This window comes from Aplidium turbinatum, chromosome 6, assembly GCF_918807975.1.
Source record: "Aplidium turbinatum chromosome 6, kaAplTurb1.1, whole genome shotgun sequence".
Lineage (NCBI taxonomy): Eukaryota > Metazoa > Chordata > Ascidiacea > Aplousobranchia > Polyclinidae > Aplidium > Aplidium turbinatum.
In genome coordinates, this window is record NC_137477.1 from 15,213,431 (window position 1) to 15,285,519 (window position 72,089).

The 72,089-nt window shown below is 39.3% G+C and overlaps 2 protein-coding genes across 3 annotated transcripts; both read right to left on the reverse strand.

The window, feature by feature from the left end:
- Positions 1–4,053: 4,053 nt before the first annotated feature.
- On the reverse strand, positions 4,054–5,389 carry LOC145772440 (protein CFDP2-like). Its single transcript, XM_082584319.1, has 2 exons — positions 5,276–5,389; positions 4,054–4,731 (listed from the first exon to the last, which is right to left on the reverse strand). Exons 1-2 carry the CDS (start codon positions 5,387–5,389, stop codon positions 4,054–4,056), a joined length of 792 nt encoding a protein of 263 aa, XP_082440445.1.
- Positions 5,390–10,645: 5,256 nt separating this feature from the next.
- Positions 10,646–47,480, reverse strand: LOC145771904 (serine/threonine-protein kinase H1-like). 2 transcript variants are annotated; one of them, XM_082583662.1, is made up of 9 exons: positions 47,352–47,480; positions 46,903–47,029; positions 36,694–36,841; positions 31,846–31,944; positions 27,508–27,819; positions 25,779–25,934; positions 15,539–15,684; positions 13,588–13,699; positions 10,646–12,042 (listed from the first exon to the last, which is right to left on the reverse strand). In XM_082583662.1, exons 1-9 carry the CDS (start codon positions 47,395–47,397, stop codon positions 11,989–11,991), a joined length of 1,200 nt encoding a protein of 399 aa, XP_082439788.1. In that variant the 5' UTR covers positions 47,398–47,480; the 3' UTR covers positions 10,646–11,988. The 2 variants fall into 2 exon arrangements, with proteins under 2 accessions (XP_082439788.1, XP_082439789.1); XM_082583663.1 differs by lacking the exon at positions 47,352–47,480 and having other exon boundaries at positions 36,694–36,836; positions 46,903–46,984.
- Positions 47,481–72,089: the final 24,609 nt, after the last annotated feature.

The following is a 72,089-nucleotide window of genomic DNA, read 5'->3' on the forward strand; positions in this document are numbered from 1 at the left end:
GTAGCTCTAAGAAGGGATCTTCTAGGCATTCCAGAAGTGAACATCAATCACAGTTTAATTTACATAACCTTTTCCAGACGCCTGTTCAATCTGTAAGTGGACCAGTGCAATCCACACGTTTTCCAGCTGTTTCAGGAGGTCTCGGGGCCGCGGCTAAGGATCTTCGGAAGGCTGTTGAGCCAAGGCCTGCGAATTATAGCCGAACTCCTCCCCCAGAGCGTGCAGGTCACGGGGCCGCCATTAGCAGTAATGCTTTGCCCCCTTCACAGTTTTCTGCGCCGCTAGTTTTGGATCGCCCAGCTACACGTAATTTAGGTGGCTGTGAGAGGCATGTCGCGTCTAATGATTTTAACGTGTGTGAGGATCGTGATCAGGCTGTGCATGTGACTGAACCCCCTCAGCCCCTTAAGGGATATAGCTTGTCTTCTCCCGCTAAATCGAGTTCCCAACAGCAGGATTGATTTTTTGAATACCAAAATAGTAGGACGTTTTTCGATAAGGCGGCCTTGATTGGTTACGATGGTAATAATATGCCATTTATCTTCTTTAAAAATCATGTTACAGCCTTAATGGCAGCTTCGCCCTTTAAAGGAACTCGTTTGACTTTGTTACAAGCAGCTTGTGTTAGAACAGCTGCGCAAACGATTGCTAATTTGGTTTCCGACACTCCTGGCTTGTCAGAGGAAGACAGGATAGAAATGTCGTTAGCTCGCTTGTCCCAGCGTTTTGGAGTTCGTGGAGGTCTTTTCGCCGAACCGGAAATTAGAAAGTATCGCTATGGTAGCAAATTGACTTCGATCTTTTCCAGTGATTTGAAAGAGTTTAAAGATGAATTGTCGCAGTGTCTGCTTTACGCGCAAGCTTATGGTCAGCGTGACAAATTGGAAGGACGTTTTGTTTTGGATTTGGCTAAGCGACTCCCGTTTGATGCTAAGCAGCGTTATCTTGACTTTTTAGGTGATCAGTATGGTGGTACTGATAAGCCTACTTTTCAGAGTTTGTTTGAATTTGTAGTACGGAAGGAAACGCGCAAGTCGATTGATTTTAGCATTATGCTAATGGGCGATTCTGGTGAGTCGCAGCATTTTAAAAAGTTTGGCGAAGGAAAATTGCCTTCATGTCCGGTTCGGCAGACGTCGGTGAAACCCCATGATAATGTGATTTCAGGGAGTCCGCAGTACTCGACTGCTGTTGGCGCACCGCGCGGTGGTGTGGCCAGTCGTAGTGACATACCGGCATGTTTTTATTGTTCGTCACGTGGTCAAGTTGAATATCATTTTTTGTTTAATTGTAAAGAATTTATGCCCTTGACACCTAAAGATCGGAGAGCTGTCATTGTGAAAGCTGGCAAATGCTTGAATTGTTTGCGCCAGCATATGGTTAAGGATTGCGTTCATGCAAACAACTGTCGTAAGTGTGGCCCTAACAACGATAGGAAACACTATTTTCTTCTGCATGATTTTTATGTGACGTCTTGTGATTCTCTGGATTCGATTGGCAAAGATGATGCTGGTGCCAGAGTTCCAGTGCGTAATGTTAAGATTGGAGATGTTAAAGCAGCCTTTAACCGCATTACTGCTGCTCGTGTTTTGAATCCAATGACTGGCAAATCGAAGTTGGTGTATTGTCAGCATGATCCTGGTTCGCAGTTGACGTTTGTTTCGAGTGATTTGGTGTGCGAACTTGGCGTTAAACCGTATGATAAAACGTCGTTTAAAATGGATACTCTGGCTGGTCAGAAACCTACTTGTGCTGACCTTGTTGAACTCAACATTCAGTCGTTAGAGACAGATGAACTGTTTTGTGATATAACTTCGGTGGTTAACCCAGCTTGGGCTGACGATGTTAAAACTTTACCGCATAAGCAGGATTTAAAAGGTTTCCGTCATTTTCATGACGTGAATATGTTTCATTTGAATGATTGTAGTACTGTAGATGTACTGATTGGCAACGACAACGCTTATTTGATGTGGGCTAAAGAAGAGCGTGTTGGTGAAAATCGAAGTGAACCACATGCTTTGCTCACTCCTCTCGGTTGGTTGGCTTGTGGTGGTAAGTCACCCTTAGATGAAAGCGTTGCTAACGTGTGCAGAGTACAGACGTCTTTAGAGTCGGATGTCATCTCTGGCTTTCAGCGTAAAATTGAGTCTCGTGATATGGAAATAGCAGACTTGAATAAAGTCATTCAGGATTTGACCTTGCAAAATGAAACCTGTGAATTGTCTCGCAATGACATTTTGGCTAGAGAACTTGTTGAACCGAATATTGAGTTGAAAGATAGTCGATTTGAGATACCTGTACCGTTGAAGGGATATTGATTTACCTAACAATTTTGTGTTGGCGTCAGATAGAGCTGCTGCTTGATGGAAGAAGGCTTTAAAACAATCTGAACTTCGTGATTTTCTTACTGACACCATGAAGGATCTTAAATCTAATGGCTATATTGAGCGTGCTGGTGAAGCAGAAAATGTAAAGAGATTTGAGTGGTATCTACCATACTTTGTGACGTCACAATTAAAAAAGCGTATTGTTTACGATGGCAAGTCTGAATTTCGAGGAACTTGTGTTAATGATGTAATGTTTTCGGGTCCTGATTTGTTAAACCCTCTGGCAGATCTCTTGGCCAGATTTCGGCTTAGTGGATTTGATTTCGTGGCCGATATGACTAAGTACTTTTTTCACATTTTGGACTCTTCAATTCGTAAGCCCAATTTCATTGAACTGCTTACGTACACAGGCAGTGCCGTTCGGATCGTGAACGAACGCCCTTTGGTATCTTTGAGTGACGACCCTAGGGATTTTACTGTCATCACCCCTGCCTCACTTTTGACCCCATACTTAGACCCATACTGTGCTGTTGGGCAACCACATGATCGTGACCAACTAAGAAGGGATTATCGGTTCAATTTGTCACTTTCTCAGCAGTTTTGGAGTAAATGGATCGATTTTTACTTGCCAGGGCTTCAGGGCCGGAAAAAATGGCCGACAATTTGGAGCCTGGTCAACTTGTAGTGGTGGATTCTCTCCAAGACATTAGTAAACGTGGGAAGTATCAACTTGGGAGGGTGCATGAGGTAGTCCCACAAATTAGGAAAGGGAAGCCTGTGGTTCGTAGAGCTAAAGTTGCCGTCTGCAACTGTGATGAGAGTACGGGGAAAGTGAAAGTAGACTACGTGTTGAGGGATATTTCGTGCCTCGCCCCCGTAAAGAACACCTAAGTGTTGGGGTTTGAGCCTGGTTTTGTCTGCGGATAGCGTCATTTTAGCGTGTACCTATGGTACCAATTTCATGTATCGTCGTGTATTATTCTTATTGTTGTTCATTCTTTGCATGCCCTTTATATTTGCGTATTAACTTAAACGTGAGTGATTCAAACAATTTGTGTATAGATCGTGTGTTTTTATTCATTGGCTCAAAATTTTCCTTAAATTCTTTTTTAGTTATGTCATGTTAGACTGTCATAACTAGGGGCCGCTATGTTACAGACAATTTTCACCAAATCAAACGTCATATAAAAACCGTTATGGTCTACTTAACCTAGCTGGCATCTTACGTCATGGAAATTGCTAGAAAATGTCCAAATATTGCACCATCGTTCGTAAGACCTGATGAAACATTGCATCACCACCTTTGAACACCTGTTTGAATTGCGTGACAATGTCTTTCATTATTGCGTCACAGTTACTGTTTACGTGAGTTTGAGATATCGCAAATTATTCTAGTCATTCGTAAAATGGTTGCTTGAAAGTTGGAGGCATATTTATCTGTTTGCTTAGTGCTTGCCAGCTGGATAAAATTTCCGTCTTTTTCAAAAGAGTGTTTCTTCGGTCATTACATACAGACGAACGGATTCGGGAATCTTATGTTACAATTTTCCCACGAAGAGATTATGGTTTACCGCTGTGACCACAGACTGAATACGTTCTGACAGCAGATTCCAGTGGTTGTTTGCACAGCGGCGTGAGGTTTGCTGAGCTTTGTGTCGGGCGGCTTTTAGGGCTTGTAGGTTCTGACTGCTCGGGTTTTGTTTGTAGCTGAGCAGTGCTTTACGTTTCAGGTCGATAATAGGTTCCAACATAGAGATGTGTGCTTCAAATCAGTCTGTGTTCTTCCGCACCTTCTCTCTCCATAGGTCTGGACGGCTGCACGGTGGCTTGTCTTACTCAGTGACTCCCACATGTGTTCTGCGTCCTGAGTCTGGACAATGTTCAGGCTTTTTTCAAGACGTTCAAAGAACTTCTGGTTTTTGTTTGGAAGAAAGGTTTTGCTGACATCAATTTTTGGCTGGCCTTTCTTCTTGATGTGATGCAGCCTCTTGGGCCTTATTGATATCCATGAGGCAACAAGAGAGTGGTCAGTGTCGCAGTCTGCACTGTGGTATGATCTTGTGTTACAGACACTGTTTAAAGAGGTACGTCGTGTGATGACTAGATCCAACTGGTGCCATCGTTGCGATCTGGGGTGTCGCCAGGCTGCTTTATGGATAGCTTTGTTTTGGAAGAAAGTGTTTGTTACACAAAGGTTGTGGTAGCAGCAAAGCTTGAGGAGCCTTTGCCCGTTGTCGTTCATTTTGCCAATCCCATGGTGACCCAGCACAGTCTGCCAAGACTCATTGTCTGCGCCCACCCTGGCGTTGAAGTCCCCCAAGACGAAGATGTGCTCTGATGCTGGGATTTCCTGAACAGCTTTGTCTAATTGCTCATAGAACTGATCCTTGGCTTCAGGTGTGGCCTGCAGTGTTGGCAAATACACACACGAGGTTTGCAGGACCTTTATGCGTGGAAAGGCGCAGTGTAAGGATTCTTTCTGATCCTCCCGTAGGGGGTTCTATCATGTGCACTGTGCAGCATGGTATTTCTAATGGCAAACCCAACCCCATGTTCTCTGGTTTCATTCCTTGCTTTCCCTTTCTAGAAGAGGGTATAGGAGTCCTCCTTTAGGGACCCATTGTCAGGAAGTCTTGTTTCTTGCAAAGCAGCTATTTTTGTTTGTTTTGTTTTATTATCTTTATCCTGCATTGAGGGAAAGCGGACTTGAGCGCCATGCATCGGTGTACACCTTCCGACGTACACCTGACCCACGCTGCAGCCGACGGCAATGTCTGTTTCCGGTTGTCTACTCTACTTATGACTTAAATTTGGTACTACCCATTACTCGAAATCGATCACTGGGTAGAGACAATTATCGTAAAGTTTCTTGTCCAGAGAAACAACAGCAAGTGCGGGTGGGTGGAGTCGAACATGCAGGCTCTCGACTGCGAGCCCAACGCGCTAACCACTCGGCCATTGCTGCCGATATCAATGTTCAATCTGCAGAGTTCGCGATCGATCACTGCAGTCTTACGAAAGTCCTGTATATCTCTTAAGTCGTCGGATAGACCAGTACACATAGTTCGTACATTCCAGCTTGCAATACGAATGGCTGGAGGGTTCTGTTTAGTTCTGTCATTTCTTACTTTGTTGTCTGGTGTATGGCATACAACCCACCTATCGTGTAAGACTCTAAGCTCCACACACCCAATGAAGCAGGTAAGTCGTGACGGGTCAGCACCAAACTGGCCGGGGGCTGCCCGGCTTAAAGCGGGCGGTAGCTGAACCAGTAGAATTTCGAGGATCTTTGCCACTGTCGAAGACAACCCGTGGCGTCTTGCTTTTACGTCAAATTAGCAAAGACTTATAACCCGTAGACTGCTGTTCTCCGGTTTGTTTTTCGCACCCAGGGATGGGGGCGACTGGAGTGGCCTCTCCAGAGTGCTGGCCTGGGCGTCTGTATGAAGGTCTTGCGCTGCCCAAAAACACAGGACCCCTTCTCTGCCTCTCTGGCATGGTCCGAGGGAACGCAAAGCGTGACGCTCGGCGACGGTTTGGCTGCAGGAGTTGCCGGAAGGATGTCAGAGCTTGACAGTCGACCGCCTCACGTACTCCACTCTGGATTTTCTGTCTGGGTTGACTCCCGTAGCCTTTTCCAGGACTAGATGTAGCCGCAAGACAGCGGAGGTTTTTGAATCAGGGTTTGCTTTCCCCTAGACGAACTGCCGTCCAAGGCTGACAGGCTCTGTCTGCCCGCTGTTGTACTGTCTTTTGTCTGACCTCTCACCTGTAACCTGCCTGACATGGTTAGACCTGCCAGGGGCTACGAGCACCCGTCGGTATAGCCCACAGGATCCTTGAGGTACTCAAGCCTCCCCACCACGGCAAGGTAACAAATACGGGAGAGGTACAGCAGTGAATAAGAACAACGAAACGTGAACTGCGAATTACTATTGGCAAAATCGAAACGTGAATTACTATTGGCAAAATCACATGTCACCGCCACGCGCGCACTCCGCGACATGATGATAGCACTACTGTTGTTACGATCCTAAGCGGATAATCCGTTAGTTTCGCATCCCGGTTTGTTTAGGGATCCCTGGCATTGTGTTGTAATCAGTGCTGTATTCGAGGGTATACGGCGGTATACGCATTACGCAGTATACTCTCTGCTTTTTCGAGAAAATATAGTATACCCTCTGGTTTTCCAGAGAGGGTGCTTATGCTATCCTTACTGATTCTGCTATCTTTACTAATAAACAATTTTGTACCTTTCGTCCAATTTTGATGTTGATGATTCATGTTATGGTAGAATAAAGATTAGTATTTGGCAAGTTGTGTAGGCTATTATTTATCATTTTGACACATCTGACAGTATACCGGTACCCTGCGTTTTTTTTACGAATAGGCTGCAGCACTGATTGTAGCCTAATATATACAGTGTTGGGCGCGGTAACTCATTTTTCAGTTAAGCGATAACGATAATAATCGATAAACGAAAGATGCCTAAAGCGATAACGATAAACGATAAAATTATCGCCGATAATGTCCGATAACGATAATTTTTTTTTCTTGATTTAGCGCTGCCCCATCCCACGCAGCACGAACAGTTTTCATAAACATGACGAATAATCGAACATACTATAGGCTACTGTAAAGGGACAAAACTTTTTGTAAGTTATGCATGAATAGAATCGCAACAGCGGCAGTGGGTATCGAATCTTCAACCTCTTGATCCAGAATCAAACCACTGAGGTAACCGCCGTGCTTATACCTTCAGACGCCAGTTGGATGCTTTTATCAATTGAGTTACACTGCCGCTTACGTGCAGTAGGCAAAATAATTAAATCAAATGAAAATACCATAAAAAATTCCAAATTTTGTATTTTGCTTTCTGCTTCAAGGACTGTTTACAGCAAAGTCAGCAATAATTGGAAAAATTCCAAAAAACGCAAAATCAAACGAAATTTATATCGGAACAACAATATCGGATTTTTCAATGTTAAAATTAGCCATTTAATGCCAAAAACTCTCTGATAAACTCCCTGAGCTTCCGATCCTCGGATTCCACTGAGTGAGTTTGCAGCGCTTCCCCAGTTCTCTGGCTGAATTTTAAATGATTTTTCATTTAAATTCACTAGGCTATTATTTGTTACATTTTTTGTCTCTGTGGCCTCTCCTTATAAACCGATTTCTTATTAGGCTATGTTGATTAGTTATTTGTTAACTTTGATTTGCAAAATTACCATTCCGCATTCATAATATTGTTGCCCCACGAAAACTTATGGCGATTATTATGTGATCGGCTTTTTTATGGCTTGTTCATTAGGTTAACATTTTGGTGCTCTCTCACTTTGGGCAGGTGCCCCCTCCCTACTTTTTTCGCTCTGGCGAGAGCACTGCACTATAGGCCTACTGTATTGTTCTTGCATCTATTCTCGATGGTCATACATAGCCTATCTACTTCATGCTTACTGCATGGCTAATTTTCTTTAACTTTAAACAGGAACAACTTTTAACTTGCTACGCCCCTATCTAAGCCTATGCAATAAAATCCCACTCTCCAGAGTCTTGATCTTGAAAAGTGCGGTAAAATGCACGATGCTGCAATCAGAGTTGCGCTTACATTTTAATTGTAAAATTCACTCACGATTGCCGATTGCAGCAAAACAACAAGAGAATTGTTGCATGAATTTCATTGCATTGCAATTTGCAACTCTAAAAATTATTGTGTTGTCAAGGCCGTCGCTGCAGGGGGGCGTGCCCCCTCCCTGACAACGACCTGTGCACACACACTTCAGGCACTGAAGAAGAACTGATTTCAATTTTAGTTTCATTAACTCGGTGGCTAGTAAAAATATTACTTTTCATGGTTTTTCCACTTGTGTGTTGATCCGAAATAAAATTTATCGGCGATAATCAAATATTGCCTTTGGCGATAACGATAAACGATAACTGAAAAAATAATTGAGCGATAACGATAAGCGATAAAAATTTATCGCCGATAATAATATCGCTGGTAAATTATCGCCGATAATGCCCATCACTGAATATATATTTGCGTTCAACTCTGACGCTGTTCTATGTCAAATGGTAGGCACTTAAACATTACCCACTGGTCGAAGAGGTACGCAATCATGCGTGACATGTTCATTCGCGATTCAGCTGATTTCAGTCATGTGACTCGTGACGTGATATTCTGATCAAAAATTTTGATATAAAGAAATTTAACTGAATGCTTCACCACAACCACCGTTGCCTAATGGTTAGGGCAGAGGAGTATAGTAATTTCGATTTCGTGGGTTCGATTCCCACCCTCTGCTAATACTATTTTTTCTTCTGCAACTGAACTGAGTGCAAGAAGGATCTTAATGGTAGCCACTTCAACAAGTCGAAATTGTGACTAAAACACAAATATTGATTGAACATGTCACGCATGATTGCGTACCTCTTCGACCAGTGGGTAATGTTAAAGTGCCTACCATGTCAAATAGGCTATGACACCACACGGGTGTGGGCTGGCAGACTTGAAGACTAGTTCGGTCCTTCTGCCACTCCCATCATCATCAGCAAACAACTTAGTTCACATTGTACTTTTGTATTGTTTTTATCACATGTGCTGATGATGGCGTATGAGCGATCTTTCCAGGCTCGATTGGAGGGCAGGAAATCTTCAGCCACTCAGCAGTCTCGTCGTCCAGGACCCTCAGACCATGCGCACCGTGTGGAGGCCGGTGGGTTAGGCAGTGGTGGATGACATGGTCTGCGGTCTGTTCCGTGGCACCACACTTGCGTTCTGATGAAGGAGCCAGACCCCACTTGTGCATGTCTGAACGAAAGCGGCCGACGCCAGTTCGCAGGCGGTTAAACCTGACTCACGCAAGCCTTGCGAGGGACATCCCTGGTGGACGGGGATCGGCGTCGGGTATGAAGTCACGGAGCGTGGAGGTGTGATTTTGCCACTCCGTGTTCCACATGTGGTTCGTCCAGTGTGTCGCACTTAAACCAAGTTCTTCTGCGTTCGGAGTTGTTGTGCGACAGGCACAAAGGGGCGTCTTGATTTCAGCCGCTGCTTTATAGGTGGTGGTCGCTTGAATGTTGCATGGAGGAGGTGGTCGGGGTCCAGAACGCGGCGAGCGAGAGAAATCGTGGCTCCTTTACGGCGTGGCTCAGCGGGTTGGACTGATAGCCTGATACGTCTATGCATAGCCACTCTACCTCCGATTGGGCACTGGACTGGTCTATTGGCGTCCAGCTCAGTTGCTTATGGACAAACGTGGCGAGGCCGTGTTTCCTGCTGATGGTCGCGCCTGCGAGTGTGAAGTTGGGTAATACCAACTTATCCACAGATGTGCAGTGGGTCTCCTGGAGGACAATAACGAGGGCCTGATGTTTTGTGGCCAGATACTCGATGATGCTGAGCTTGCTGGCCGTAATGCCCTCGGTGTTCAGCTGCAGTACGGTGGGTCGTCGGTACTTTTCGGCAGAGGAGCTGCCGCGCCCTGATAAGGGCGTTTCCCTATCCACCCTGCGCTGAACCTGGGCCTGGTTTGCTCAAGTGTGACAAGCTTCGCATATCTTTTTTTTTGAAGATATGGTACTGACCACGAGAAGGTGCTTGTTCCTCCCCCCACCATAATTCATGTGCTGATGATGCGAAATAAAAGAACTTGAACTCTTATGGTGGCTCTGCCAATATATTTAAGCCATTATAACTTCTGGGACGAAGAAGCTTCAAGATCAAGCAGCGCTGGTTCGACTCTCGGGGTGTGCGCTTGAGCAACGCACGTTAAGGACTGCTCTCCATTCAGCGGCATCTATTGGATGGAATAGTTCCCTGGCAACAAGACTTCAACAACCGAAAACTTCACTCCGCCAATCTTCGTAACCGGCCCTGCGTCAGTGATTCAAAGCCTCAACAAGTATGCGAAACTGCCAGTCTAAACACACTGCTATTCAGATTTTATAAAAGGTATTGCTCAAAATACCCAACATTCAAGCAGGGCTATGGAGTCGGGCGAAAAATATACAACTTCGCGATTTATACCTGCCCGAATAGCAGTTTAATGTTGTAACTTTTGTCTTTTTTAAATTTAATTTAACCAAAGTTTACTGAAACGGCGACTTTCACACAAACTTATATTTTTTATGGTCAAGTTTTACAGCAAAACTGACGGATGGTACCGTACCTCTACTTGGCTTCTTTAATTGACGTCCAATTTCATCAAATGGTTAACAGTCAACAAGAATCTGAGTGTGTAAGGGTAGTCGGACAGTTTAGGCCTTCATGACGTCGTCGACACCAGACTAACCAAACAAGTGGTTGAAATGGGTCGCAATTTCATTTCACGGTGAAATTGGATAGTAAGTTGCAAAAGTCTAAATGAGGTTGGGGCTACGACATATGTCTAGATGGTTGAGAGCCGTACCAAACGGGCACCTAAGATTGTCAGCAAGCTTATCTTGTTACAGGTATAAATCTTCAGCCAATAGGACGAAGGTAACACGATCTAATAGTATATTTCATAGAAAATAAATACTGTACCAGCTTCATAATGAGTATTAAACAGGTAAATTATGTACGAGCTAGCTGAAAATGATGAAAGTACGTCTATTAAAGATGTTGAGCTGTAGAAAGACTCGACGTCTTTCAGAAAAAAAATGCACAAAAAGCACCTCCATGCAATATTGGCGAAATCTGTAAAACTCTGTTGCATCAAATCAAACAACTTTTTATGCCTGAGGTCATTTACAAGTTTAACTAGGCATGGAATTACAACCATGTTGGGGGAATCTCTTGGTTGAGTTGCGTTATGCACTGGCGTGAAAACTTTTTGCTTTTACGATTACCGTATATTATTGGGAATGGAACTCATGACTGATTTTCCAACAATTTTTAAATCACCAGAAAAAAAACATAAACTAGCAGTGACATTAGTCCGAACGAACCCGAAATTACCCACCGAGTTTGAATGGTTGCGCCACTTTTAGAGGTTTGTTACAAAGCGCACACAATAAACTAAATGACAGAAGTCATAGCTAATAAGATTTAACCTGATACGTTAAACAAAAGTGGGTCAGTGCCAAGCTCGGCCATCGCCTGGCAAAAATCGAGTTTGCAAACCAGTCAAGTAAATCAATGGGACTTTAAAGGAAGTGTTTTTGTAGCTTCATAACGAAAACTAAGCAAAGTTATAGTAATTAACAACTCACAAGTTGGTGATATCACTATTCGGCATTGTGTTTACCTGTTTATCTATTAGGTTTTGTTGCAGCATTGCAACCCACAATGGATAAACATAAAAATAGAATATGTAAAATACTTGACATATAAGAGCAATGAACTTATCAAGACACGTGTCTAGCGGAAGAACGGTCGGCACAAGAAAAATGTCTGCACGGGCGGCCATGTGTTTTCATACGACGTCACCCGTCAGTATAAATACAGCAAATAAAAGCAGGTAAAACAACAACAAAGTGTAGATAGTCTTGAACAAAAAATAAAGCACAGACATAAGAGCGGTGAGATGTTTTGGTTAGAAAGCAATACAAAAGTTTTCCGACGTTATAAGACAAAAACAGCGCAAGTCCAAAAAAGTGGTCGTTTCCACAAACCCACCGATCTTTCATTTACTTGGAAGAAGCAGATTGGGCATAAAACATAACGGTGGATAAATCATCACTGACTGTAGTTGTACTTCTTCAAGAGATCATCAAGTTCTTTAGCCTTCACCTAAATAAACATTGTGTGTGAGACTCTGTACATAGCACATGGCTAACAGCTGATGAAAAGAGCAAGTTCAAGTTAACCACAGTTTTGAGCATAAAAATGACGAGTCACGCCACAAAGACAGATCTCTCACTTCGCGCGATTGAGCAAGATGTTTCAACCTTGGTTTTCCTTTAAAAAACATGAGATAGTTTGTTTTTGGTTCTAACGGAGCACGACTTGTACGTGTAGGCCGGCAACAACATAGGCTACTAGGTGGGCGACTAGGCGTAGCGCTGGGCGATTTAGGTGCTGCCTCACTGTGAATGTGATGCCGGGTGATTTGGACACAATCTTGAGTAAAGTGTACTTTATTGGGTATTAGGTGGTTTGTTTATACAGTTTAGGCTGAACAACAACGCATATGCCCAAATGCATTGTAATAAATTTTCAGTTTTTCAGCTGGGTAGGTCAATGCTTTCCAAAAAGTTGTAATGTGCAAAATATAGGCTACTTGTAGCGCTAGAGAGCTCTGTCGTCTCTGACGTCACACGTATACGTCACTAGATTTGTCCAGAAGGTTCCAGAAGAAAATTTGTCCACTTGTCTTGAGCGCATACTTGCACGTCTCGGGAATTCAATTTCAGTAATCAACCGTTTGTAAGGCGCTATGCCGAATTGCTACCTTGATTCATCGTTAATATGTAGATTTGCAGTCGTGTTGCGTTGTGTGATCGTATGTAAAACTCGCCATTCCACACTAGAACCTTCTTAAAGAAGTTTAAATCATGATTCTTTTTTCAATATAGAAATCAGTCTTGGTAATTCTAAATCAATATATCAGTTTCGTTGTTGCTACTGCTTCTATTTTTTGCCGCTGCCAGTATGACGTTTGAATCAGTTTAGTGTTATGTTTAGAGTCTGTATATTATGATTTCTGGTGCAGCAGCTATAACTTCTGAATCAAGACTGTTAATAATGTCGAAGCGACAACATTTTGTATCCAGTTTTTGGTGATGGAGCTTTAAACATTCCGGTGTTTTTCTTTACTTTTTTGTGTTGCTGGATCGAAGATTAAAAATTATAAACGATTACATTGTGAGCAAGCATTGACCGTCCGAGTTTGAGTTAGCAAACAATACAGCAGCGTAGTCGACCTCGTGTCCTATTATTCCTTGCCGACTTCGCCCAGGAATGTTGCCATCCCACTGATGGCTGTGTATGGGTGGATATGCTGAAAAGCAGCGTCCGCTACACTACTCATGAAGTTGCAATTGAAGAAAACTAAGAAAGTGCACTTCAACTGCCAGGTGAGGGAACCTTCTTAGCATGCACCTACGTGTCCGTGTCTACAAGTCGTAGACCCGTTCTAGCAGGAGCTTTAACGTTTTTATAACTCAGTTCAAAGGGTGTTAACATTATCATAGAGGGTATTTGCGCTAGTACAGTCATAAAGGGCATTTCATTAAAACCAGTGTTTTCTTACAGAAAAATGTTTCCGGCGCACAAACACAAAATACAAGGTCTCAAAAACATTTTCAACGCTCCTAACCCGTTACAACATGTTACCTTTCTATGTTGAGAACGAAGAGAACGATTCGACTTGGTAGACCATCCGGATTGGGCCGACTTGTTGCTGTTGCGGGAAGAGGCTCTTTTTAAAAGGTTTTGGGAGATCGATCTAAAGTTCACAAAACTTTCAGCAATGTACAAATTGAATCGTTAAATATTAGTGATAAATTTAACTAATACAGCAATTGTTTATATATCATACTAGTTCCCGCTTGTTAAGCCCACCTCGGGATCGGATAGTTTTGGGCTCATTAAGCCGGAGCGAATTTCAGCCATGCCTACATGCATAATTGACTATGACCGACTGCACTATGGCTAAAAGTTGCTAATCTGTTAAGTGTTAACAACTGTACATAGCGATTGATTCTTTTCAAAAATTTCGTTTTTGGCAAGTTGTGTCAGCAACGAGCCGTGTTTTGCAGGTAACCCAATGAAAAGAGAATAAGAGATCCAGGTTAAACGGTTTGTAACGAAACAACTGAATCGAGTACTGAGTTAGAAGAGTAATGACGCGTGAATTTGTCCAAAGCAAGACGAAAAACATTAAATTGTGACGCCTTTTTACACAAACTCAAGCAAATGTAATCGACAATTGGGCTTATTAAGCGAGGTTTTGGGCTTATAAAGCGTTTTTTTTTTTATATTACTGGAATAAATGGGAGTAATTCCGGACAGGACTTAATTGGGCTTAATAAGCTGGTGGGCCAATTAATCGAGGGCTGAATCATTGTCATTGTCAGCCATTGTTGTTCCACTGCAGGATGAAGGCCTTCCTCATATCTTTATAATTTTGTCTGTCTTTGCACGTTGGTGTCCAGTGTTTGCCGAATCGGTAGAGTTCGTCTCGCCATCTTGTTTTCTGTTTCCCTCTTTTGCGTTTATTGTGAAGCGGTATCCAGTCAGTAGTTCTTCTTGTCCATCTGTTGTCAGTTTTTCGCATGATATGTCCTGCCCAATTCCACTTTAAACTTTTTATTGTTTGAATGAAGGCTGAATAAGCGGGAATTATTGTACGATCAACTTCTTTTCACGACTGTAGTCTCTACAGCAGTGGTTCCCAACCGGGGTGCCATTTACAATACTCTGGAGTGCCGCAAACTATTCCTCATATTCATTTTTTATCTGTCTTCAAATGGTAACTACAATATAGGATAATTGTTGATTATAAAACGTTTCATGAACGATTGTTTTTGTTATATCATTAACATTAATAACAATTTTTGTTGTCATGCCGTATGCAATGCATATATGATGTTTCGCGGTCACAAATTCTAAACGTGGCACCGTTATATGGTTGTGGCTTTATGATGTCGATGTCTGTGCAAGTTGTGTTGATTGTCGATTGTAGTTCAGTCGGTGAATGCTGTACATGGAAACGTCTTTACCCATTTGGTCTGCTAAGGGAAGAGCAGTATATTAAGTTTCACACTGACTTCGAAAAAAGAAAACTTTTGGCTAGGCTACTTCTTTTTTTTTATCAAAATGCCGTTTCGAAGTGGCGTTAAATTTTCAAGTAAAATTGAAGTGTTGCTATTATTTTGATTACTGAAGATGCTATTGTTAACTGCTTTTCTCAAGGGCACGCACAACAAACATACTGGCCTACTTTTCTCCACAGTGCACCATAGCTGAAAATCAAGCAGATCCAGAAGCTATGAATACGCTACCATTTTTTAACGTTTTGGGTATGAAACGGTTTAGTTTGTCTCAATAACCTGCTGCTTTCGAGGTGAAAGATCATTGGTCAGCCACAAAACGTTTTCTCGTCTGAACGGTGCCGTAAGCCTAAAAAGGTTGGGAACCACTGCTCTACAGTCATAGAAACTCTCAAGCAATGTTAACCTACGCTTGACCATTCATGTTTATTGGCAGTTTTTCTCATACAAAAATGGCATAAAGGTCTGAAACCGAAAGACACGATTAATGAACGCTGCTGCAGAGCACTGACCTGTGTAGGTTCTTGTTCGACTGAATGGAATGATTGACAACCCATGAATGCTTGAGAGCGTTGTCCGTTCGCATCCGCTCGTTGGGGTTGATCGTAAGCAGTCCAAGCACAAATTCCTTCGCGGCCTGCGACACTTGCGGCCATGGCTACAATACAGGGAACTTAATTGATTCAATTCAATTTTTAAATTTACAAGTCACCGAAGTCATCCTCTGCTGCTACTTTTGTTATTGATGAACTTAATTTACACTAATCAGGTCACTTGAAGTTTGCTTAGAAGTTTTCAACCTTGTTAATCCTACCTAACTAACAAAAGGCTCAACAGGAGCAGATTTTGAAAATGCGACTATTTACGTACAGACAAACTTTCAAAACAAAATTTGACTAATCACCTTTTGAATTTCGAAATATTTTACAAACCTTCTAACTTCGTTAATGATACGTTGATAAACGCATTGGCTACAGCAAAAGTGAAATTCATCAGTTTCACCAACATTGAAACACCAGCAACGACTGCATGAAATTACAGTAAAATGGAACAAAAATCAAGGGGGGAGTTTGGTAAAAAAAAGCAACTCTTCTACGGCCCAATTTGTTGCATTTAAAATAATATTTTTCTGTCAAATTCAATACATTCATGTGAGAAGTCTTTCCAATAGGTCGGTTTTACAACAAGAGTCTAAATATACGACGTTAAATTTTATATTAATATTTCATCATGTAGAACTTATGAGATCACCAGCCCTATTGAATCGTGTCATTGTTAGTACACTAAAATAAACACTGCTGAAGATTGGGGTTCAAAAATTAGTCACCATCAACACAGGATTCGACCTAAAACATATTTCTGTATTTGTAACCGTTGTTCTTACGTGTGCACCTTTAAAGTTTATTTTGCGGTTTTAAAGTGGATTTTCTTTTTTAATTTCCTCTGTTTTATAATATGTTGGCTTACAGCTTTAAAGATTGACAAATTATCAATCAAGATTTAGTGGAAGTTTGCCTGTTGGGGATTTACTCACAGTACAGCGGGTAAGACGCTCGCTTTCCAATCACACAATCCTGGTTCGACTCCCGGCTTATGCTGGTTGTTGACAAACACCGCTCACTTCTACCCAGGGTGTAATAAATTGTGGGTGTAGTTGCTGAAGAAAAGGCGGCCGAGAGAAAGGAACTGGCCACCCTACTCTCGTTAGTGCCGATGGCTTGGTATAATGAAAACCATATCTTCTCATCCCCAGATGCTTGGATTCAAGTATGGGACTCACTTTTACTTTACTACTAATTTATATTTTGGCTTTTGGACATATAATATCTTTTTTGACTGCTTTTTTAATTATTTGATCATCAGATAGACAGTCTTGTGTTCAACCACTGCGCTGATGGAAGCAGTTCACCATTTAGATCAGTGATTCTCAAATTGTGTGCCACGGCAAACCGGTGTGTCGTGACAGATATTCAGGTGTGCCGTTGTACTTTTTTAGATTGTGGAAAATTATCTATTTGTATTACAAATCGCCATACAGGCAAGTACGCGAGACAAGTGCGTATTATCCATTAGATGATTGATATTACTATATTGTATTTACATTGCTATGTTGTAAAGGTGATTGTCAGGTTACACTGCGTCCAAGGGTCATCAGAAAACATAGTCATAATCACAGCATCATCTAAGCTACGACCAATAAACGAAAACTTGGACGTTGCGGAAACTAAAGTCTCAAAGGAAATCTTTTCTCGCTCTTTCCCAAAATAGGTTGGACAAGATTTGGATATCCAATTACAACTAGACAACTAGTGATGGAACGACATCCGGTTCCGGGCTGTGTGTGTGCAACGCTGTGTGTGTGTCTTTGATCAAGTCCATGACCTTGTATAAATCTACACATGTTGCGTGTAACATTGATCAACCAGTAGTGCCAAATAAAAAAATCAGTGAATTTTTTTCAAAAAAATTGTACCTAGTGTCCTAGTCTAACCAACACAATACAAAATATTTACCCGTGCAACGTTGAGCATTTTCTTCACAAATATTCCTTTTACTCTAATAAAGTCATGTACTTTCCGAAAATCTTTGTTGCACATATGCAACAGAGAGCGCTACAGGAAATGTAAGATTGAAAATGGGATCAAGAAAGTCAATCAAAATCTTCAATCCTGTCTCTTAAAAACTATTCTACACCGGGTGGATAGAAAACATTGCCAAATTTGAAATCTACCCAAAAGTTTAGCATATACCTGAATGGATCCTTTTAAAGGACTCTAAACATTGCCATGAGGCACCTTTTAGAGCGCTTGGTGACTCGGTGAGAGTGGTACACAACCGCTCTTTTGAAACATTGATTAGGCCTCTATAAAGTAGATATTACCAAAGGCCGGAGGTTCAGGCCTCCGGCCGGAGTTGTAATTCTCTCCGGAATATCATGCCTCTGGCAAAAATGCTGCTTCCGGTGCATCACTACTTACAGCTCCTATTCATGATCTATGCAAAAGCCATCATAATAAATTTACCATTTGCATCTTCAAGGCTTTGAATACAGATTTTCTTTTTGACATAAATTAAAAGCAAATACACGGGAGAGACTTCTTGAAATTGACGACAAAATGCGAATGGGCTTGGCAACGACAGAACTTTAATCGTATTTATTCCTAGAACAGCCAGCCACACTATCATAATAAAATTTGCAGAATACAACTTTATCAAGAATCTTTGTTGCTATGGTGTCTTAGTGCGTCGCTAGCCGAAAAACCTTGAGAAACATTGATTTGGATAAGTTTTATTGTCATAATTTGAAAACGGAATATTTAAAATTGTTTTTTAAATATTTTCCAAACTAAAATTTTTGTATGTAAAACAACAAATTTTGCATTCGAAGAGTAAGGTAGATGAAGATTGAAGAAGTATGCTGGAATTGGTGCAGTAAGGAAGATGAAGACATTGCTTTGTTGACACTTTCACTTATTATATCATTGGGGATCAACATTAGGGTGATGCGTTTTTCAAAAAATTTTTGAATCACTTTTTGGAAGTATGATTTTCTGACCGGAAATGGCGTGCAACAACACCAGAAGAAAAAATTTTATGTTTTAGGTGTCCCACGCTCACCCCGAACATTTTGCGTTTTGCCGCAAATAAACATATTTTCAAACGCAAGCAATTTCTACATTTTACATCATAACGACACCATGTTGGGTATCATTTTGATCAGAATTTTATGGAGAACATCACTAAACTATCAAAAGTTAATTTTCTGCAAGAATGTAAAAATTGAAAATTCGGCCTGGCGTAATATTTTGACAAAAATCCATTCGAAAAAGGTGGAAAAATTGGAAAATTAGACACAAAATGTTTTGAAACATACGGTATACACAATAGGGCAGGTCGATTTTAAAATTTGATGTAGAATAAAGTACCGGTAGCTGCCAATAAGTGAAAAACGTCTTTCGCAAGTAAAAAAAATAAGCAAAGTGCAACGATCGCTTGCGGAAATACGATTAAATTCTTAAAAGTTGCTCCCCGCGTTTTGTTTGAAAAGAGCGAATATGTAGCGCCGTTAGCGGAAGTCGTCATAACAGCCGCAAACGCGCGATGACTTTCTCCATACTTTTTAGGTGATGTAGGCCTACCTAATCACAGTAAGTTAGCGGAATTTTATAATAATAGGAGACCTGAACAGTGAAAAAGTTGTTGTTTAGCTCGAATTGAAATTAAGCACTTAATTCAGTGATAGACTGTAGGCCTAGTGCTTGTTATAAGCCTGACGCGTCTCTATATAGGCCTACTTAGGCTATCCATTAGATTGAGTAATCAGCTTATCATTACAGCATTGGAAATGTGCTTCTTATGAATATAATAAATCGTTTTGAGCAATGATTTGACAAGTCAGTGAATCAGTTGATTTAAATAAAGCTTTTTTAAATCTTATTTAATTTCAGCTAGTATGTAATAAACTTTCTTGTTTACAAACTCTTATTTAAACATGCCAAAAAAAAATCCGCGTTTAACACGACAAAGTGAACAGCATCATGGAGGAGGTCCTTGCAAGCTTGCTAAAACAGAACCCAGCACTTATAAACAACTAATTCAATATTCGATAAGTTTCTGGGCAGCCGATTGTAGCATCGAATAGACAGCGATAGACACGTGTTTCGCCCATGAGGCTGGGCTCATCAGTATCGCACCGTATTCTTGCCACTTGGGTAATCGACCGCCGCTTTACCAGTCAGTTTAACTCTTATCCTTGTGGAAAGAAAAGAGCCAACAAAACCAGCAGGTGCCAGGGGTAGGACATGTGAAGAAGGGATGTTCTTCCCGGCCATCAGCACAAGGCTGATCACTCGCTAGCACAGCAAGCAGCAGTAACGCTTCGCTAACCAGAACGGTGTAGCTTCCACGCTAGCCATAAAGACCTCCAATAAACGATAAGTTTCTGGGCAGCCGATTGTAGCATCGAATAGACAGCGATAGACACGTGTTTCGCCCATGAGGCTGGGCTCATCAGTATCGCACCGTATTCTTGCCACTTGGGTAATCGACCGCCGCTTTAGTGGCAAGAATACGGTGCGATACTGATGAGCCCAGCCTCATGGGCGAAACACGTGTCTATCGCTGTCTATTCGATGCTACAATCGGCTGCCCAGAAACTTATCGTTTATTGGAGGTCTTTATGGCTAGCGTGGAAGCTACACCGTTCTGGTTAGCGAAGCGTTACTGCTGCTCGCTGTGCTAGCGAGTGATCAGCCTTGTGCTGATGGCCGGGAAGAACACCCCTTCTTCACATAATTCAATATTATTACCATCTTAACAATGCTAAAATTAAAAGAATTATTTAAGGTACCGTATTGTTTTGCGCATCAGCGAGGATTTAATTAGTATCTGGCAGGCAGTAAGCTAAATCCTCGCCTACGTTTGATTTCTGACAAAGCCATCAACAGAAAAATTAAAGATTTATTGAAATTGGTTAAGGATATAAACTGCATACACGCAAAAGGCCGAGCAAAAGCTAATCTGGGCATAGATTTGTTCGCTGGAAGTTGTGGCATGCAGGGATACTCGAGTCAACTGCAAGCTCTTGGATTGCAAGAAAGAGCACATTCTCTGTGTATTCTCAGCAAATGCCAAAATTCCATTGGAAGAAAGAGCTTATCTGATGGATCAAAGGCTAAAAATTGGTCCTAAAGGTATCTTTCAAATGTTATTGGTTGATCAATCAGCAGTTTCAAAAGCACAAAATAATGAAAAACGGCTACAAAAACTTCCCCATGACTTCCACGAGGAGGAAGGCGACATATCTGGACCATCAGGATTACACGAATGGATAAGTAGCTCAAGCACGTCAAGTTCGGCGTCAGACAAGGTAAGCACGATTTATTTAGTCGATTGAAAGTGATACATATGAATTGGTACCACAATGAAAAAATCAACACGTGCATCATATTGATGTTATTTAATAATAAGCGCAGTGCACAAAGAGTATAATTAACCTAAAAATTTATATACCGAAACTATTTTACCCTGTTTGCCATAAATCCCTGATGTTTGAATGTTTACAATTTAGGTCAGTAACATTTGATTTGTGTAACAGATTTATTATTACCATAAATTACTTTTTTTTAATGTCATCATGTTTTATTTTAGGACAAGCAAGATTGCCGGCCTGCGAATACAGCACCGTAAAATTTCCTTTTTTCCGTTTAAAGCTTGTGAGGAGTGACTGTATCATCGCTTGGCAATGCATTATTACATGACATAAAACATCTTTTGAGACCGGAAATTGATATCGGTCACATTATTATGAATAAGTCCAAACTGGATCGAGCCAAAGCAAAAATCAAAGTTATCGGCGAAAAATTACAGACAGCAGCAAAATCTGAACTGTTTTTTTTTCTTGGCGTCGATAGTAAAAATGTTAGCAGTCGCTAACTTATTTTTGTATTTTTCTAGAGAGCACAGGGCAGCAAAAAAGATTCCATTAGTCAACTGGAATGCAAACGAGTGGCAAAAGTTAATGAATATCAGCAATCTTGAAAGCCCAAACCCACCACTGACACAGGAAGTTTCAAACGAGGACCTTCAATCATTCATTGACAACGATCGGAAACTGAACATTTCTGATGTACCATCACATTCGCTAACTGAGTAGAGATACGTAAAACTGGTTTCGGAAGCTTTGCAAGTTTCCAACGGTTTCAAAAATCGTCACAAAACAATTGTTGCCAAAGCTCTCAGTAGAAATATGCGCCGGTCTTTTCCGTCTTAAGGTCATTATCGTTACTCTTACGACGAATTGCAGTCCGAGCTGTAGCTCAGCTAACCAATTTTCACTTACTGTAGTTTGCGTATACTGAATATTTGTTTCATTTTTATTAATTTTTTACTTCGAAGAGGGCGCCTGAACATAAAGGTTTTCATTTTGAGTTCCCGAAGGATTGAGTCAAAGCAGTTTAAACGAAAAATAAGCAGCCATTTTCGAAGTTTGGTTTTGCGCCATCTAGCGGTAATGCAATTTTCTTTAAAAAATCGAAAAAAATTCAAATGAATTTCCGCAAGCCGTTTTTCATCCGGTATGGCTGATATTTCACAGAAGTGAGTTTTTCAGCTAAATCTAACTACCGGTACATTATTCACTTTAATATTCCAAAAAAAGTATAAAATCGACCTGCCCTAATACACAATACTACAATAGTCTTATCAGTTAAATGCCAAACAGTGTCAATCAGTATCCAACTCTTGTATCATGGGCTAATCTAATTGATATTTGCTGGTACACCTTCTCTTTTTCTTTGAAGTGTCAAAACTGTGTGATATCCGAACACATTGATGTGACATAAGCTCGAATTTTGTCATCAGTTTCTTTCATTTTGTCGTCTGACATTGCATCGTCACTGTCTTTAACCTTTCGGTTATTCAAACATTTGGTGATGTTGCAGGGATCCCAGGCCAGCTTTTCTAATGTCAGATCTCAGCAGTTGTAATAAGTTGGTATGGTGACGTCCGGTTCGGCACTTCGGCCTTGGTACTTTTTGCTGCCAATTATCGCAAATTCAAGGGCTTTCTGGGGAGGTGAGTCCTGGTGAAGTCTCAGAATGTGTCCAAACATGTTCCATCTCATGGTGGGAGATTTTGCAAGATAATGGTTCACTGCTGCATATTTTATAGAGGTTTTTCTTCGAGATAAGACTGTTTGGCCAAGTATGACTAGTTATGACACGTAAATGTCTTCGATGGCAGGCATCCAATCTTTCAAGACTTGCTTTGGAAACAGACCAGCTATTGCAGTTGTAGATCATAATTGGGATGCAGTACGCATTGTACAATCTTAGTCGCAGATTAAATCGCGATTTAGTACAACCAAAGCAGGTCCTTCCACTGCACTTGGTCTGGCATCAATCGAAAAGAACATTGGGACATACACATCAAGTACAAACTGACAAATACATTCAAGTGCTCTTTTCTGATGATTTGTTGATTTAAAAAAGCTAAAATTTATGATCCTTAAATAACCAGTTTAACCACTAGCTTTCGTTAGGCATCTGGCATGGTGAAGCTTTTCTTGCTTACGAAACAGATACTTTTTCAGTAGCTCAGGAATATCCATAAAAGTGAAGCAGGCAAGTGCCAAAAGGCAAGCCTGGTCGTCTCTCATGGACTTGCTGCTGCTGCCAGAAAGATTCTGAATTAAAGGCTCCAAGCATTCCCTCATCACTTTTTGTGACAAAGCACTTGGCTTGATGCTTGGTGGATGGAAATTAGATTCAGTTAAATCTTCTTTCTTGATCTCTGGTACAAGATTAAACACTGAATCTTTGACAAGTTTGTCAGGGGCTTTGGTGTCTCCATCTCCATCAAACTCACTCATTTGCTCTCCTTGTTTGTCACTAGGCCAGCCTAATGATTGGGTGTCCTTCAAAAACAACCAGATGGCGAATGAGAGGCTGATTGGCAACATCACCAGATGTTTGAATAACCGAAAGGTTGAAGACAGTAACGATGCAATGTCAGACGACAAAATAAAAGAAACTGATGACAAAATACGAGCTTATGTCACATCAATGTGTTCGGATATCACACAGTTTTGACACTTCAAAGAAAAAGAGAAGGTGTACCAGCAAATATCAATTACATTGGCCCATGATACAAGAGTTGGATGGCTTCAAAGTTTTGGATGAGATGGTGATTTTCAAGGATGATTGACAAGCCCAATGAGCTTTGACACTGTTTGGCATTTAACTGATAAGACTATCGTAGTAGTAGTAGTAGTAGTATTGTGTATACCGTATGTTTCAAAACATTTTGTGTCTAATTTTCCAATTTTTCTACCTTTTTCAATTGGATTTTTGTCAAAATATTACGCCAGGCCGAATTTTCAATTTTTACATTCTTGCAGAAAATTAACTTTTGATAGTTTAGTGATGTTCTCCATAAAATTCTGATCAAAATGATACCCAACAGCCAAGATGGTGTGGTTATGATGTGAAATTGCATGCGTTTGAAAATATGTTTATTTGCGTCAAAACGCAAAATGTTCGGGGTGAGCGTGGGACACCTAAACCTTAAAATTTTTCGAAATTTTTTTTTTTGCTGTTGTTTCATGCCATTTCCGGTCAGAAAATCATATTTTCAACATGGGTTGTAAAATTTGCAACACCCTAATCAACATAGGCCACATTGAAAATTGCAAATGTAGATAATTCCATATTTAAAGGCAAGAATACAGTGGAGAAACTGTTTGCATTCCTCTTGTAGTTGGTCTATCATCTTTAATGTTGTAATTTACTTTCTGTCATGTGATTCCTATTCTCATTGCTGTTTAAATTACAATAAAGTGTGGGCAGGCCTTGAAATTCGTTTTTGTTGACGGTGGACAAACGTGTCCGGTCTGAGCAGCTACTTCGGCGGAAAAATTAAGTCGTCGTCGTGTGAGCGTCTGGAGCCGAGGGTCTATCCTTTTACCACCCCAGATTCACGATGTTCCCGGACTACACTGGAAGGCTACTAGAGAGCAGCCAGTCTTAGGTTTCATCATCCATGACACGCAGACCTTCCACTCCGTTAGGTGGCTTGAAGATGGAGCAGTCATTGATGATGTGGTCTGCGGTCTGTTCCTCGGCACCACATTCACAGGAGGAGGAAGCTCTAGGCCATTCCCCATTGGTGCATGGTTGAACGGAAAAGTACGGAGACGGTTGAGGCGCACCCATGCCTATCTTGGTAGTGTTAGACCGATGGGGCGTGTGTCGGCGTCGGGGATGAACGAATAGAGTCTGGTGGCGGTTGACTTCCATTCAGAACTCCATTAAGTCTCATGGCGGACACACCAGTTTTAGTGTCGATCGTCATGCTTAATCACTTTATCTGGATAATTTTTCGCCATTTGAGAACTATAGCTACGGTTTAGAAGGCTTTTTTAAATTTCAGCGAAGTCACTCTGAAAGGCTTTCACCATACCAACGACGTGCGCTTGAAGAGTCAAAGCGCCGCATATCTGATTAACTTTCACCGAACGAGGTCGTGTGGTTTCTTGCGTCACAATGCTCTGGGCACGAGTCGGAAAACTTCTACACTAACGTTACTATTTTCTACTGTGCAAAGTTTCACTAGGCTTTTTTCTTTAGGTGCATTTTTGGGTTTCATGTTAACGAGCGAAAGTGAATTTTTCCTGGGCCGTTTCTTTCTTACTGTAATACCAAAACTTAACAAATGTTGCTGCATCTTGCTGCAATAGCCTACTCGTATAATCTAATTTGGCAAACAACCTTTTCTTATCATTATTACTTGGAGATCAAAGCCAGACATTGTGACGTAAGATTTGAACTAAGTTACGCGTGATTAGTGTAGAAGTACCGGTACTCCCATCGATTCTTAGCGAATATTCACCTTTGTTACGCTGATTCAATATCACCAATCGTTGAAGCAACGTCAAAATCAAAAGTTTTTCTGCTTCTATGGAAGCTAAGAGATACCGTACAGTATTCACAGTTTCTAGATGCACGGGAAATTATATTCTCGCAACAATTGTTCGACCTTCCGGTCTCCTCAGTGCAGTAGGTACACTGAATGGCCAAGGAGATATATTATTATATACCTCCATGAGTCCATGTGACATTTTCCCATTTGTGGTATCAAAACAGTAAACACCAAAAATGGTACTACTGTATGTGTTTCTATCAGTAACAACAGCTGGAAAGTAAGAAGCTTAGACCAATTAGCAATATACCGTTGCTTTTTACGGTTACTCACGTCGCCACTGAAGCTGTACTCCCCATTCATGATTGTCCTGTACAACCTGCTCTTATTCTCATCATCAAAAGGCATCATCCCACTGAGCAATATATAAGTTATGACACCGATGGCCCAGTCATCCACTGCACTGGTGTAGGGCTTCCTCATCAAAACCTAAGCATAATTTAAATGAAAAAATAAAACTACACCACTTGAACAACATCACAAATCATGACAGGACATTAATTTTTTACATTTTACATTAAGTTTTTACATTAATAAAATACATCAGTTTAAGCCATGGTCCGAATGACGCAAACACGAATGACGCCATCCCTAGGCCGCAAGGCACGCATGCCGCAAGTTCGAATGACGCGAGATATGATTATTTCATGCTAAAATTAATTGAATTCGGTAGTAATTTCATTTTTTATACAAACAAAGATATACTGTAAAAATCGTTTTTTGCACGTAACAAAATAAAGATGAGACTTGGTTATTTCTCACTAAGACTTTTTTTTTATAAATTATTCTTTCTTAGAAAAAATTGTGATACAATTTTCAAAATGAAATTAATTAGTTTTAGTAATGATAAGAAACACTTAATACATGCAAAAATGTGAACCGTTGTATACACACTAATTAGTAGGGATTAAAGTCATATTTTTTTCTATGCATCAGTAAGTCGTGAAATCAATTTTAACGCAAAAACCGCATCCCTATGAGGTATATTAAGAAAGTTATGAAGTCATATAAAGTCATATATCAGCTTTTTAAGTTATATAGTCATATTTTTGAGTTATAAAGTCATACCGTTGTATACGGTACTTTAAATAAAAAATACCAATTTAAGCGGTGAAGCAATTAAGCACTAAGAAAGTAAGGCAATTTCTGATTGAACGAAGGCAAACTGTAGGATTTGCCTACATAACACTTACAGTCACAGACCTATATTTTATGAGGTCACACATTGAGGTCAACTTAATACTCAAAATGGAAAGTTGTACGTACACCATCAAAGAGGCCCATGCTGATCTAAATGCCTTTGATTTCGGAAAAGATCCGCTTGAGCTCAAAAATTACATTAAGAAGCGATTGGACAAAAACGATGTGAAACAAATTATGGAGCTACAAATACAAGACATTTCACCAGCGCTTTATGTAAAACTGCAGAAGTGTCAACCCACATCAGCGTCTGTGGAGCGCTCATTTTTCTTACTAAAGTCATTTTTACGTCCAAATCGTAACTTCAAAGACTCTAACATTCCAGACTACATGAAACTGTACTACAACAGTGGTTTAAAATAAAAATGGATGTGTATTGCTGTTATGTTGCGTATGTTTTACTTTTTAGTTCCGTGAGTGACGTTGTTCGTATGTAAAAATAAACGATTTTCACATAAAGTCATATTTTCCAAAAATAAAGTCATATTATTGATTTTTTAAGGTCATATAAAAATGGCCCTACTAATTAGCGTGGGATAAATTTTGTGCGGTTATTGCAGATAAAACTATGCCTCATGTTTCCTTCATTGCAAAGCCATTTATCACTACAGATAATTAACCAAAAATAAACGGTTTTGAGAAGTTTTGAAAACTCCAATCTAAATCTTTTACACGATTAAAACAACATGGTGAAATGCAATATTATTTTTATAACAATACAAAAGTATTCAAATATAATGTGCGTAGCGTAGGCTGCTACTTTTGATGTAATCACAGAATCGTTATATCTTGACGAACTCACCTCTGGTGCAATGTACTCTGGTGTACCACAAGTTGTTGTCATAGTTACGTCATCTCCGGATCGCCGTGTAGATGCAAGACCGAAGTCAGTGATGAGCAGTTTTGAATCGTTACCTGGGTGGTAGTAAAGCAAGTTTTCAGGCTTCAGGTCACGATGGGTGATACCAAGAAGATGAAGATACTGCACAGCCTGGAGAACCATCTGAAGAACTTTAACTGCATCTCGTTCCGAAAAACTTCCTCGAGCTATGATCCGATCAAACAATTCTCCTCCAGTAGCAAGTTCCATGACCATGTAATATTTATCAGGAGCCTGAAAGTGGAAGGATGAAACATTATCATATCCAGAACAACGGTTGCTGGTTGTAGAAACAGCAGACGTGTTTCCATTGATACAACACCAGGTGTTCTTATGCTTCTGCACTGCAACACTTGAGCAATCACTTTGTTGTCAGACCATTTTGTCACAGAAGTTTGCATAAAATAAAAAGTTTCAAGGTAGATTCTATTTATTGAAAGATAAAGATCACACAAAACAAGAATACAAGTATATTTAACGATAACGTAACAACATAAAACACTCAGTAAAAAAGCCTTAGTGTGTCAACTGTGATATAAATTGGCAAAAAAATTTATTTGAATAGGCTATTGGAAATAAACGCACATAACATACTAAAAGGTACTCTGGTTATTTAGCGTTAGCTAATGTAAGCCATAAAATCAATAAGAATTTTATTTAATTAAACATTTTATTAGCCTACAAATTTTGTTTGTGAATTATTGAAACCGTTTTTTCCCAAAAGGACATGATTGCATCAATAACTGGCCAATCAAATACTGAAAGGAACTCAGCATATGCAGTATGTGTACAAGCACACATCAATTTAAACACATTGGTAGTGTTGTTATTATTATGTGTAAGACTACTTGGAATCTTCATATATGCGTGATTCATAACTGTCAATAAATATTGAATAATATGGGGAATTATTTTGCAAGTTTTTTAAATCCAACTTTAACTCTGCATTTAGGCTACCGTATAACAGTATTATATATTCCAAGACCTCTGGAAAAAAGCTTAAAATTCCCATCCAAAACGCTTCCCTTCTACATGAAAATTATTTAGAAGTACCGTAGGCAAGGAAAGGTAATTTGGTGCGTTTTTCATATTCACATAAGCAGGGCTGCGATTTTTGCCTTGTTTGGTGACGAGGTCACTCCACACGCACCATCCTTACGAAAAAAAAAAACGAAAAAAATAAAAAGGAAAAAAAAACTGAGAGAAGACTAAACGTCGTCAGGTCGAGGAACAATCGGGGGGGGGGAGCATCACGTGATGCAATCATAAGAGTGCTGACTTATGTAAACTTTCTTGCGCCAGGTACTTCAAAGCAAGGTCTAAAAGTGACGCTTCACACGAGAAACTCCCAAGGCGTCAACGCCGCCATTTTGAACACTGCGGGAGAATGCTTTGATCGAAGTTCCAACGCCTGGCATCAAACATTTCACCACACACGTTTTGCGCTATTCGACACAACGGGTTTCTTTTATAGATAAAATAACCGAAGTAGGCTACTTTAATTGTCAACGTGTTTGTAAGTTTGGATTTATGTCTGACTTATGCACTTGTTGTTCCAAGATTGCAGAAATGTTTTGCAATGTGAATAAAGAATAGTAGACAGATAAACACGGTTGCAACTTGACTTCCATCCACTAAAAGGGTTTCTGTGATTACGTAATGGGCGATTTTGCATTTGCATTCACAAAAGCACACAACCCAGCTGGCAAAACCCGTCGTTTTTACATTGATTCAACGTCTGCAGATGTTGAATCGAAAAAACGAGAAGCGAAAAATATACTAGAGTAGTCTATCATGAGTCACGACCGCACTGTTTGATTTGTAGTTGATGTAATAATACCAAAAGTAGCGATACGCACGCTGTTACGTTAAATAACTCAGGGGGAAAAGTAAGTTAATTTTGGGTTGATTCAACGTTCGAGTCAGCACAAATCTATTTAATTTTCCTGGCGAGTTACATTGCGTACCCAGACAGCAAAAATCATCATTTTTACATTGTTTCAACGTCTGCAGACGTGAAGTCAATGCAAAAATAACGAAATTTTGCTGCCTGCGTAACAATGCCCAAGAAGAAATTTACGTTTGTTTTACATTAATTCGACATCTAGCGAACTTTGAATTATCATAAAATAACGTTAATAACCACGTACTGGTAACAAATTAATATCTCACTGCGAGAAGATTGCCTCGATTTACGTTCACGCTAACATAATTTCGGCACAATTGAGATACTGCGAGCAAACACGAGTCTGTTTGATAAAGAACTAGCTGTCAGAATAGGAATCATAAGACGCTGTATGGGAGGATGAAGCTGTCGCATCGTCACTGGAATGCTTGAAGACGCAAAACTGCCCATTCATGAGCGCGCAATGCCATATGATCAGAAGCATTATTGTTCTTTTCTGCTGAAGAACCGTTTATCCAATTTTGTACTACTTTTTTAACTTGACCCCGTAGCTTTTCTAATTCCGATTTGTTTCCGTCATAAAATTCTTTACAAATTTTGCAAAATACCACACTAGCTTTTTCTTCTGTTTGATAATCTATAGCAGGTAAATTCCACTTTTTAACTGTATCTTCTTTCACGATGATTTATATTCGCAACGACACCGGTAAACAATAAGCATTCGATGAAAGATTAACTTTTGCGTAACAATAAGCCGGCATTTATAAGGTTTTTACAGTTCACAAGAGCATTGTCAGCGCATAAAATAGCTTGCGTGATGCTCTGGGTGACCACCGTGTGACACGCGATAAAGAAGCGCATAAAATTTCGTTTGATTAAACATTAAAGCATACGGCAATTGTCGCAGCAATCTGAGGTGTGTTGATTTGGCGACGGCAATGTTTTTGCCGTCGTAGATGGAATCACTCAACCAGCGTGCGATTAAAAACTTAAAGTAAGTGACTCTGATACCACACAACTTGTGCGGTAACTCGCCGCCAAATGCTTATAATCTGACTCTTGTGACGTCATATTACTATTCGACAAATAAGCGTAGAATTTTTGGTCGTTCGACAAGAAAGAAAAAATCGCAGCCCTGCACATAAGTATAAACAGCATTTTGTTTGATCTATTTTTGTAGATCAACCTAAATTCTGTTTACAGCTGTTGATAAGAAAACGTATCAAACTTACCTTCCCTACTTTTAAAGAGTAATTTTCGGGATAGATTTTTAGATGGAAATTAAAAAATATACATATATACGAAAGGTCTTAAAATATGCTGTTGTATACGAAAATCAGGGCTAAAGTTGAAATTAAAATTATCTAATGCTCACTAAAAAAATAATACCACTGCAACTAGGGATGCCCAAAGTAGAATAATTACCTATTCTAGAATTATTTTAGAATTTATTTTCGGATCTAGAATTTCGAATCCTATTCTAGAATCCTCGGCGTAAATTTTAACCTTTTCTTTTTATTGAGAAAATACACATAACGGCATGAAAAAGAAGCTTTGCAAAGCCATCATTTTAACAAGTTCTCAATCGTTCACAACAGTGATGAATTGCAATGTAGAATGTTTATCTCCTCCAGATGCTGCCCTGTCAGCCTTGTTTTGAGTTTTCCAACAGTCAGCCCAGCGCTTGAAAACGATCGCTCTAAAGAAGCTGATGTTGCTGGAATGGCTACGTATTTTGCAGCTAAATTGTGCAAAAGTGGGAAGTCTGCTTTGTTGCAAGACTTGCAGGCGTATTTTTTCAAAAAAAACTTTTTTTTTATAATTTTTTCTTTTCTCCGTATTATTTCCGAATCCAATTACCCGATAAAAAAGCGGTTTTTAGATTCGAATCTGGATGGATCCGAATCTCAAGGATTCGAAATTCTACTTTGGGCACCCCTAACTGCAACCAACCATTTCTTCAATGCAGCGCACTTTAATCAATACATAAGATGGGAACAAAATAGTCTGCCAATAATTGCATCTAAAATCTGCAACTATGATGGAAAATAACAATCTGACTGGATATCATGAATCACCGACCTCAAAATGTTTATCAATTTAATTTTTCAGAAAATATCTACAAAATGACTCAGCGGCGGTACCTTATTTTTGTGTGTGGTATGGAAATTTAGTCCTACCGACACTAAATTAAAACAGGAAGAATTACTGAATTTTCTTACTTTTATAACTCTCTAGTTAAGTTTGTTAAACGCAGTAAGACTTCAATTTTTTAATTCAAATTGGCAATGGAAATAAAATTGTATACCATAGCCTATAAATGAACAAAAGATGCAATACTCTCTTGTTATTACCTCAAAAACTTCAATAAGTTGAACGATAAATTCATGCCTGACACGACGCAGCACTCGTAATTCCGAGTCACAAACGTCATGGCCTTCTTTCTCTTTGACCTACCAACAGCACTGAGTGAAACACTGGATGACACAGTTCACTACACATAGTTCATTTAAATTGTATTTTGCCTTTGAAATAACTACTTCTAGTGTAAGTGAAAGCAACAGATACAAACTATAAGGTCGAATTCCCTAATCCAGCAACTATTACAGAACATAGCACGTCGATTATTCAGTGACATTTGACACACAACATTCAATTTGTTGTAATGTCTACATCTACGGTATACAACGGTACTACTTAACATGTGTAGCCAAGTGTCTTGTGGACATGTCTATGTGAGAGTGTGATCACAAGACAAGATAGCGAGCGGTAACAACATTAAGAAAATCAAGGAAAACCACTAAGTAAACAACATAAAAAAACCGTGATTTAGTACAAATTTACCAAAAAAAGATGCCCCTCCAACGAATAATTGGGTTGTGCTGCTTTCTTTAGAGTGACACACATAGGTATGTCCACAAGATACTTAATATTTGCCAGGCTAAAACTTTGTTTGTACTGCAAGTGTAATTAGGAACATCTTACAGAGTGCATACGTTGGTTAAGACACATTCAGCTTTCTATGATCATGCAAAAGGATATTAAAACAAGGTCTGCTACTATTTGGAGATTTTTTGAAAATCCAACGACGCCTTCTGCAAATCCAACGATTGAATATTATTCAAAATTCAGACATTGAATCAATGTAAATACGAACTGTTAGGCTAATTGGGTTCTTTGAATCTTACCTCACCGTCTGTATGCAAACTTAGAATACATTAGCTATTTTTGTCATCAAATTACCTAACTATATTTTTAGAAGGAGTGCTGCCAGACCTTTTATTTTTTTGTACTAAAATTCGTATCATCAAAACTACTTTACTTGTGTAGCTTTAATGTTTTATACCAGTGGTTTCCAACTCGTTTTTAAGGCGACCCATTTAAAAAAAATTCAGTTTGGTAAAATCTTGCGACCCAAGCAAATTGTCGTAGTATTTTAAAAGCCATACAAGATTGCGTTGCAAACAAACAGAACTACAAAGCAGTAACTGTTTCCAAAAATAATATGTTTATCAAATCACTAATGAGATAGCTGTGCTGGCTTGCTGCCAGTGAGTTTTTGAAATCGAGGCGTTATTTTGGTTAGGCATAGCTGCATATCGGTTTTAACTTCCACCCGGTTTCACTCTTTAGTTTTCAATACACACTTGGCGCTAAATCCAGTCTCACAAAGCCAAGTTGTTGCAAATGGAATCTGTTTTTGAATCACTAAATTTGAAACTGTGGGATACACTTTGTACATGGAAGCCTAAAAGTGGATGTTTGCAGAATCTTTGGGATATTTGTCTTTGAAGGACGCAAAAGAAATACGATTTGCTGCTTCTGTCGTTATGTCCATAAACTGTTCTGCAACATAGATGGGAAGTTGAGGCAGATCTTTTCCAACAAATGGATCAATTATCCAATCATTTTGGCTAGCCTATTAAGTGTTTAGAGATTCTCCATAGTAGTGCACAAACTTTTTGGCAAACTGTTCCAGGTGTCCAATTATGGTTTGCTTAATATTAACTTCCTTGCCACAAATAGGCCTACATTGCGTTAGCTGAGGAAATATATTGAAGCCTACTCATCTCTGGTGACATAACTTTTCCAGAATATGATTTTTTTGTAGTAAGCAGAAACTTTTGCGGCGCGATCAATCACCGTAAAACCGTTGCCTTGCATAAATAAATTTAGAGAATTCAGAGAGTCAAATATATCGGCAAGGTAAGCAACTTTTGCGTTGAAATCTTCTTGCAAAAACTTCTCGGCTAATCTCACAAGTTCTGTTGCCTCAGGAAGATGGCAATCTCCTCCCGCAAATTACAAACTCGCTTCAGGACACGATCTCGTGACAACCATTGCACTTCTATGTGCAGCAGCAATGCTTTATAATAATCAGAATCCATGTTAGTGCACAAAGACGAAAACAAACGCCGATTTAGTGGACTTGCTTTGATGAAGTTTACACTTCACAACATCATTCAACACTCCGTGCCGCTCTTGAGACAGCTTTTTTGCAGTAAGGCCTCTCTGTGGAGAAAGCAATGAGCATACGTGCCGACTTCCGGGGGGGCTGGCGCCCCCTGTAAACGTATGGTTGAGGGGCGACAAAAATGGTTATTCCAAGTGGTGTTTCAAAGATAAAACGCTTCGCAAAAGAGATTTAGATCATTTAAATGGACTTAAAGAATGCCGAAAGCGAAAAATAGCCTACGTTGCTTTTGCCCGCAAAACAGCAGCTGATCGCATGGCTTTCTCATACGGTACGGAAATTTCAAAGTAGATGGTAGAGTAACGTACGCTGCTGGAATAGTCACATACTATTTACTGCAATATTAACTAAACCAGCTAAATTAGATGCGCTATTTTCAACGAGGTCTTCCCGCTGTGAGATCAATTATAATTCAACAGAATGCATTGTTTTGTTCGCAATGTGTGAGAATTAAATCGAAAACCGATAAAAGAAAAGGTGTTTAACTGTTTAATGGTCTTGGTCGCAGGTGTTGCTTGCATTAACGACGTCTCTTACCGCTATTATGACCTAGCTAACCTGACATCAATGTTTTATGCGGCCGCTAAGGTTTGACATCGACTAACTTGAACGATCATGAAATGTCACGTAATTAGAACGATTATATCCTACACGCAAAAATAAAAAAATTGATCTCTTAAAACAGCTCTTTCCGCTGTTTTGTCTAGTGAGCTTTGCATATTGCTCAACAAGTGCATGAAGTTTAGAAATGACAAGAAATCATTAAATTTGAAAATAAATTTTGAATCACTGCAAATAAACGTATTCAAAACTTGTACTCTGGCCGACGCCATTTCACACTCCGTAATCTATCTCGGCAATGATTTTGCCGCAGCAAAAATGTGTTCATTTTGAAAACTGCCGAGCTGGAGATAACAGCTTGTCCCGTGTATAAGTTGAACCTGTGTTTTTGAGGTGACAATCGCTTGCGAACATCTCGGCCTATACTCGTGTATACGGTATTCGATAAAAGACTATAAAGACTTGCGATAAAAAACAGAAGAGAAAACACTTCACCGAACGCATTGAAGGTAAGTAATTAGCAAAACGAGCGAAACAAAGTTAATAAAACTGATAGCGGGTTTTCACTCTGCTTGAGATCATGATTTTTTGTGCTTTATTTCGATAACTTCACTGTCTTGGTCGTTGTTATTCCCATACACGAAAAGGAAATGAATCGGCTTGTTTTCCAACTGTTCCAATTATGAGCTAACAATATCAAAATTTTTACAAGGCGTACTGCATGCGTAAAACTAATCATTTCAAGCAGCGGTTCTACTAAATTCGGTTTGCAACCTAGGTGTCAATATAAACAAGACAGTAAGCTTAATCAAAGACTATTTTAATTGAGTAAAAGGTTTTTTGAAAAGTCGGCGCCTATGGCAATGAGTCCATACAGCACTTGGGGGTTTGTCTTTGATGCGTTTTACCACATCAGACTATGTGTGGCCCAACGTGCGAAAAAAATTGTCATGGCTTGTCCTACATGGTGTTCGTGACATATAGTGCACGTTACAATGTATATCCCGTAATTTTGGCAAGTTAATTTATGTTTGAGACTGAACTTTTGTTGGGTTTCGCCCTGTTGGGTTTACATTTAATAATAATATTAACAATAATAAAAACGAAAACTGCTAAAACTTCTAACACTACGATCATGCTACAAAGCTTTCTGATGTCTCGACATGAAACGCTTCATGACTTGTGTTTATATTTTCCAGTTTTGTGATCGATCTCTTCACGTTTTAAAATTTTTTATTGTTATTTTTTCGCCCAAGATACAATATGCCTGAAAAACAAGCAACCCAAAAAAATAATCAGGCGACCCAACTTTGGGTCGCGACCCATGTGTTGGGAACCACTGTTTTACACAAATTGTTACAACTATAATCTTTCTCCTTAATTTGCTTTTGACTACAATTTTTTTTGCATTTTTATCACTACCTTTTTGGTGAAACTACTGTATAATTGCATTGAAATCGCCATAAAATTATTTCACTTGTTACTTTAGTAAAACTTTTGAAAAGCGAAATTGATTGAACAAAGTTTATTTGAACAGAAGTAGAATGTCTGCATTTTTTACATTTAATTATATCTCTATTGTTATTTACTTTTTTCTGAATCCGCATGGTCACACTGAGCCGGTTTCCTGCAATGTTTATTTTTTTGAGTCTTTTATGACATCACAACCAAGTTTATGAATGCGAGACTCTCAAAGTAAAAACTTCGGGAAACTTGTCACTTTTTGAATTTCTTTTGCGTTAAATCGCACTTGTTGCTCTTGCAAGTGTTAATTGTAGGTCTATTTTACAATTGACGAAATAAAAGTTATATTTTTTTGCTTTCTTTTCTAGGTTTGGTGGCTGTGCATTTTCTACCCGATTTCAACGTTTAGCGACGTTAAAACGATGTAAAAACGGCAACGATGATTAGGCTACGGCACCCGATAATTTCCTTTCAAAAATTTCAAAAAATCGCCGAATAGGAAACTCGCTGAAAAAGGCTCTCGCCGAATAGGACGCTCCGAAACGAGCCATTCCGATTAAAACAAGACCTTCATCACAATAAGTCTTTACTTTGATACAAAGGTAACACTTCATAGTAGAGTAACATAATAGTACGGTATCTCAAAGTTTTATAAAACGGAGAAAGGCTGTGAAAAACTGAAATACCGATAACACATTCTTACATCAATCATTTTTATGGCATATGGTTGCTTGGAGCCTTTTCTTTCAACTCGAACAACCTTGCTAAAACTTCCCCGACCGATCAATGCTTTAATATCATACTTTGCTACAACTCGTGGATCAAACTTCGTTCGATATTTTGCTACTGTTCTGAAATATGAAGTAAAGTTGATCATTGGATAACAATGCTATCAAAAACAGTTTGGAAAAAATCAGAATGGTTTGGCTTTGAATCTTTATCCTCAGACTGATAATGCCTTTGATAGGTTATTCCTGACAGTTTTGCATACTTGTAGAGGCTTTGAACCACTGACGCAGGGCTGGTTACAAAGATTGGCAGAGAGAAGTTTCTGTTAGCTGTTGAAGTGTTCTTGTCTATGTCGGAAAATTATTCAAGCTACTAAGTGACGCTAAATGGAGAGGAGTCATGAAATGCATTGCTTAAGTGCACACCCAGAGAGTCGAACTGGTCAGCAGTGCTTGATCTGGTTGGTAAAAAATATTCCATATTAATTTAAACAATGAAAAGTATTAATACTACAAAAAGTGCTCAATACCAAGCAAAAAGCCAAGCAGAGCGAATTAAATCAAATATAGTTATTACTATCTAAACCCTTGACAGCCTGTTTCACCTAAAAGGAGGATCATCAGAAGGTCCTTATTCAAATATAAATTCTATTTGAATAAGGACCTTCTGATGATCCTCTTTATTCCAATATAACTTCTATTTGAATAAGGACCATATTGATTTAAGTATGAGACACAGAATTTTGCACCAAATGTTTACTCACACAGTCTGAGTGCAACTAATACCCAAGCAATTTCAAAATCATGTCTAAAAAGTACCGTATTTATCCGTGTATAAGTCGTAAAATTTTGCACCAAATCTTGCCCAAAAAGGTTGGGGTGCGACTTATACACGAGGGTGCGACTTATACACAAGGTTCTGAACTTCTGACAAACGAATGCTACAGATCGCACGTTAGCGCTGCTATTAAGCGTTTGTATTTTGCGCACGAGCATTTCCAACAATCTCGATAGGAGTGAAGATGTTTATCCGTGGGATCACCAGGATGATGATGAGGGTGAAGAAGAAACTAACGAAGAAAACATCCCACCTTCATGGGATGCAGATGAAGAAATGCCCCAAGAACAATGGGACAAACTATTTGGCATCAGTGAAGATGAAAACTAGTTTGAAGGCTTTTAAAATTTTAGTTGTTGTTTTTCAATAAAATTTGCTAAAAAAAATTTCATACCAATATTTGAGCCAAATTTTGGGGTGCGACTTATACACGAATGAGTCATTCCATTATAATTCAACAAATTTTGAAGAAATTTTACACCACCATCTCTTAGATTTTCTTCATATTTACATATTTGGTACATGTTTTAGAATGATTTTCATAACTGTTGAAATTTTTTTGATACCTTGTGTCGTTTTCAAGTTATCGCAATTTAAAATTTCACATTTTTGCCACTAGTGGCGCCATTGTGCGTGGGAAAATTTTGTGAAAATGCTCTAAAGCAGAGGCGTGCAACATACGGCCCGCGGGCCAGAGCACGGCCCGCGGTACCCATTTACGTGGCCCGCACATTCTTCATCAAGTAGCCCATTATTTTTAAATACTTTTCACTGTTAGATCGGAGGATGTTGTTATTTGTAACGTCATCATTAGCATTATTACATCATTAGCATTATTGTTGCATCATTAGTAAGCGTTGTAGAAAACCGCCTTGTTCTTCTGGCAATGATTCAGTAACATAAATCTTACTTATGGGTGCAGTGTGGTGAATATATTAATATTTATTCTACAAAAAGCTTAGCATAGTAAAAATGTCTACAAGTAAGAAAAGGAAGGTTGATTATGAAAGGCGGAAGTTCAACAATGAGTGGTGTATAAATTACTTCGTTGTTCAACACAATCAAGATGTTGTTTGCCTGATTTGTCAAAACACTATAGCAGTAATGAAAGAGTACAATATCAAGCGACACTACTGCGCAAAACACTCTGCTAATTATGATAGCATTGTGGGTCAATTAAGGGTTGACAAAATGCAGCAGTTGAAAAAGTCTTTGAGCAAACAGCAAGAGGTATTTCACGGTTACAAGAAAGACATTGAGCTTGTTACAAAACTGAGCTTCAGGATATCTGAAGCAATTGCCGAAAAAGGAAAGCCGTACAGTGATGGTGAATTCATTAAGAATTGTTTGGAGATATTTATCAAAAATGTGTCTCCGGAGAAGAAATATTTGGTAACAGGGCCGGATTTAGCTGATGGAGGGCCCGGGGTACTTTTAGATTGGGGGGCCCCCCTGCAATTTTTTTTTCAAGCCTACGGCGCGAAAAACCACCTCTGCGTCTACAGTAGCATCAATCCAGCACTGCACAGCATTTTGCAGAAACTTCAAAGACTGAAAGGAAGAAAAAATAACACAAAATCACATTTTTTCCACGTAGGGGGGCCCTTCAAAAGTCGGGGGGGCTGGGGCACCTACCCCCTCTACCCCCCTAAATACGGGCCTGTTTGGTAGAGCAAACAAGTCTGTCTCGTTTTACAGTGGCTCGCCGAATAGATGATCTTTCGGAAAATATTGAAGTACCTCTAAAGCAGAGGATAAGCAAATGTGTTATTCGATAGACTGGCCCTCAGCATCATTATAATTGTACGTTGTGGCCCATTGCGATAAACAGTTGCACACCCCTGCTCTAAAGTCACCATTTCTTGTCCAATTATGATGAGTAAAGTGTCTATTCCTATGTTCTCAGGGGTGAGGAATTCAATTATGCTATTAAAATATCAAAAAAACAATTGCTTGATATGAAAATCCTCATGTTAATTTTCAAAAATTCCTCAAACTTTAAGGTTCCCCCACTCCCCCATGACTGCATAAATTTTTTTCTGATTGGCTCCATTTTGTAATGTGATGGTTTAGTTACCAAGAAATGAAAAATCTTTCACTGAACTTTTCTTTAAGTGTTTTTATCAATTTAACTGTTAGCATACCCATTGCAAGCTAATAATTATATTCAAGCTATTGTGAAGTCTTGGACAACAATTATAACTACAGAGCCATTATGACTTCACAAAGACATAAAAATGATGTGGTCAACCTCAATTTAAAATAAAGTAAACAAAGTAGATCGTAGAGTAGCTTACGCTGCTGGAATAGTCACGTAACTATTCACGGCAATATTCAGGGCGTTCTTCCCGGCTATCAGCACAAGGCTGAGCACTCGCTAGTACAGCGAGCAGCTGCGATGGCGCCTGCTGGTTTTGTTGGCTCTGTCTTTGTTTCCACAAAGATAAGAGTTAAACTGACTGGTAAAGCGGTGGTCCAATATCATTGTGGCAGAATTTTTCCTGGTAATGTAGCTAGCCTCCCCGACCCAGCTGGGCGAACCTGCGTCAACGTCTGGCCAGTGCACATCCGTGCTCGCCGAATCAAAGCTTACTCTTCTCCAGTGAGTATGTATTACAATCCCACCTATATTTTTTGTTTCTATTGATTAATCGAGCCTCTGCTCCACATTTTTATTTGCATTTTGTTTGCCACGAGAACCAAATTATCCTTAAATAGTTGACTCTCTTCCTCGTGGTAGACCCCAATTTTATCCGCTCTGCCTACTGGCAGACCGGGTATAAGAGTCAAGTACCTGCGCCGAGGTCGCGTGAGGGAGACGTGGGCGCCGCCCGGCGGTCAATTACTGCCGGTTCCAGCGTCCACACGCGACGGGTCGCCCGGCCCGTCGCAGGGTATCTTTCTGGGCAATGCAGAAAGAGCCTGTCTCCCTGGCCCGCTCCACCATTCTAAATTTGCGGACGGGTCATGTAACGTTTTCGATCCACACTCTCCCTCCACAGGTGCCTCGACTCCCCAGCCTGGCCCCCGCGACCTGAGCTGGTGGACTTACCCCTCCGGGTGCATCGTCACCCCATAAATCACGCCGCTCCCCACCGCCACGGGGTGTGGCAGGCCGGTTTTCTAAAGTCTTCGACCTGGCTATGTTTGTTTGTGCTCTCTCGCCGTGTCAATTATTTGTACCCGTGCGCTGTTGATGCAAATAAAACAGTTTAACACTAGTGGTGCGATACTGACGAGCCCAGCCTCATGGGCGAAACACGGTGTCTATCGCTGTCAATTCTTGCTACAAATCGGCTGCCGAGAAACATTCAGCAAACCAGCTAAATTAGACGCGCTTTCTTCAACTTTTTTTGCACTGACACCATCCGCAGTTCCGCACGTTCAAAAACATTTTGCACGCGTTGTGCGCTTGGCGCATGCAACCCTACGTCACTCGCTCGCATGAGCAATCAAAGAAACTAAGCGCTCAATTTTCTTCACGCTTTGTACACATGCACAATCGTGCAATGCTTTTTTTCAATCCACGTGCATATGCGACTCTGCGTTGGTTTGACTGGTGGGCGTAACAACATTGAGCAGATGCCCCTGCTAAAGGAGTTGACTCTGAAACACCTCAGCATACCTGCCACATCAGCATCTTCCGAGCGATGCTTTTCCACTGCGGGCTTGACGGCAACTAAGCTGCGCTCCCGTTCAGCGTTGCCAGATGGGGAAATAGAATATCAATTTAAAAAATTCTGGTGAAATTTAGAGGTCTTTATTGCCAAGCTTTTTGACCTTGGAACCAGATAACTTTTTGGTGAAATTTTCCCAACTCAATTCTTTTCAAGAGAGTTTTTTCAATTTTTTTAAACTTTTTAGCAAATAATCCCTGCTCGTATAGAAAACGTTTTGCAAGAGGTTTGCATATGGATGATGGCAGTGTCTTATGTCTTAAAAACTATTTGTATTTAAGCGAAATTGCTTTATTTAGGGTGTTTTAAAAATCTGGTGAAATTTTAGTTACTTTTTGTTCTTCTTCGTCGTATGAGCTGTTCTTCTGGACTATATGTTTGGGCATGATGTCATCAGCCACTCGACAGTTTCGTCATCCAGGGCCTTCAGTCCAAGCGCTCCATGTGGTGGTTGATGGATTGGGCAGTCATGGACGACATGATCTACTGTCTGGTCTGTGGCGCCACACTCGCATCCCGGTGAGGGAGCCAGGCCCCATTTGCACATGTCTGAACGAAAGCGACCGACGCCGGTTCGTAGGCGGTTAAGCCGGACCCACGCAAGTCTTGCGAGGGACATTCCCGGAGGGTGGGGATCGACGTCGGGTAGGAAATCACGGAGTCGGGAGGTGTTGTTTTGCCACTCCATGTTCCATGTGTAGTTCGTCCAGTGTGCCGCACTTATTCCAAGATCTTCAACGTTGTTCAGAAGCTGTCGTGCGGCGGGCACAAATGGGTGTCTTGATTTCAGTCGCTGCTGTCCTCCAGGTAGGCGCTGGAATGTACTGTGGAGGAGGTGGTCGGGGTCCAGTGCGCGACGAGCAAGGGAAATCATGGCTCCTTTACGGCGAAGCTCAGCAGGTTGGATGCCTGCAAGGATGGGAAGGCAGTCCGTTGGAGTGGGACGCAGGCATCCAGTCACAGTGCGTAGTGCGTCATTGATGGCGGTGTCAATGTGGCGGGTGTGAGAGCTGCGGCACCACACTGGTGCGCAGTACTCAGCGGTAGAATGGACAAGGGCCAAGGTAGCTGTGCGAAGGGTTTTCGCATCAGCTCCCCAGCCGGAACCCGCCAGCCGCCTCAAAAGTGCAACGCGCGCAGATAGTTTTTTGCGCAGTGACTCCAGGTGTCGTCGGTACGTGAGTGACCTGTCCAGGGTTACGCCGAGGTAGGTGGGTTCGGCGCAGTAGGGGAGGTGTTCGTCATCGGTGGTAATGTTGATCTCACGTTTTGCTTCCTTGTTGTTTAGGTGGAAGGCCGCCGACACTGTCTTTGCCTTGCTGAGCTGTAGCTTCCATTTCTGGAGATATGTTGATATAGTTGACATGTCCTGGCTTAGGTTCCTCTCCATTGACTGCCAATCTCCGGCTGGATGCAGGAGAGCCAGATCGTCTGCATAAGCATACTTCCTGGAGATGGTGTCAGGCAGGTCATAGATGTAAGTGTTAAAGAGGAGGGGAGCCAGGACAGAGCCCTGTGGGACGCCGTTCCTGAGTCGACGTAGTCTACTTCGTCGGCCGCTACCGGTGGAAAGGGTAAAGCTGCGGTTTTGCACAAGTTCCATAATCATATGGACCATGTGCCTGTCAGGAAGGAGACGGAGTAGTTTGCAGGTAAGGCCGCTGTGCCATACAGTGTCGTAGGCAGCCGTGAGATCGACAAACACGGCGCCAGCCTTCTTTTTTGCCGAGAAGCTGTCCTCGATGTCTTGGGTCATCAGGGTGACCTGGTCTACAGTTGATCTTCCGTGGCGAAAGCCGGCTTGTTCCCGAGGGAGCTGAGGGTCTATTATCGGTTCGACACGGGCGTAGATAAGTCTTTCGAGTATCTTGAAGGGGATACAGAGCAGAGAGATGGGGCGGTAGCTCTTCGGATCCCCTGGGGGCTTCTTCGGCTTTGGGACTGCAACCACTAGGGCTCTTCTCCAGATTCTTGGGATGCGCAGGTGACGCAAGCAGCAGGAAAGGAATTCTTTTAACCAGGACCTCATAGAGGGGGCAGCTTGGAGTATTAGTTCCGGGCATAGGTGGTCAAGGCCCGGGGATTTGCCTGGCTTTAGGTGCTGGAGGGCGGAGGCAAATTCTTCTGGGGTAAACTCACCAGAGATGTTGCCCTCGACAGGTGTTGGGACCTTCCAGAGGTCCGTCATTTCCTTGAGGACGGACTTGTCTGATTCACGGTCTCTCGTTCTGTGCACTCCATTTTTCACAAGTTGTGAGGCGATGGCATTTGCTGAAGTGGGGCATTGGCGACGAGAGGCACGTGATCTGCCAGTGAGGTTGTTGAGTGTACTCCAAGCTGTGCGGCTGGAGTGCGTGAAGTCGATTGAGTCTATGGCTTCTGTCCAGCGCTTCTTCCTCTTTGAATCCAATCTTGCCAGCAGGGCTGTTGCTGAGTTGGTGGTGGCGGTACCCTGGGGGGAACGGAGGAAGTCGCGGTAAAGCCTGTCGCACTCCACATCCCAGCAAGGTATGTAGTTTTTCCGTCGACCTCGCGGGATGGAGTCTTTTGCCGCAGATATGATTGCATCACAGAAGTCCTGGTAGGCTTCATCCACTTTGATGGTGTGTGGGGATGGGAGGTACTGCGTAGCTTCGTTTGTAAGGAAGCTGTAGTATTCCCAGTCGGCCTTTCTGAAGTTCCATCGCTTGACAGGCTTGCTCGGAATAGGTGTGGCAAGCAAGGGGGCCGTGATTAGCGAGGGTCGGTGTTGAGACCTTGGGAACTTCTCTAACACACGTCTGTCCGGCTGGCGATCATCGGGGTCATCACTTGCGAAAGCCAGGTCTGGGTTCGTGCCAGTGTTCCAACGACCGGAGTGGAAGCTCGGTGCGCCCTTAGGATCGTGTAAGAGGGCGAGGTTGTTGTTGGTTGCCCAAGCGGCCAGACTATCTCCGTCGTTGTTGATGGAGTTGTATCCCCAGTCAGTGTGGTGGCAGTTAAAATCGCCAGCATAGAGGCTGGGGTGGGGGAACACTGGGATGGCTGTTGATGTTATCCGCGAAGGTGGGGGCTTGTAGACATTGACGATGTTGTAGCCTGCTACATCTACACAAAGCCACTCGATCTCCGATTGAGCTTGGGATTGGTCAACCAAGGACCAGCTCAGCCGGTCATGGACAAACGTGGCGAGGCCGTGTTTCCTGCTGCAGGTTGCGCCTGCGAGTGTGAAGTTGGTTATTACCAACTTATCCACAGATGTACAGTGAGTCTCCTGGAGGAGGATGATGAGGGCTTGATGCTTGGTGGCCAGGTGCTCGATGATGTTGAGCTTGCTGGCCGTGATGCCCTCGGTGTTCAGCTGCAGTACGGTGGGTCGTCGGTACTTTTCGACAGTGCGAGCACTGCCGTGCCCTGAAAAGGGCATTTTCCTACCCACCCTGCGCTGAACAGTCTCATTAGCTCTTGTTTGACAAGCTTCGTTTCGCATACGTATTTTGTATAATTTCGTATGTTACTGACGGGGGGGACCACATGAAGGTGCTTGTCTTTCTCTTTTGTTGCCAAGCGACTTCCATCATCTGGCAACACTGCTCCCGTTTGGCTGGCAGTCATTTAGAATAGAATGCCTTAATGTGTTGCATTGCAACAAACGTTTACTTTTTTGTGTAGCTTTTATGCAGGGCCGTAGCCAGACCGCAGAGCAAGGGGGGGCCAACTTTTTTTTAGGGGGCTGAAAAAAATTGAATCATTACAATTGTAGCTGTTGCTCGAGAATGTTGGGATTTTGCTAGGGGGGGTGAAATTTTTTTCAGGGGGGCAAGGCCCCCCTGGCCCCCGGCTGGCTACGGGCTTGCTTTTGTGTCAGAAATTTTTTGCTTTTTGTGTTGCTGGAGCCTGGAAGTTAATAGGATTCGGTATTCTGGATTCGATTCTGGATTTGGTTTAGTATTCCGGAATAATTCTGGAATAGTGAATTAGTCTGAATTGCCCATCCCTAGATGAGCCACTCACAGCTTTTCAGAATGACGCTTAGTGGTCATTTGCTTAGTTTTATGGCAATGTGAACACACTTTTCTCTTGCAAAACGTTTGTTGCACAATGCACATTGCCTAAAGTGCAAAGTTTTTTTGTAGTGTGAACGGGCCTTCATACTTGAATAAATATGATGAATATAATCTTCTTCAATTGCCTTGCCTGAACCAGGCATCGACAGCCTCATATGAATAATTAGACCAAATGTTCCTATTATATGTTGCATGGATGATTGTTTCTGTTTTGTTGTTAAATTGTTCCAGATGTGTTTGTCTTTGTCTGCCAGGTGCCCGCTTTCCAAAAACTTTACCAGTTAAAGAGAGATGCTCCAGTTTTTGCTTTCTTATTACATGGCCGAGAAATTTATATTGTTTGGTTTTCATACTTTTTAACAGAGTTCTGGTTTGGTTCACTTGGTGTAGAATTTCTTTATTTGTTTTCTTTGAATGCCATGCCATGAAATGCGTTGCATTCTACGGAAGCACCACATTTCAAAAGCATTAATCTTTTCTGCCATTTTTGTTGAAATATTCCAGGTTTCAGAGTTGTAATGAAAAACAGGATAAATATAGCATTTTAAAACTCTAGTTCTTGTTTTAAAAGAGATATTTTTATTGCAAAGATTTGGTTTCATTTGTTGGAAGCTTGCTTTTGCTTGGGCTGTTCTTATGTTGAGCTCTGTTTCGTCTCTTGCATCCTTTCCTCCAATACTAATACCTCTTTCATCTTCAATATGTCTTAAAATTATTTCGCTGTATAATGAGAAAAGGTCAGGTGATAGCACACAACCTTGTCTTACTCCTTTCTGAATGGGCGTGTAGTCACTGCAGTCATCATGTATCCTGATAGCAGCTGATTGTTCGTAAGATAAATTTTGAGTGATTCTTAAATCTTTGTCGTCTATTCCAATTCTGTCGAGCATGCATAACATTTCATTGTGTTGAACTTTATCAAAAGCTTTTTTATAGTCGATGAAGCACAAGTACAGGTCTTTTTGCATTTCGATTGATCTTTGAGCAAGGTTTTTCAGAATGAAGACCGCATTCCTTGTTCCTTTATAAGGCATAAACCCATATTGGCATTCGTTTATTTCTCGGTGTAATTTGTTTCTAACTCTGTTCATGATGACTCTCAGCAGTAGTTTAATAATATGGGACATCAGACTAATTGTGCGATGTTCTTCGCATTCTCTTGTGCCTGGTTTCTTCGGGATTGTAATGAAAATAGATTTTGTCATATCAGTTGGAATTTCACCGGTGTCATATATTTTGTTGAAGAGTGCGTGGAGTACGGTACGTCAATGCCAATGTCATCTAGTACTTTTATCATTTCGGTGCTTATTTTATCTGGGCCTAATGCTTTGTTTGTTTTTGTTTTACTTAAAGCAAATGTTATTTCACTTTTTAAGATGGTTGGTCCTGAAAGTGGCTCAGAGAATTTAAACGATTTTCTTGTTCTTTCTGGGTCCCCATATAACTCTTCAATGTATTCTTTCCATCTGTTAAGGATCTTGTCTTCTTCCAAATATAATAGTATATCTTAAAGATTTAAGAGTACTTAAGTTTTGCATGAAAGACATTTAACAAATCATGTATTATAATTGTATTTTTTAATACTTTCTTGCAGCAAGGTCTGACAGCTAACACAGTACTTACTTGCCATTGTTTATCTGTTTTCCTTTACTACCATCTACAGATTCAAATGCTTGTTTTGTGTCTAACAAACCTTTTCCTTTTCCAACATAATTATCCCCTGACCGAACAGAGTGGACATCTTTCTTACCTGTAAAAACAAATTAAAGATGATATAAAAATTATTTCAAAAACCAGAGGTCTAAAAAATATAACTGTACAGTAACTTTTGCAAAGGTTTTACTACACAGTACCATATTGTACGACTTGAGATAATTTTTATATGTTATGAATTTTGAGACAATTACAGATAACACTAAATCGACAGGGCAATGTACAATTAACTGCACAATGCACAAATTGCACATGTACCATAAATGAAAATAGAATCAAATTTTAAAGAGTACAAAGCGTACAGCAGATATAAGTACTACGTATTGTATTATATTTAATTCAACAACAAGCACACTTACCTTCCAGGCTATCTTCGGGGATTACTTTGCCATATCCACACCCCATGAAGGAGAGTGATGCCAAGTGGCAATGTCTACCAACAGGTCAACACAATAAACTTACACATTGCACCTAAAGCTACTTTCAAAGATAAATTAAAAAAGTTTAAGTTAATGATAATGCAATGTTTCTCTGTTCATTGCGAATTGTTTTGCCACAGGCCTGAAAAGTAGGAATTTTATTTCTTTGCACTTTAGCGTGTGTTTGAAACTTTGCTTTATATTTCTTGTATCTTTCACAAATGTAGGCTAACAAACTCCAGTGCATAATCAGTTAATTTAAAAAACAAACAAATTGATAGATGCAAATTGACCTAAAAAAATTGATCTAGTTATGGTACAGCGCAATGAATGCCGCTTTCTCAATAGCTAGGTGGGTCAGATGCATCAATTTTGTACCCAGTAGTCTCCAGAACGCATTTTTGCAGTTTTGGTACTTCTTAAGGTTTCAGTCTACTTTTTTAGGCTTTAAGTTACAGTTTAGATATGTGCCCACCAATGTAATGCTATTTTTCAATGGAAATTGTTAACTTTTTAGCAAAAATTTTGGATTTATCACAAAATTGCCCACTTTTTTTGGATTTTTCACATTTTTAGTTCTGTAATTCCCTTGTGATTTTTCACAGGCAAATACTGCAGTGCTAAACTGACTTTTATATAACACTGTGCAGCTTTAGCTACATTTTAATGTTGAAATGACACTGGCTTTACAATTTTGGCCTTGTATTTTTCTCAATTTTACGAATCTGCAATTTTGGCTCCACTATGTTGTAGTCTCCAGAACGACCCATGGTACTACTCTACCAATGCCTACTCTGTGCTCCTGTTTGGGTGTAAAATGATGCAAATTTATATATAAACAAACCTAAAAACAAAAAAACAGATTTACTAAAAAAGTGTGATAATAGTTCACTCTTCTATGGAAGCTATTTAGCCTGGCTCCAAAATTGTGTAGTCTCCAGAACAACCTTTAACAAAAAATTTATGCTTCCCTGTTTAAAATGGCAAACATTCTTCCAGTATGTGATGGACTAGTATGCTCACTTGGCAGGATTTCATAGAGAGGACTCGCAATAAATAAAAGATTAGGAATTTATTTGTTATTGAATTTGTCTGTAGTCTCCAGAACACTGTAGTCTCCAGAACTTTTTTTTTTTTTCGTAAAACCAGTAAGCACTCATTTGTACAGTTATTTTTACATGTAATGTTACAATAAAAGTTACTCATAAGAAATGATACCTGTTGAAGCTTTCTGTAGCCTATTAGAGAACATAGATGCAGTTAAAGTTGTTAAATTTTAATTTAGCTGTGATTGTGAGGTGCTTTTTACGCATATTTGATTGGCAATGGCTCCATATGAAAAAAGTACTTTAAGGACAAGGAAATTCAGAGAGCGTCTTTGCAAAAATGTAAAATAACATTCACAATTTAAAGACAGAGATTCACAAAGGAAGCGATTGGCTTATGCAAAAAAAATGGAAAAAATGAAGGCATCGCCTCATGATCTTGCGTATCATAGAAACATGAAAAGAGAAAAAATGATAGCATACAGAGAGAAGAAGATGCAGCAGTTGAAAAATATGACTATTAACACCTCTGATGTGAATTTAGAAAAATTTAGCTGTCTTTTCCCAAAAATTTTTTGGTATTAAAACTGATCAGTAGCCAAACTTAATTTGTAGTCTCCAGAACAAAAAAATCTTCTTTTCTCATGGTACATACCAAATAGACACATTATAACTATTGCTAGCATATGATTTATTACTACCTTGAGGTCAAACAATACATGACTTTGGCTGAAGTATCAGAATATTTAGGTATATTATCACACAACTGCAGTAAACCTGCTAAAAACTGATAAAATGGGTATACTCACACTAATATTTAATTTTCAGTATAAAAACATGATATTTTTTGGGGGTAGTCTTTTAAATTAGTTGGTAGAGAAGTATCTCAAGACTTTTAAATCAAAATTTTATGGCAACAAGCATTCTGAATTTTTTCTCCGTTCTGGAGACTACAGCTGGACTACAGGTACAAAATTGATGCATCTGACCCAGGTATCTTGTCTGGCAAGCTTTTCACATTGTTGAACAAGTTCAGAATCAAACAACGAAATTAATAAATTCAACAATATAGGCTTAGTCTTACTGTTGCAGAGATTCTAATTGAATTCATTAATTAATTACTTCACAGATATTGGTACTTGAATGGCAAGTAAAATTCTAAATTTAAATGCAAAGTTGGAATTATTTACAGTCTTCGAAATTAGCATATTTTTACTTTGGCAAAAACGTTGTCCAAGCCAAAGAGCAAAAGTTGAAATTGCCTCGGCAATTGCTATGAACATTTATTACGAAAAGATTGTAACAAAACATGTAAAACGAGAAGCGAAAAATATACCAAAGTATGCTATCACGACCACATTGTTTGATTTGTTGTGATGCATTAATACCAAAAGTAGCGATAAAGCGAGCAACGCGATACGCACACTGTTACGGTAATTCATGTTAAATAACTCCAGGGTCTTCGAAATTAGCATATTTTTACTTCGGCAAAAACGTTGTCAAAGCCAAAGAGCAAAAGTTGAAATTGCCTCGGCAATTGCTGTGAACATTTATTACAAAAAGATTGTAACAAAACATGTAAAACAAGAAGCAAAAAATATACTAAAGTATGCTATCACGAACACATTGTTTGATTTGTTGTGATGCATTAATACCAAAAGTAGCGATAAAGCGATCAACACAATACGCACACTGTTACGGTAATTCACGTTAAATAACTCCCGGGGAAGAGAGTAAGTTAGTTTTGGGTTAATTGAATGTTTGAGTCAGCACAAATCGATTTAATTTTCCTGACGGGTTATATTGCGTAACAACAATGCCCAATAAAAAAATTAGGTTCGTTTTACATTAATTCAACATTTAGCAACGGTGAATTATCATAAAATAACGCTAATTGCTCAACCAGGTATCGTACTATAACAAATCAATAGCTCCCTGCTAGAAGATGGCATCGATTTATGTATAAGCTAACATAATTTGGGCACAATGGGACACTGCAAGCAACACAAAGTCTGTTTGATAAAGAACTAGTCAGAATTGGTATCATCAGATGCTGTATCAGCCAGGGTTTTTTTTTTCGCTGAGACTTTTCGTTCATTTGTCCAAAATGACTTGAAAAAATTTGGTCATTTTTTCAGATGAAAATATTTCCTTTCAAGTAGCTGATACAAACCAAAATTTGCACTTCCTGACTAGCTATAACATTAAGTTTCGCTGAGAAACGTTGTTTTTTTTTCGGACATTTTGACCGAATTGACTATTTATTTTTTCCAAGGATTCCTAAACAAACCGAAATGCGAAACTAACGAATTATCCGCTTAGGATCGTAACAACAGTAATGCTATCATCAATCATCATGTCGCGGAGTGTGCGCGTGGCGGTGACATGTGATTTTGCCAATAGTAAGCAGATGCTAGACAGCAGTTCACGTTTGGTTGTTCTTATTCACTGCTGCACCGTACTGGAAGATTACAAGAATAAATTAAAAGCCATAGCAGATTAGGTAGAACAAGCTAGTTAGTACTTGACCAGCACAAAATCAATACCCTAGCAGGTAGGAGGCCTACTCTGTACAGTAGGGTGGTCCTCAAATGTATGCAAAAATTTCAAACTTAAAAAATTGTAGTGCACACACTTCTAGTTGGTTCCTTTTTATATAAAAACATTTCCCTGAAAGTTTGAAAGATTTTGATAAAGGTTTAGAGGTGCCAGATTTCAGGTGAAAATTTAATAAATTGAGCGATTTACGATACCCACCCAAGATAATGTAACATTTGCAATTGTACTTTAAAAAGACATAACACATCATGACAGAGCAAACAATAAACATGAGAAAAATGATATGTAAGAATACTGTACTCTCATCCAACTCTGCAGCAGGAAACACTGATATTACTGGAAAACTAGAAGACGTTGGAGCTGGTATACAATTCCCCCTCCCCTTGGCAACCCATGACAAAGGGGAATTGACCAAAACATGTGGATTGAAGTGTGTGAACAGTAAAGCAAAGGTAAAATAGTTTCACCCTACCCATATGTTTGGTCGAGTCCTGTCTTTGTCTTGAGTTACCAGGGGGGGGACTTGTATACCAGCTCCAAGAAGTTTAACTCGCAACAAGATTAACTAGTGCTTTATAAAGATAAATACATAATACAATTCAGTCTGTGGACTGATACACTTTCTGAAGATTTTTTTTTGCTGCAAGTCGGAAGAACATGCCGGTGCTGTTTCACAACTTGCAGAATGTATTGAATTTGCTCTTCATCTTTCGTTAGTACATTGTTAAAATTTTGCATCAAAGCAACACATCTTTCGGCAAAGTCATTGATTACATGGAGCCCACCAGCAATAGCTTGCGCTTTCTTATAGTTGTCATCAACATTCGATGATGTGATTTCCACCTTCAGAAAGTCACATGGTAAGTTGAGAATCGGGAAAAATCTCATGGTGTTTGATGTGACAAAGTGCGACAGATCTTTTGATGAAATATCTGGTACTCGAGAAAGATGCTTTGAAGGAAGGTGTACTGCTTTGATGAGTTAACGCGGATACCATGGCGTTTTTTGAGTAACAGAAACAGCATCATTAAAAAATGCCAGGCCCACAAGTTCGTCACTTATACCACAAGTGCCTCAAAAATGTTTTCATGGCTTTTTGCGATAAACCTGCATCATGTTGCTCATACTCATTTACCGTTTTCAAGAGCACCAGGTCATGTTGTGGTGCACATTTAGCTAAAGGTGCTGTGAACCATGATTTTACATACACCTTCAAAACAAACAGAACAAATCGCTTTAAACCACGTTGCTCCTGACTTGACAAATCAAACTTCATTCGAAATAAGCAGATTTTGAGTGCATATACAGCAGTTGCCATCCATCTGGCACGATGAAGGGCACCAAGATGACAAAATCGAATTCCAGGTGGTGGTGTTCCGTTGAGGATTATGACCGATAATTCTTGGTAGTCTCTTGGATGATTATTGTTATGCAGATGGTGGATACAGAACTGTATAATTTCATCAGAAAAGCTGCTGTCATCTTTTTCCAATGTCACATACCCATCTTTATTCAATGTACTCCATTTTGATTTAAATCGCTTAAAAAGGAGAACGTCTGGTCCAGATGATGGCCCAAGGCATGTCAAGAATGCTTTTGGAATATTAGTTCCAGAATATGGTGACAAGCCAGATGAAACATGTCCTTGTTCAATTGTTATAAAATTAGGACACAAGCACCAGACTTCTGACCAGTAAGGCTGAATCGAACTAGCTTTAGCTGAGTCTAGAATATCTGCTCAACTACAGACAAAGCTTTGGTAGCTGGTGTGACATAATTTTATTTACTGTTAAAACTATCAACATGGCAGCCAAGTAATGGTGATCAGTGAAATGGAACAACATCATGCTGATAAAAATAGATCAACCCAGTTTAAAAGAGGACATTGCCTACAACTGTATCAACAGTTGGATAATACAACTTCGGTGTGTCAAGTATGGTTTTACAGACTGTAGCTTCCCAATTCCCATATATTCGCATAGGAAAAAAATCTGAATTTTCAAAGTAAATCTGGCACCTCTAAACAAAGTTCAATCTCTCTGAAATTTTTACAGGGTCCATTTTTGGTCATTTGGAGATGTATTGGGTAGTGTCACATTGCATTTTCTAAAATTCGGTTTTCGGGACCACCCTACTGTACAGATAAAACTACTCATTACAATTTTAGGAACTGTAACTTGGCCAATTTCAGCAGCTTGAGACAAAAGTTGACTTTAAACTTGACGAAAGTTTAAGCTTCGGTACGTTTTACCGGGAAAATTCACCTCAGATCCCATAGAAGGACGTTTTGGATGGTACCGCCAAGCCAATGGAGGTAACTTTTTTATGTCAATAAAGCAGCTTGTCAAAGCGGAGAAGAAAATTCGGACATTGAGTGTTTTGCAACAGCACGGTTTGCTGGCAGCTTCAAGGCTGAATAATGAGGAAGTCATGCCTTCACGGCATGCTAATGGTGGTAGAGAGAGAAGTGCAGACGACCCAGGAGTAAAGTGGTTGACCGAACATTTGCTGATCGTTACTGTGCATGGACTAAAAGATCTGTCCCAAAATGATGCAAACGTAGCTTTTTATGTTAGTGGCTACATTGCACGCAGCATTACACGCTGACGGAAATGTGAATGCTGCAGAGATCTTCTCATCAAGAGCGAGGATGTTGATTGTTGATGTCCCTCCATTTCCTGATTGTGATTCAGAAGACCACTCCAAATTATTCGAAATGGCAGACCGAGGGGGGTTGTCAGTGCCTTCTGAATTCTGTTTTGCAGTAACCACGCTAGCTATACAATGTTATACTGCTATTATATCAGATGAAAGTGCCAAATCCAAAATGAGCCAAATCCAGTTTCTAATCAGCGCTCTGCATGTGTAGCAGCAGTGAAAAATGTTGCACACGAGTCTGTCCATTATTGTGCTATGGTAAATCATTTGTGGTAAATCATACTAGGCTTGACATAAGCTTATATTTTGTTTATGAAAAGAAATAAGCTACCGTACTTGTTTCTGGCAACTCTGCAATGTATCTAAAATGGTTTTTAAGTTAAAACCTTGCATATTATTAACTTTTGATGCAATTCTAGTAAGAGCGCGCTCTCTTTCTCTCTTCACTATCCTTGGGTAAGTGATACATTAAAATTTGTTTATTTCCATCGTAACCAGATCTGCATCCAGTAACACAACACTTTCTGCCCATTATCACATTAGGGTTAGCGGTGTCTCTAACCTACGAAACGTATATGTTACTTTCAAAAGCACACAACTTAGACTAATTAACTTGGATTCAATTTTAACTCACGTACTAAACATATCTAACTTACTAGCCTGCTGGCTGGTGGCCTCTGCTGCTTTACTGCCAGGCTAATCCAATTTCACACATAAAAACCTCAAATTCTCTGAAAAAACTGCAGTGCCTAGTTTAAATTTATTGTTATTAAGCATATTTAGCTCCCTGAATAACAATGCACTAACAAAAATCAAAAACACTTTGTGTGATAGCTAAAAACCTCGCTTGAACCATCCGCCTCTAGTTTTCGACTGGAGGTGCGCGGTGTCCAGGCCTGTTATAGAGATCGTTTTGGATGCAACTTAGTTTGTACCCTGAAAAGACCGAGAGAAAAAATTAAAAAAGCCGAAGTCGCTGATTGCAGTTTCTGCAAACATTTAAAAATTTTTCCTCTGAAAAGATAGGAACATTTTTCCGCAGTTTCTGCTAACCCTAACCTTAACCCTTTTAAAATGTTTGCAGAAACTGCAATTAGCGACTTCGGCAAACTCTTAGGATCATTACCAGAAATTTTAAAATGTTTGCGGAAACTGCGAAAAATGCGATCAGCGACTTTGGTTTATTCTATTTTCTTCTCATGATCTTTTCAGTTTGTTTGTTTGCGGAAACTCCAATCAGCAAATTCGGTTTTTTTCAATTTTCTCTACCGATCTTTTCCTAACCCTAACCCATAGGCGCCGACTTTTATTTTTGCAAGGGGTGGAGGAGATAGCACAATATGGCAATTTAAAACTTTCAAACTGCATGTTTTTGTTTGATTTTTACTAAGCGTGTTTCGTAGATGCAATTGTCTTATCACACCTGATTTGTAGCTCGATAATTTACAAAGCAACTTTAAAACAAAGCACAGGAGGTATGTCGTGAATTTTATTGTTACGTTGCTGCTCTGACACTTAACATTTGGCAAAAGTATCTTTGCGAACAGCAGCTCTGTCAATCCAACTGTTAATCAACTGGTCAAGATGTAACCGTGAAGCTTCAGCTTGACAAACATTTAAAATTAGGACGTGGTTCAATCGCTGTTGCGTGTTGGTAGATTGCAAGTAGGTTTTTATGCGCCTGAGTGCACTAAATGATCGCTCCGCCTCGCAGGTGGTGGAAGGCAACGATAAGTATATTTTTACAATGCAGACCACGTTTGGAAGCATTAATGACATTGTTTCATTGCTTCAGTCTTCGAAATTAGCCTCGGCAATTGCCGAGGCAGATGCATAAATGGCACATTAGCCTCGGCAATAAAAATGCCGAGGCCACACGAGCGCTTGTAAGGACCACAAGATTACAAAAATAACCCTAATTTTCTCAGTCCACACCAGACTAGGAGGTTGATTCAATCTTACTATTGCTTGATGTTTTTATTTGGATTACTTTCTACTTTGCCGGCGCTTAGACACGTGCCCAGCTAGGAGAATTGAATCTTTTATAGAAATATCGCCCTATTTTCATTGATGCAACGCCAGTAGATGTCAACCTATTGTAAGCATTTACTCCTTATCGCGCTTTGCCTTCTCGTCCTTATCTCGTCCAGCTGTATCAGAAACGATCGCGCCGCTTTCACAACAAACCACACAACATCAACAGACGACGAATACATGTAAGTAATTGGTTAACCTTTAGAGTGAGCTTTGTTAATTGCGGTTTGTGATAGATGTCTGGTTGCGTAACAACAGGTGCAATTTTATGCGCTGACAATGCTCATGTGAACTATAATATAAGTTTGCAACCTTATAAATACTGGCTTAATTGTTACGCAATAAGTTATTCTTTCATCGAATGCTTGTTCTTTACCAGTGTCATTGCCAATATAAATCATGGTAAAGGAAGATACAGTTAAAAAGTGGAATTTACCTGCTATAGGTTATGAAACAGAGGGGACAGAAGGAAAAGTTAGTTGCAAAATTTGTAAAGAATTTTATGACAGAAACAAATCGGAATTAGAAAAGCTACGGGGCCCAGTTAAAAAAGTAGTACATCATCATCATAATCCATCGTCGGTTTGTTCCCCACTAGTGGGGGTGGCCGATTGTTTCCGTGCAGCAATTGTTTTAATCCTCTTTCTCCATTTCACCCTGTCCCTTGCATCTTCCTCCTTCAGTCCAACTTTTTTAAATTCATCTTTCACTTGTTGTTTCCACGTTCTTCTTGGACGACCGCGTTTCCTCTTCCCATCCACCTTTAGATCTAATGCCTTTCTAAGAAAACTTCCTTCCTCCCTCCTTATCACATGTCCATACCATATTACTCCATTTGCCCTTGCCAGTTGGTCTATGGTCTCTCTCATCTCTAGCATATATGCTATCCAACAATTCTTCAGTCCTTTTTTTCCTTCTCGTTTTCACCCCACACATTGCTCTCACCATTGACCTTTCCGTTCTTCTCAGGATTGCCAGTTCACTCTCAATACCCATGTCTCGCTACCATATAGCATTGCAGGCCACACACAGCTCCGATATACTTTTCCTTTCATCCTTAGTGAAAATTTTCTGCCATGCAACATTTCCCCACATTCCCTGAACTTTGTCCAGCCCAATCTTGCCCTTGTTGTCACCGCTGCTTCACATCCACCACTTCCATTTATCCAATACAAAATTGGATAAATGGTACTTCAGCAGTAAAGGAAAGTAATGCTTTCGATCATATGACATCGCGCGTTCATGAACGGACAGTTTTGCGTCTTCAAGCTTAAGCTTCAAGCGTCTTAAGAAATGACGTCGTCGTCATTTCTTATTGGGCATTGTTGTTACGCAATAGGCAATACAACCGGTCGGGAAAATTAAATCGATTTGTGCTGACTCGAACGTTGAATCAACCCAAAATTAACATACTTTCCCCCGTGAGTTATTTAATATGAATTATCGTAACAGTGTGGGTATCGCGTTGCTCGCTTTATCGGTACTTTTGGTATTATTACATCACAACAAATCAAACAATGCGGTCTTGATACTACTCTATTATATTTTTCGCTTCTCGTATTACATGTTGTGGTAGCCTACAATTTTTTCGTAATAAACGTTCACAGCAATTGCCGAGGCAATTTCAACTTTTGTTGTTTGACCTCAGCAATGTTTTTGCCGAAGTAAAAATATGCTAATTTCGAAGACTGTTGCTTGCAAATAGATCAAGCAGTTGCGACATAGTTGCAAATCAGACAGAATGCTCTATCTTTGCATCTATTGTATTCTAGCCACGGGAATTCGCTCTCCCACGATTTTTGATATTTTCTCCATTCAACAGCGATTATCCTGCTCGTGCTCGGTTCTTCCACCTCCCTGATCGTGCTAATACCTTTTGGCAGTGGCACACTTTTGCTTCGTTCAAGCGTTTGGTCACTTTCATGCTGGCTGAAATCCTGACTAGACGCAACAAAAATGACTCAATGGAGGGCTTCAATTTTGAACGCTTTTCGGTGGCATCTTTAAGCTGAATAAAACTGGAATGTCGGCGAAAACTTTTACTGGACGATTTTGCGTAATTTTTTCTATGATGTAACAAGCAACTCCTATGTCAGACCAATAAATTCCCGCCTCACAGTTTGTCATGCATTGACACGGTGACGCAATATTATTGCATGAAGTAGATAACAATGTAGAAATTAAAGCATGAAGTAGATGACAGTACACTCCAATTGAAATCGGAAAATAATTCAAAATGCAAAATGTTGAGTAATTCAAAAGGGTTGCTTTTATTATTGGGAATTGGCAGGGGGTGTAGCTTTCCTCGAATAGAATCATGTAAATTTGCAGAAAGTTAAAACTGCTACTTTACTAAGTGCACTTTTTAAATAAAACTCAAAAAGTTTCGAAAATTGCATTTTTTTAATGAAATTTGAAAATAGATATCCATTTAGGGGGTGGAGCTATCAATCATCGAGATAATTTTATTTCCAAGTATTTTAATTTATAGCGATATTATGAGCAGTTTAAAAATTTTCAAAAAAGATTTTTGAGGAAGGCAATGGAAAGATCGTATTTTATTGATTAATAAATCCTATTGTAAACCTAACAAATGTAACAATGACTTATGACAAGTAACAAATAAAACGATCGCAACAACAAGGAATACTCGTAGCCACGTGTTGCGTAATCTTCACGTAGCTTGCTTGATGTTACACGAGTATCATGCTTTTGACAAAAACAATCATTTTCTTCGCAATACTGTATTGGTTCACCTCTTGCTTTACGTTGACTTGAAGCGAAAACCAATGATCAAAAAAAAATCTAAACGTCCATTCAAATTACATTTATTTGCAGTAAGTAATGTAACCTAAACGGGGTGGCTGCCACCCGCCACAGTGGTTATGGGGTGGCGTGGCCACCCCGTAACCCTGCAAGTCGGCGCCAGTGCCCTAACCCTTTTAAAATGTTTGCAGAAACTGCGATTAGTTTTATTAGATTTTTTTCTATTGATCTTTTCAGTTTGTTTGTTTGGGAAACTCCGAACAGCGACTTTGCTTTTTTTAATTTTTTCTCTCAATGTTTTCAGAGTACGAACTGAGGGTATGAACTGTTCAGGGTACGAACTAGGTTGCACCCATAATAATAATGGATGCAACCTAATTCGTACCATGAACAATTTGTACCGTCAGTTCGTACCTCGAAAAGATCGAGAAAAAAATTAAAAAAGCCGAAGTCGCTGATCGCAGTTTCCGCAAACATTTAAAAATTTTCTGCAAACATACAAAAACTCTTAGGATCATTCAAAGAAATTTTAAAATGTTTGCGGAAACTCGGATCAACCCTAACCACTAACCCTTTTAAAATGTTTGCAGAAACTGCGATCAGCGACTTTGGCAAACTCTTAGGATCATTACCGGAAATTTTAAAATGTTTGCGGAAACTGCGGAAAAACGGAAACTGCAATCAGCGACGTTCTATTTTTTTCTCTCAACCTTTTCAGTTTGTTTGTTTGCGGATACTAGGGTGCGGCTGGTGCCCCATGATTTTCAAAACTGGAATCGATTGACCCAGGTTACTTTTTTTTGGTGGGGAGGTTAGGGGTATAAAACAATCTGTTAAAATTTCAGGAAAAATAAACAATGTTTAGGGGTAGCAGGTCACCCCCAAACTTTTGAACCCCCTCGCTCGCCCCAATAATCACGATTTTACAGTATCTACAGTTATACTTGGGCTAGAGAGTTGATTTATAGCTCAAAATGACCAGAAACCTCATATTTATATTAGTCTTTCTAACATTATATAGGTCTATATCCTTGAGAAATAAAGATAATGTGAAAAAAACTATTTTTCTCTTGTACGACAAGAATTATTTGGCATTAATGGTATATAATAATATACATAAAATTTATTTAATAAACTTGTTCTATAACCGTGTAATTGTGTAACTAATACCTACTTTTAAAATAATTGCTGACTATTGTAATTTGCATATTTAATTTCAGCAGAAACAAACATTCAACACATTGCAAGGTGAAGCAGTAAGGTAGTATTGCATTAATTTATAATGCTAGAAACCACGATGCTGATTTCAGATTTTTATTGATTTGGTAGCTGATGTCTGGCATTCTCAACCACTTGCAGAATATCTTGATGACGATCTTCTCTCTCTGCTGCCCCCAAAAAAATCATGGCATAGCTTTACCGCTCTCTCGGCGGCATCGTTGACCACATGAAGACTTTGTACAATAGTATTAGCTTTTTTGTACTGCTCATCTTCTGACCATTCTTTAATTGGTCGCGAGAGGAAGGTATGCCCAATCTTTAATGCCTAGAAAAACATCCACCAACCACTTCCAAAAATTGTATCAAATCCACAGATTCTTCAGTAGGCATTCTGGGAAAACACGGTCTGCCAAAACCTGTTCCATATCGGTTGGAAGCAGTTGTGGATCTTACCGAGAACAAACAATCAGCCATTTTCAGCTTCTCTTCGGGAGGGACATGTTGACTGAAAAGAGCCAATGGCACCAGTTCTTCTGTGAGATACCAAAGATGGTTTGCAAAGCCTCTGAGGGCAGAAGTAGCAAGCGTTTGGTCAATACGAACATAATGCAATAACGAGTTATTTAAACCAAGATCATTCTTAGGTGCAGTGGCAGGATCAGTGGTTGTCAACCACCATGGAATGTAACAATAAACTACAAACTGGACAAATTGGTGGATTTTGGTTTGTTGCAGTGGTGTAACCACTTTTGCTTTGAGCAATTCCTTCACAATTTTAGAACTCATTAAGTCCATCTTCAAGCAATACAACAACTTCGACATCCAACGTGCTTTATGCATGGCACCTGGTTTACGAAATGCAAAGTTTTTGACTATCTCACTATCACCAAGATAAACCAGCATCAAATGCACCAATTCTTTATAATCACCACATACAAACGATTGTGTCAATGCATTGTTACATAGATCAATAATGCTATGCCTTCGATCCTGGAGAAGAGTTGGTGTGATTGAAATATCCAAATTATCAACATCTCCATGGGTCAAAGAATCATAGTTTTCTTTGAATCTGGTAAATAATGTATCATGCATTCACTTTGGTAAATAAAATTTGTATACAGTACCGTACCAAACCATTTCCAAAAATTTAGACAAATGTTTCATAACTGAAAAATCACTAAATGGAACACATAACTATGTAAGAAAGACTGCAAATCTGTCCAAACTTTTGCAAATCTATACCTGACTGACTCGTATCGGTAATCTTATCATCATCATCTTTCAGTCCTAACACAGTGATTAAGTTTTTTAACAGAAAGATATCTGACTCTGTACTTACCTTTTAAATACCATGATATCAGGACTTTTAGAAGCTTCCATGTTTAAAATATTCCATGAATGCGTTAGTACAACTTTGCCTATATGGTGTCTGCATGCAAACCACAGTAACTTTCGATTCAACTTCTTTTGAATAGATACACATGCTGCCGTTTGAGATCCTGAAATCAGATAATCTATATGCCTAGTTGCTGAACTTGCAAAGAAATAATATTTCTCTTAGATACTGCATTTGTTTTTGTACATCTATTTATATTTCTGTTATAATATGCATACTGTTTCATATTTTATTGTTACTTACTACTCATAAAATATAGCTTTACAAGAATAATTCATAATAATCTTATTAATCTGGTCTGCCTTCTGCAATTGTATAGATATTACTGTATTGAGTTAGCCTTTCTTGAATTGTATTTTACTGAATTCTGATTATAAATGCCTGACTGAATTTTCTATTCTATATAATACTACCGGTATTAGAAGCCGTTGTATCAAACACCATCCCTCCAACACACTCAGTGCAATTCCATTCCTTGAAATGTTCAATGGTAGCTTTTGAAATTAATTCTCCTGACTTTTGTGATGACTTATGTGGTAGTGCTGGAACTCCTAAGTTCTATAAAAACCCTAAAACACCATTTTTGGCAATATCTCTTTTTCTAACGGAAATAGACCTATATAATGTTAGAAAGACTAATATAAATGTGAGGTTTCTGGTCATTTTGAGCTACAAATAAACTCTCTAGCCCAAGTATAACTATAGACATTGGCGTAATTTTTTGTAAAAATTTGTCGAAATTAGGGGTGCTCTAAGTTATTACATGAAAATTGTCAATATAGGCTAATCAATTGAAAACTTGACCGATGGAAAATGTTAAAACAAATAACTCAATCTAATAGTAAATTTAACCATGTTTAGCCTACGTCATAAAACGTCGAATCAACATAAAAGAAGATAATTTTGTCGTATGTGTAATCGAATAGACTGCAGCGGTATGTCGAACGATCAGATAGAAATGAAAACAAGTTTTACATGCAAGGCAAAAGTGATCTTACATTGAATATTGAAATATATTCGACTTTAATTTGTTCACGTCTGCCTTATAAGGGTCTGCTACTATTCGGTGAGTCCGATTCGGTGAGTCTGATTCGGTGAGTTCCTAACCTCTAACCCTAAAACGGCAATGATAATTAGGCCACGGTACCCAATAATTAAAAAAAAAAATTGAAAAAATCCCCCGTTAAGGGATCGGACTCACCGAATCGGACTCACCGAATCGGGCCATTCCGGCCTTATAATGCGGCTTGCTATAAATTAATCACATCCAAATTTGTTTCTGCGTGTCGTTGTCTTGGAAACAAACTCCGTGACAAGTTCTTCCATGTTTAATTTCTCCGCCAATTCGCGATGACTACCTATAACGGCCAAATTGTTCAGTCGTTGTTGCGTTTGAGTGCTGCGAAGGTAGGTCTTCAAGCGTCGTAATAACGAAAAGGAACGTTCGGCTTCACAGGAAGAAGTCGGCATAACAATGTAAGTTACCAAAGCTGCATATATATTTGGCATTATATCGACCATTGACGGCTGTGCAATGAATTTCTGACGTAGCGTATTCACTGTCACAACATCACCGTCACGTTTGCAACAAGCGAACCACTGTTTGCGTTCACGCAGCAAATCCTTGCGTTCCCAATCACCATCATAAAATTGGCTTACTTTCGTAACATCGGCTTCTTTCATTGTGGGATTCTCTAGCAGCTCTCGTAGCAAGTCTGCCATTTTCTTCGAGCCAGACAAATTGTTTTCTCTCGAACGGCACTTTTTGATGCAGTGCGCGTGTTTGTGCTTAATTGTTACGCAATAGTACAATCATGTCTGCCCTTGATATGTGTGGCGCTGCGTGCCACACACAAATGTAAAACACTGAAAATATTGCGCTTTGGTGAAACGACTTTCAAGAAAGAAAAAAAAAACGTTATTTAGCAATACAAGTTTCCATTTGAATCGGTGTATTTTGTATGCAAACCAGGGCCCAGGGGTGCTCTCGCATTTATGTTGTTACCTCAGATTTTCATTTTGGGGTGCTCAAGCACCCTTCGCACCCCTGAAATGACGCCTATGACTATAGATACTGTAAAATCGTGATTATCGGGGCGAGCGAGGGGGCTCAAAAGTTTGGGAGTGACCTGCTACCCCTAAACATTGTTTATTTTTCCTGAAATTTTAACAGATTGTTTTATACCCCTAACCTCCCCACCAAAAAAAAGTAAGGGTGAAACATCCATACAAGGGGCACCAGCCGCACCCTAGCGGATACCCATACTCAGATACCCTACCAGCGTTTCTTAACCTTTTCTGACTTTAGTACCCCTGTGACTAGGCCTGAACAGTCTAGCACCCCCTAACTATCGTTAACATACGACTACTACAGTGCCAGACAAAAGTGTAGTAGAGGCGGAAATTTTGACATGCTCGCAGATCGCTGGCGATATATTTTGTAATGAAGTCTCTTGTCGTCTAACAAACTGTGCTGTTGTTTTAACGAAGTTGATTCAGGATTTGATATTTCACTTTCATTCACCAACAGAAATTCAATTACAGTCGACATCGTTTAAGCGCATAGTCAATTTGTCAAGCTTTTTTATGCGCTTAAACGGTATATGCGCTTAACCGTTTACATTGTTTGACAGTATCCTATACGTCAATACCGAACGTTTATCTAACGCAAAAGCGTGAAAACAGACCGCTGGACTTTTTCGATGAACGAAGGCATTGAGCCTTAATACGTAACCCGGAGTGTTAGGAGATTTACAGAATATTCTAGAATAGTACTGTACAACCGAATTCCAAATAACGGTACTACTTTGTTTGGCTGTTGGTCAGCGAAGTGTGACGCAGCAACAACTGTTCACGCGCGTTCCTCGTGGCTTTCGGGTAGCTGCCGTGATCACCCAACCGTAACGAATTCGCTTCAGCGAGCAAGAAAGAAAGTTCACTAATCATGCGATTTAGATTTTCCTTAGTCTTGTGGTTCTACAGTTCGTACTGCGACGTAATGATACTTGTTTATGATGTAACAATCCATAAATGAAATGTGGTCTTGTGATTCATACAGCACTGTACTCAAATCATAGAAGAGAAGGCCTTTTTTCGTGCGGTTTTACTTTATTATTTAAATCATGTAGGCGCTAACTGTCTGTCTTGAGGTGTTATCTTGAGCAACTTTGCTTTGCCAAAGGAAATATGCGGTTAAGTGATAAAAGTCTACAAATCTATCAAGAATTCCTAGTCGCTTAGCCGATTTATGCGATTAATCATTATGCGACTAACCGTTGAATTTTCTTCACAAGTGAATGGGAATGGTTTGGGATTATGCAATGCTATGCTCTAAAGCGATTTATGCTCTTAACCGATATGCGACTAGCCGATTTCGACTGTATAACCAGTGATGTACTCGCATACAAAAAATATTGACCGCCTTCAGCGTAAACGCAAACGTTTGAAAAACATATGAAACATATGTCGTATGCGTCGTCAACGTAACTTCAACTTGTAAAAAAAGTTGGCGGCGTCAGCGCATACACTAGCGTAAACTCATTTTGTTTGCTAGGTGCCAAACATTCACACGGTATAAACCACTCAAAACAAACAAGTTTTATTTTAAATTTCCACGAAGAAATACAAGCATCTGAAACTGTTCATCTGACATTTTGCTGCGTTTTGGTTTCAATATGTCTTTGCCCATTGAAAACATTCCTTCAACTTATTCAAAATCTGAAAAGTTTGATAAAAAAAAATACAAACAACAGCTAAGACATTAAAAAGTATGCGTTGAGGCTATGCGCTAAAAAAACGCGAAAACTTTACGATGTAGCCTCAAGCGACAGCTATCCAAAAAAATGTGGCCGCAAGCGTTAGCGTAAACAAAAAGTCTACGGTGTAGAATTTGCGGCGTATATACGTACATCTCCGATTACAACCATATGTAAGTGAATCAACTCTGTTAAAACAACAGCACAGTTTGTTAGACGACAAGAAACCTCACTACAAAATATACAGCCAGCGATCAAAAACCATGTCAAAATTTTGGCCCCGCCATTAACCTTTGGTGAAGGAAAGCGATGTACAAATTCATCATTTTGTTTATTTTCCAAAACTACTGTTCAGGGGTACCGGTATATACGGTAGGTCTTAATAAACCAAAATTTGTATGTTTCAATGCGTGCAATTCACGCATGCAGTAGCCACGCGGATAAAAACGCATGGTGAGGTTATGTAGGTGAATACAAAACTGCAGGTACGCACCCACCAGGTAAGTTCGCACAATCTACTCATGATCAAGTTGCGTACTTGACTGGGAGATGACTACAATAACAGCAAACCATGTAGGCTACTTCGAAACAGCAATCATTGATATAACAACTACTGGCAGAAAGACGAAAAAATGGAGAAAAGTAAAATGGCATTTTTTGATATTATACAGCATGCATTTAGCACCCCCTACAGTCTATTCCAGCACCCCCGGTTTAGAAATGCTGCGATCTAACCCTTTTAAAACGTTTGCGGAAACTGCAATCAGCAACTACGACTTTTTTTAATTTTTTCTCTTGATCTTTTCAAGGTACAAATTGACGGTACGAATTGTTCATGGTATGAATTAGGTTGCACCCATAATAATGGTGTATGGCGATTTAATTTGCACAATTAAGGGTGCAACCTAGTTCGTACCTTGAACCGTTCGTACAGTCAGTTCGTACCCTGAAAAGATCGAGGAAAAAAATTAAAAAAGCCGAAGTTGCTGATTGCAGTTTAATAGCACAAAGCCGAAGTCGCTGATCGGAGTTTCCCAAAACAATTTGAAACAAACTTGAGGGTTAGGGTTAGCGCAAACTGCGGTTAGCGGAAACTGCGGAAAAATGTTTGCGGAAACTGCGATCAGCGAGGGTTAGGGTTAGAGCATAGATTACTCTATGGTTAGAATTAGGGTAGGGTATAATGGGGTAATTCCGGACATGGGGTAATTCCGGACAGCCTGGGGTAATTCCTGTTCTAATCGTATTATCAGTTTATTTTATTTCAAAACAGAAGTATAAAGAATAAATGCACACGTAAATACAAAATAGCAAAGTAAGTAAACAGCACAACGCAAACAAAATACATTAATGCGTTCATAAAGTGACTTCCCCAGTCCAAGGATAAAAAAACATTCAAACACAATCTTTTTCAGAGTGAGCAAAATGTTTCTTTTTTATATACATATAATATAATTTAGCTTTCGAGCGCCAAATGTGGTGAAATACTGAAAAAATAAAGTTTCTGTGCTGTCCGGAACTACCTGTAACGGTAAGGCTACGGAGAAATTCCGTTTTTTGCATTAAAAGTGTGCATGTCCGAAATTACCCCACAGACGGGGTAATTTCGGACAGTTAGGCACTGGAAATGTAGGCCTCATCTTGTGGCCATCTTAAAATAATTTTAGAAAATTGCTGTAGCATAATATTAACATATGCGTGAATGTCTTAAATTTGCATTAGGGTCGATTTAAAAGCAACAGGTGAGCAATGGTAATCCGAAAACGGAAATTCTGTCCGGAATTACCCCGTTATGCCCTAAGGGTTAACGAAAACTGCGAAAAAAAATTTGCGGAAACTGCGATCAGCGAGGGTTAGGGTTAGAGCATAGATTACCCATTGGTTAGGGTTAGAGTCATTCCATTATAATTCAACAAATTTTAAAGAAATTTTACACTACCACCTCTTAGATTTTCTTCATTTTTACATATTTAGTACATATTTTAGAATAATATTCACAACTGTTGGAATTTTTTTGATACCTTGTATCGTTTTCAAGTTATCGCAATATAAAATTTCACATTTTTGCCACTAGTGGCGCCATTGTGCATGGGAACATTTTGGGAAAATGCTCTAAAGTCTCCATTTCTTGTCCAATTATGATGAACAAAGTGTCTATTCCCATGTTCTCATGGGTGAGAAATTCAATGATGCTATTAAAATATCAAAAAAACAATTGCTTGATATGAAAATCTTCATGTTAATTTTAAAAAGTTCCTCAAACTTTAAGGCCCCCCCACTCCCCCATGATTGCATAATTTTTTTTCTGATTGGCTCCATTTTGTAAAGTGATTGTTTAGTTACCAAGAAACGGAAAATCTTTCACTGAACTTTTCTCTAAGTGCTTTTATCACATTGACTGTTAGCATACCCATTGCAAGCTAATAATTGTATTTAAGCTATTGTGAAGTTGAGGATAACGATTATGACTTCAGAGCAGAGCCATTATGACTTCACAAAGACATAAAAATGATGTGGTTAACCTCAATTTAAAATAAACACTATCACCCCACATCATAAAAATCAATTTATTAAAATATAGAGCTTTTGCCACACAAGTTTGGCTTCTTCAGTATAATCTTATTCAAATAGAAACTATTGAAAATATTCAAATATAATTCTATTTGAATAAGATTGAAGCGATTGAAAATATTCAAATATAATTCTATTTGAATAAGATTATACTGAAGAAGCCACACATGTGTGGCAAAAGCTCTGTATTTTAATAAATTGATTTTTATGATGTTGTGTGATATTGTTTATTTTTAAATTGAGGTTAACCACATCATTTTTATGTCTTTGTGAAGTCATAATGGCTCTGAAGTCATAATTGTTATCCTTAACTTCACAATAGCTTAAATACAATCATTAGCTTTCAATGGGTATGCTAACAGTCAATGTGATAAAAGCACTTAGAGAAAAGTTCAGTGAAAGATTTTCAGTTTCTTGGTAACTAAACAATCACTTTACAAAATGGAGCCAATCAGAAAAAAAATTATGCAATCATGGGGGAGTGGGGGGGCCTTAAAGTTTGAGGAACTTTTTTAAATTAACATGAAGATTTTCATATCAAGCAATTGTTTTTTTGATATTTTAATAGCATCATTGAATTCCTCACCCATAAGAACATGGGAATAGACACTTTGTTCATCATAATTGGACAAGAAATGGTGACTTTAGAGCATTTTCCCAAAATGTTCCCACGCACAATGGCGCCACTAGTGGCAAAAATGTGAAATTTTAAATCGCGATAACTTGAAAACGATACAAGGTATCAAAACAATTCCAACAGTTATAAATATTATTCTAAAATATGTAGTAAATATGTAAAAATGAAGAAAATCTAAGGGGTGGTAGTGTTCACCATTTGTTGAATTATAATGGAATGACTCGTTAGCGGAAACTGCGGAAAAATGTTTGCGGAAACTGCGATCAGCGGACTTCAGTTTTGAGCTATTTTTTCTCTCAATTTTTTCAGGGGGAAAGTTTTAAAATGATTGCGGAAACTGCAATCAGCGACTTCGGCTTCTTTTAATTTTTTCTCTCGATCTTTTCAAGGTACGAACTGACGGTCCGAACTGTTCATGGTACGAACTAGGTTGCATCCCACAAATAACCTGTTTGGATAAGGCCCTTGTGTTTTACCTTCAAATCCAGAGTGGAAAGGTTGCAGGAGCAAAATAAAATGGTCTCTTGTCGTTTACCAATATAATCCACAGCCAAAATGTAAGCGACTAAGCGTACCATAAGGTGTGACTACAACACTTTTCACAGTTATTTGCATGTATTTTTAAAATTATTTCTGCAAGATATCTCACATTTGGTCATCATTGGGTGTAACCGGACAAATAACTTTGTAGCGATCCATTATTTCGTCATATAAGTTTCCCTTTCTTGTACTAAAGTAAACTACTTTAACTTAAATTTATTTCTTAGTGTTTCTGTAATTTTCCATGTAAACTGCTCCCGAAGTAAATAAGAAAAAGGGAACACAAAATAAAATGGTTTGTTCGTCCTTTGACGAAAGCTCTATCAAATCGGACCAGCTCACATCAAACCAGCTCAGTTAGACCAGTTCAGTTCTCAGAAAACATTAAATTGATTGTTTAGTTAAAAATGTAATGATTTGTAATAATGTTTCCCTGTTCCGTAATTTCAATAATGTTTCCCTGTTCTGTAATTTCACTATTCTGTAATGTATAAATTCAAATTGTGTTAGAGACCTACAATATTATACGAACACCTTCTGATAACTTAAAATTATAATTCGAATAACAATAATTGTGTGGAAATTATTTCATGGAGTCAGATAGCCAAACTAGATAAATTAGATAGATAGAAATTTCATCAAGCAGTTAGACAGCCTTCATCTTAATTCAATTTATAAACAAACAACAACCATTAAATAAAATATAAATAAATTGCTACCACACTTTTATAATTAATTAAACTACCATTCAACGTTTTATAAGCAGAGAAAACTTTTTCTCAAACCGTAGAAAGTTTCATTATCAGATCACCGCTTCAATGCGTGATGGAAATCTACAGATAAATCTGCATCAAGCATTGCAGAGTGCAAAAAACAGTGTTGCAGAACGCGTTTTTGAATATTAAATTCTCATCAGTGCAACTACGTTTATGAACGCAATAACAACGATTAAATTTAAACTCAATACAATACATTACAAACATTATAAGGACATATTCTCAGTGTTCAATTGAATATTTATTATTATTTTATAAGTTATGTAAAATAAATATCACCACCACATTGATGACCTCGCACGTAAGTAGGTTTGAAAATAAAAGTAAGTTTAACAAGATAACCAAAATATGGAGACTCTGGTAAGTACACTATGCCACAAAACTTTTATTTCTACGTCAATAAAAAAAAAAAAACACGAGCTCACAATTATTTTGTAAAAACATGTCACCTTTTATGATATCACGCGTCGGTTTTCCAACAATTTTTCTGTAGCGTATTGTAGCCTACTTTTTAAGCTGGGTTTTTTTTTCGGTCATTGACCAATTTTTTAGCAAAATGTCCGAAAAAAATATAGTCGATTCGGTCAAAATGTCCGAAAAAATATAATAGTCAATTCACTTATATATGACCAAAAATGACTAAAAATGACCGAAATAAATAAAAAATGACCGAATTTTTTCAAGTCATTTCGGACAAATGACCGAAAAGTCTCAGCGAAAAAAAAACCAGAGTTTTTAAGCACCATGCCAGCAATTTATTGCTTGTTAAACGTAACTGATTTTTGTTGTTGTTCGCTCAATAAAGCGAATCGTTCAACGGCAGACTACTCATTTCAGCAGCCGATGTCGACAATTTAATTTTATGCCGAAGCGCCATTTGCCAAAGTTAATGTTTTTTAAACATTGCTTAGATAAGCTGATTGCCAACAAGTTGCCTTTACAGGGAAATAAAATCATGTAATTTTTTATAGAATAATCGCAGTTTCAAATGTAACTTAAATACTTAGCTCATTTTAATATTTATGTATTTGTTTTTATTTTTGCCTCCCAACATGCAACTAGCATGCGAGATTACGAGGTTCGAGCCCCAATCTCACTTTTGATACAGACGTACACGTGCAGGCACAGCTCTGCAAAGCGTTATGGTGTCGCTTCCAAGCAACCATCCGTGAGTTTGTGCGTCTTTTTACTCCGACAAGGAGATCTCCAAATAGGAGAAATCATTGTGAAGACTTTGCTTCACAACTTTGCCACCCTTATGTTCTCAGCTGAAGCATCAGTTTGTATAACTCTGTGGCGCAAAGACAGGGGAAATTATGTGAAGCCACCCAAAGAGGTTGTAGTTTTCGTGTGCCCCAATTTTTTTTAATATTACTAGGAGCTAACACGATTTAAGAAACGTTGTTTCTGTTTTTTGTTTGCATTGCACTACTGTAGATGCAGTTTTTTTTTACCCTGTAATGGAACTTTTTGTGTAAGCTTGCTTGGCATTTAGCAATATCTTTTGTCTCCTGAGAAGGCAGAATCGCTGTCACGTGTGCTGGTGCTGAGATCGACAAAACATCACTATCCATCACACTTAACTTTTACTCAGCAAAACCATCCATTGATGACATCACTCGCATCGACTCAACTGACACTATATAATTTCTTCCATTTGTAATTTTGTATCGCAATATGGCTGATCAACGTTGGATAACCGTTTTGTAGCATATCGCTGAAAATCTTCAAGACAACCCATACGGTTGACGTGGCAAATCTTAGTGTTCACGTTGGGTGAACAGTTTTCGATGTTTTATTGTGTTACTGTATAACGTTTTTTCTCAACAGTGCTATTATCGCCACCAATGATGTCACATGCTGTGAACAACAGTGATGGACCTTCGAACCCCAGAAATGTAGCTAAACAACAACCTCATCAATCAGTGACGTCATCTGGGGAACAGTCGATGGGCAGCTCATGTGATTAAAAGCTGCAATATCTTTCGTTTACGTTGTATTTTAATATTGTAATTACCAGGGTTGTCGGTATTTTACCCGACCCAAAAAAACCCGGGTGGGTTTTTTTAAAAAAACCCACTTAAAAAAACCCATAAAAAAACCCAGAGCATCATATTTGTTCAGTTTTTAATAGAAAATTAAAAAAATGAACAAAAACACTACAAGGCACTTAAAACAAACTTTAAATTAGGACTTAAGGATGTGATTGTGCAGTAAATTTCCAAGAATAAACTGAAAACGCAGTGGATATTGTACAGTGCACAAAAATCAAGTAATGCCACTTTGTGTATACTACGCTAAAACTCATTTATGCAAGAAGGCCTTATAGGTAAACTGGTGAAAGTACTACTCTATATTGTAGTCTGTATATATATATTATATGATGTGAAATGCAATTTAGGAGGTTATTTACCAATTACAGATTCTGGATCCTAACGCATGGCTGTTTCAGAGCATTTGCCTAAATGGCCATTGGCCACGCAATTGCTCATCCATTAGTCATTACTATATAAAATATATATATAAATGATAAAAAATATTTAAACATGATGGCATAAATGCTCCTTGCCTTCAAATCTAAAGCAAATGATGCAATAATGTGATTTCTATTTTCTACCACGGTAGCATCAACTTGGTATAGAAATCATTGGATGATGCAACATCCAACTTGATCTTGAAATTAATGGATGATGCAACATTCAAGCAACAACAGCCCTAG

What these genes read in the sequence shown, in the direction of transcription:
- LOC145771904 (XM_082583662.1), bottom strand. Translation starts at nt 47,397, where the DNA reads ATGGGGTGTGGATATGGCAAAGTAATCCCCGAAGATAGCCTGGAAG. An exon ending in ATGCCATAAAAATGATTGAT is followed by an intron (nt 31,945 to 36,693) that starts GTAAGAATGTGT and finishes TGCTGTTGGTAG; the next exon opens with GTCAAAGAGAAAGAAGGCCA. An exon ending in AGTACAGCTTCAGTGGCGAC is followed by an intron (nt 15,685 to 25,778) that starts GTGAGTAACCGT and finishes CCTGTATTGTAG; the next exon opens with CCATGGCCGCAAGTGTCGCA.
- LOC145772440 (XM_082584319.1), bottom strand. Translation starts at nt 5,389, where the DNA reads ATGTGTACTGGTCTATCCGACGACTTAAGAGATATACAGGACTTTCGT. An exon ending in TCGGCAGCAATGGCCGAGTG is followed by an intron (nt 4,732 to 5,275) that starts GTTAGCGCGTTG and finishes CCAACACTGCAG; the next exon opens with GCCACACCTGAAGCCAAGGA.